The sequence below is a fragment of the Vanellus vanellus genome (assembly GCF_965231255.1).
Source record: "Vanellus vanellus genome assembly, chromosome: Z".
NCBI lineage: Eukaryota > Metazoa > Chordata > Aves > Charadriiformes > Charadriidae > Vanellus > Vanellus vanellus.
In genome coordinates this window covers 21,719,562-21,791,650 of record NC_138908.1, presented here as the reverse complement: position 1 = coordinate 21,791,650, position 72,089 = coordinate 21,719,562, and the positions used below count along the sequence as shown (strand labels likewise).

The window sequence follows — 72,089 nt, the reverse complement described above, 5'->3', positions numbered from 1 at the left end:
TTTCACACACAGAGCTGCTCGCTGGGAGAAGTATCACGGGGCTAAAAGAGCTGCTTTAGTTTTCCTGCCTCTCCTTCAGAAACAAGACTTTCACCTGGTGTGTTGGGAGTTAAGGGGCAAGACCAAGGGCTACTGCAGTCTCTTGGATCCTCCTTTTAATGCTGGGAGTCACAGCCAATTCAGGTTGTCACAGCCCTTGTGACACCCTGCAACCAAACTCGCTGAAGAACTGGAGGTGCAGCCAGAAGGAAATACTCTTCCAGAGGGAATTTGCTGACTACAGCTGTCAGCACCTCATTTAGGAACCTTGCTCAGAATCCAGATGAGAAAAGGCACTATGCTGATTCTACCTTTCCACAGAGCAATGTCAGAGGTTTTTAATGCACTGTTTTTGGAGGAGATTTCTTTTCCTCTCAATCTTATGTACCAAATTTCCACAGTCTCTGAACATGGCAGAACTGTTCATTTTGGGGTCAGATTCTGGTACTCTGATTTGGCTTCTGATTTATTTTGGTGTTAAGATGTTACAATAGCAGTGTCATCCAAATTGTATTAAAGGTCCGACATACCACAATGCTAGCTGGTCTTTCAGCTTAGTATCTAGTTTTAAAATACATAGTGCTTTGAATTTGACATCTGTATTATAGAAGGTATTTTGGATGTCACTTTCTAGAGAACAAACAGTAGGCAGCCAAAGTTTTTTCCTACTGAATTTCAAAGTTTTTTTCCTACTGAGTCTCTTACAGCCAGGTGAACTCTCTCCTGTAGTTCTTTGTGCTTGGACATTTAATTAGGAAACAGATTTCATGAAAGCATGTTGTGTATTTGCACACAGAAAGAACTGAAATTCCCTAAGCAGGCAGATAAATCATTAGCAGATAGAAACAATCCAATTTCCAAATTTGATTATTTTGAAAATAGCACAAGTTATAGAGACTGTATGCTTTAATGCTGTTCTGTGGCACTGAATGTTACTATGAAACTCTCAACAATGAAAAACGAGTTCAAGAACTTCCCTCTTTTTTTTCTGCGTTATTAATAGTTTTTGGATAGCCTCATTATATCACATCTGTTGTTCTAGAAAATAAAGGCGTTCTTACTCTTTTGGAAAAAATAATTTCACAAGTCCAGTAATTTTATTTACAGGAATAAGGTTAATTCTGCCATCTGGTTTTAAATAATGTGAACTCAGGCCATGGAATGGAATAAAAACAGAATGGTGAATCTGATGTTTGACTGGTCCTCAAATCATCTGAAAATAAGTATGAACGGAAAAAATGTAAGAATGTAATCAAGAGTGTGACTCCATAGCAAACATGCTAAAGCTTTTTTTTAAAGGTTAACTTGACATTTTGATATATAATACTTCTGTATTATGAGGAAACCCATTAGATCTTCTTTATGTAGACCAACATGGGCTCTGTCTGTAAATAGATTACAAATACATCCTGACTTTTGCTAAGTATATGAATTACTATTCCGAAGATCATGTCATCAGCATTGTCACTGGACTGCCAGTATGGCATTACAGCAGGTAATCATAACGCTTCATCTGCTTCCCAAACAGCTGTGAATTCCTTAGATGATTCTTGCAATTTTCTTCTCTCCACCTTTCTACTTATTTGGTTACCTGTTCTTGAAGAATCCTACCTGAACTGACTAACTGAGTGACTTCTACTGAAGTGGCTCTGGGAAGAGTGCCTTTTAAAGACAGCTGCATATTGTAATAGGTTTTGGCAAGGATTTAGGGGCCTATAAGCAGTTATGATTATGATGAAGTATTAAACTAAGGAGGTTTAAAGATACTGTAAGCACCCTGTTTCTCAATTTCTGCTTTAATTTGGAAAGTTCACTCAGGAGACTGTAAACTGCGTTAGCTGTCATTGGGTTATCTCACCCAAGGAAAACAATTTGAGAATTCGTAAAATGTGTCTTGGAGCTACTGGTATGTGCAACATAATGAAACTTGCAGTTTTAATACAAATTCTATCAGCGGCTTCCACTGTTGCATAAACTTAATTACCACTGAGTGTGTAACACCAGTGAATAACAAGTGTTAAATGACACGTGATCAATAATTCATTTGTTAGTACTGTATTGCTTACTGTGAAATGACCTTGATGGGAACAGTCTTGCAAGTGACTTTCTTTTTGCCATATTATTAACTGAAGAAAAAATGCAAATTCTACTAATTGCACTGATAAACAGAGCAATTGATTTTTTAATAAACAGTGAAAAATCAAACCTGCGGGCTGTGAGCTGCAGGCTGCTACTCTTCCACTTTACTGCATCCTATTCCAGTTTCTAATAGCAGAGTTGATACGGGAATTTTCAGGAACCAGGAATACTACTTGCCAATAATGGATCTCAACTCAGAGTTTTGCAAATAGCTGTCCTGCAGTGCTGTCTTTAAAACAACTGGTAAAGTGATCACTGTTATGTTTCACAACTAACAGACCAACGCTTTCATCATGCTGTTTTCTTGTGGTATTTCCGTCATTCAGTTCTGTCTGTTGTTTCTAGATGAGTTCAAAACCATGAGGCTGCCAGAAGTCTTAATTCGTGGCAGCTGCCTATGTTTCTGTATGAGGTATTATATGTATAGCTGCTGTGTTCAAGATCTGTTAGCCTGTACTAACCCATTTAAGTTTCTGCGTTAATCTCAACAGGACCTATATAAAAAAAATATCATGTAAATTACAGGGGAGCTCTTTGCTTGGATTGTCTTCTGAATCATTTGCCATGTTGCTGCTGCACGAATGTGTTGGACATGTGTTGCTCAAGTGTATACTCTCATTTCCCTGTGTGGAAGAGGACAAAAATTTTTAAGGCTTATATATGGGTAAAATGTCTTAATCACATAGAATTAAATTATTGAATAGAAACAATCGCTTGGCAAAGACTCTTTTAATGTCTTGTGTTTGGTATTCTGAAATGTATATTCCTTGATCATGCTGTCATTTGCTACATGCCAAGTGTTTAGAAACTAATGGATTAATTGCATCCGTTTTTTTGCAAGCTTTGTCTGCCACTGAAGTGCTTCTTGCAGTGCAAAGCATCCCCTCTAACCTTGCATTTTGAACATCGTTGCCTGCAGGACATAGTTGTTCAGAGTCTCTCTTTCTCCTGCTAAATTACTAGCACTGATTTTCCATACAGCCCATTGCTTTCCTCCAGGCAATAGAGAAACGCTTCTGCGTTTTGGGGCAGGGACTTGCACGGTAGCAGAGCTTTTTTTTTTTTTTTTTTTTAAAAAAATCGTGTTCCTCCCGGTGTCGCTGTTAGTCAGGCTAAAGCCTGCCAAGGGCGGCACAGCGGCAATCCCTCCCACGCAGAGCAGGCTTTGCGTTCGCTAGCCAGCTGTATAAAACACAAACCTCTTTGTCTGAATATCTTTTATATTCCGGCACATCTGGGAACACTATTTCTGAGCTGGTAATTGAATACACTTTATTCTACAAAAGCCACAGTTGATTAGTGCAGTTGTTATATAAATCCATTAACTCCGAAAGCCAAAAGGATAAAAATAATAGTGTTTTAGCCAGGAACTCATCTCCAGGGAAGAACAACTTGTTTAATGCATACTTGACCCAGTATGTTACTGCTCTCAGGCATTACGGCTCTATTTTCCTGCAACCTGAATAGGGTTAAAGGGAACAAACGGGACAAGCCAGATCGCTGAACTTTAGAGGAAGGCACTTCATTTCGTTACAGTAAAGTCTGGAAAGCTGTAAGTTAGTGGTAAATGTGTTTCACGCTTCCCTGGTGCTGTGCTTACAGGTGTCCTAAACCTCAGATGTGGTGGTGAAGTTAGCATCACCCGTTCGCTTACTCAGGGGAGTGTTACAGCGGTAACAAAATGACAGCATGCAAGTTTGAAAATGAGAGACTGTGGAACAACAGAGGATAAATACCATCTCTCCTAAGGCTTTTATTTAATCCCCAAACTATTACTAAGTGCTTATTGTCTTCTGTCTTTTGTAGATTTTAAGGGGCTACTTACTTATTGGCCTGTGATATAGGCTGACCTATAATGACATAAACCTCTCAGTCCAATGTGGCAGCTGTATTTGAGAAATATCTAGAAAGCGCAGCACATACCTCTTCTTTGAGTTGTATTTCTTTTAACTACATTTTTTACCACAGTTGGTATTTTTATAACACATTTATCACCAGAAGTATGCAGGATACTCATATAACGCCATAATATAAACCTCTTTCTAGCTTATATGTGACTGTATTCCCTTACGAGTGTCTGCGTGCTCACCATTATGTGTTTGAGAAATGTGGGATATCTGTTTGCCCCATAAAGAGTAAAGACATTCCTTCACCTCTCAGTTTGACCCAGATGGCACTTGATTTATGGTCTTGGTTTATGGCAGAACAAATAGCAGAGTAAGGTTATGGTGATGTTTCCTGATACAGTGCAAGTCGAACTATACTCCTATGTTTTCCTATGGTATTAAATCTTTGTAGGTTGAAAACACAATGTGAGGATCTTATCTGAAGGAGAGGGTATGTAGGATCGTAGGGTGACAGCAAAGAAGACAGAAACGGCAATAAGAAAAGAGTCAGGGATGGAGCAGGTAGGAAATCTAAAAATGGTGAGTCAAGCATCGCTGTTCCAAAGTGGGATTAACCAATGCTGGCTGCTGTGACCCTGTCTTACCTGCTAATTTCCTTTCCATGTTGCTGATTTTTAATTCCCCCACCCCCCCGCCAGTTTAATGCTGAAGTGACGCCCTGCAGAGCCAGACAAGCACCAAAGCTGTGCATGGGAACCTGTAGGAAGGCAGCAACCGGTCACTGGCTGCAGAAAAAAGGAAGGGCCGTGAAAGTGAGGATGAGGAATGCGAAACCACCAGCAAAGGAGGTGGTGAAGCCAGGGTGAGAGACACAGGCAGTATTGCAGAGGAGAGAGAGGACCCAGGACCAGGCTTTTAGGTGCTGGGTATTACATTGGGAACACTGGGAAAGGTAAGATTGGACTATTGTGAATGAGAGGTGGGGCAGAGTGCACAAAATAGGACAGATCGAAAGAGCCTGTTTTTGAATATTGTATAAAGGAACAAAAAGGTAAGAGAAATACTGGATGAGGAGCACATGGACAGGAGCCAGACACAGTTTAAGCTAACACATAAGGCTGCAATTAGGGCAGATAAAGCATAGACAGACGTATTCACTACGGAACAATATCAGCCTAAACCTCCATATCTGTTAAGAGTTCATTGATTGGAGCATGAATCTGCCAGTAGGACAGGCTGTAAAAACTATCTATTGTGATTAAGGAAAAAAACCCCAACACCACAAAGGAAAGCATCTGAGAACAGAAGAAACATTCTTGTTTTGATGGTTATGTTTCTCTTAATGTTTTCTTTACTGTAAAAATTTTCCCAATGTCATTCAGCATGCTTTCTGTGAAAAAGAAAACAAACCAAAACCCAAACAACCAACCAAAAAAAACCAACCCCAAACTCACACCAACCTCTTCGTTCTGTGGTTTTTAATATCAGCTCTGATGTATTAATCCAAGTATTTCAAATCTCTATATTGGTTAGATTTATGCCAGCAAAGATTTGTCTAAGTACTCTAGCTTGCATGCTGATCGTATCATTTACTCTTCTGGCCGTTCACCGCTGCCATCTTTCTGAACAATAAATACTGAAAGTTCACAGAACGGCTAACCCTTACTGCTGTTTAGCCTGTGTTATGCCATGTTGAGTTATTCCTGCAGGAAATAGCAAATACGAAGCATACTTTGCACAACTCCTATTATGAGTTGTTCGAATCACGTATTTCCTAATTACTGTGAGTGAGAAGTTTGTCATTCACCAGAACATCGGTTTGTTTCTTTGGGGCTTTTTTGAAACTGGGTTAAGATATCGGTATTTGTGAGTCTGCTGGGCTTGCAAAGAATCAGTGATTTGCTTGGCTTACAATGGCCCTCAGCTAATCAGAAGACATATTTCGAATTCTGTATTTAAGCCACTAAGAAAACTTACTTTGTAATGTGGGTTAAAATACCAGGAAATCGTGGTATTTCATTATTTCCCTACCAGAGATCAAAATGAGTTCTGGCATAGAATTACAGCAGATAAGAGCCAAGTCAAAACAATTAATTTTTCCCCTAAATACCTATAAACCAACATGCATTTTCTATAGCATCTCCATGTCTTTGTGTTTGTTTTAATTGTTTATCATTCTGTAGCTTCTCATTCCTCAGCACTGAAGTGAGATTAGTCAACCTTTGCTACGGTTCAGTAACAACCAGAGCAGAGCAAAACGTATCTGTGCTCTTCTTTTCTCATTATTCTGGTTTAGCACTGTTTCTTTTTGAACTCTGTATAATTCTGTATGGTTACTCCAGAATGGTGTTTGCTGGGAGTGGAGAATTTGGATCTGTATGTGTCTTTACCAGGACGCTTAATTAAGACTCAAGGTATTAATTTTTGCTTTCTTCCACCTAGACAGGATGAATATAGTGAGCACAGCCAAAGCACAAATGAAGCTCTCCCTGATCTCTGTTGTGATCTATTGTTGTTCAGCTTTTATTTCCTCCACACCTCTTCCCCAGGAGAGAGGGTGTGAGAAGGTGTATTTTTCTGCAATGGGCTATTTTGCTGCTCTACTTATTCAAGAGATAAGAAAAGCTGTGGCAGCTGAGCTGTCCCGCTGTGAGCACCCATCCACGGGGGCAGTGGGCAGAGGTGGGGACAGAGCATGCAGCCATTGCCTCCACCCGTGTCCTCCCAGTTTCCCATCAGCAGAGCTGGTTGCTGGGGCTCAGAGGTACCAAATAAAGTCCTACATGCAGCACAAACGTGACGGCCTGACTGTAGTGTTTCCGAGGGTAAGAGCAATGCACAGTCACAGAGGTGCATAAGCATCTCAGCCTGAGACAGGTCTGCTCCTGTTCTACAAGATTTCCAGAGACATTATTACTGTTCTACAGTTATCCGGTGCAGTGTCTGCAGGGTAAAAGCACAGAGATTTCAATACGAAGACAGCTGCTTTCACACAATTGTGGCCAGAGCACTGCAAAGCAGTATTTCGGCTTGTGCATTCAGTATTGGTTAAACTGCTGCCTCATCCTGGTGGTTCCCACACAGGACCTGTGCTGCCACTGCTGTTTTCTCTGTGACCCGACACACTGTCTGGCAGTGAATCAGCCGCTGTCAGCCTTTGGCTGCCTGATTCAGTAGGTTTTCTCTGAGCCAGGCCAGGGAATCTCACAAAATATAGTCATAGCTGTTTTCTTTTATGACCAAGGTGGGTATATATGTCGGTGTGTGATGGTCTTATCCAAGCTCGCTCTTGAACATAGGTAAGTGCTGCCAAAAGGGAGTTAGCCATCCAAACCGGCATTTTCCACATCTGCCCATAGGAGATAAATGTGTTTTTACTCTGGACACTCATCATTTCCAGCTCCTCCTTCCTCTGCCAAACCAGTTACTCAGATGCTCTGGCCTATTCAGCAGAGCTAGTGCAGCAGCGGTGATGCAACATACCTTTGCACTCTGGACTTTGCACAAAATAACCCCAGCTGATTTTCCTGGAAGTGAATTAGGGATACCGATGGCACCGCACCACAGGCGTACTGATGGGGACGGGAAGCAGCAGCACACGACCAGGAGAGGGGGTTGGCAGTAGGGTGGCAGCAGTACTGGTCTTTAATGAAGGCAACTGCTGGCGGGTTGGACAACTGTCACAGTCTGCCTCTCTTCAGTGCTTAACGTTAGAGGAGATGGAAATGTGCATGTGTCTGAGGTGACTCAGGCAGCTGTATGGCTAAACCCTTAAGGATCAGGCAACGCTGATTCCTTTACACTAATTTTTAATCTCGGGAAAGGCACCAGCTGCTAGACCTTACCAGTGGTGCAATAAATAATAATAATGTAGCTGGCTGCGAGTGTTTTGTGAGGGATTGCTCATTGCAATTGCTAGAGGGGTGGTGGAAAGACAAGTAGTGCAGGTTATTCAGAAAGCCCTGCGCTCCCATGGCCTGGCTCATGACGCATGCTGTTGCCAATAAAATCGCAGGTAAGCAACTCACTCATCAACCAGCCCCGGGAGAGCAACGGGGCGATTGCATGTGACTTAGAGGAACAGGAAGAACCACTGAGCCGACGGCAGAGGTGGGAATGGATGTTTTGTTCTGTTTGGCTCATTTGCACTTCCTGAACTGTGCCCTCGCTAGGGCAACTAGATTTTGGCAGCAAAATTATTGACTTCTTTTTCCTCAAGAAACCTATATTGAGAGTAGCAGCTTGGCAGCTTGGCCGTGCTGCTTCTTGGGAGTTGTCGTTTGCACTGCTGCCAAAAGGCTGTCAGTGCCCTGAGCCAGAAGCCACTGTTTGATCAGACCTTTGAGCCAGTATACGCTCACCCACTGCGGCAATTCACACTGAAATTGCTTTATCATATGCGTTATATAATTGTATGTGATGCAAAGCAGTGGGGAAATGCCCCGGGAGTCCAAATAAAAATCATCACAACACGGAGACTTTTGTCCTTTGTACAATTTCTTGATCATAAATTGATTAGATAATCCAGGCTGCTAGTATTTACTTTTTGATCGGGCAGATTTTCAAATGACTTTCTTAATAATGTTGTCAAAATTTGTCCCAGACTGATGACAGATCCAAGGACAAATATGTTGGAGGAAACATCAAGACTTCATTTCAGCACATGAAAGATCTGTGTGTCGTTTGCTGAAATTGCACATCCTTATTACTATGAAATGGCAGCAAACTTTTGCAGCACTTAATGTTACACTTTTCATCCCAGCATGATTGATAAGAATGATGCAGTCTCCCACCATGAGGCTGTGGCTCTCAGCCTGTATGCAAGCTTATTTGCTTATGAAAATTTGTGTCAAGTTCAGCATAGGGAGGAATAATAGTTCTCTCCTGCTAGGGCTTCCACAGTCCCTGATGGGACCAGCATGGGAAGAGCATCCACTAGAAGCACATCCTCTCATCCAACAGCAGTGGCACATAGCTTTAAGCGGTGGTGTCACCAGAAGAAGTAACAGCTAGCGAAAGAGGTGGAATAGCTGGAGGTTTAAAATTTTCCCAGTGAAGGTACATTGCGGAAGGACTTTACCTGGGGGCGATGGGAGCGGAACTGTTCTGCTGCACTGGGGATTTCCCCAGGCACAGCCAGTAAAAGCCAGTAAGGGAAATACCATACTGCTCCGAACTTTCCAAGTCCCGGCTCCCAAGAACCCTTCTAGGATGGCCCGGGACAACACGCAATAATAATTTAGTGGCTAAAGCTGTTGCACGCTCACTCATCCATATTTGGGGTATAGTGTAAAGTTTTTACTTGTTGTAAAAACTGTCAGAGAAAAAAAAAAGGCATGTTCTGTGATGTAGACATTAACATCTCTGCTTCTCCAGTGCAATTTGAATACATCTGTTTTTGCAGTACATTCATGCACATTGTAAATGAAAGAATGGATCAGTTTGGACCAGAATAAATACCCACACTCTGGAAATCGAACTAGCTTAAAGATCGCTCAGTCTGAGAGCTGAAAAAAAAAAAAGGTAGGTTTCAGAAAGACAGAAAAAAAGCTTTTGAAAAGAACACTGTACAGTTGCTACTGTATATCTCCAAAAAGAATCACATTTTTTACCAAATGCAGAAACATAAATGGAATTTCTAGTATTAACTTAAAGAGTTTATTATAAACATTAAAACAGACCCAGGATTTGATGGCTCTGCTTCTTACAGCAGAGCAGAGCTGATTTGTGAAAAACAAGTGAATGGGAAAAGAAAACTGGTAAGCAGAGAAAGTAAAAGATGAGGGAGATGATTTCTGTTTATGTTGGTGCCTGGAGAGTAACCTCACTCTTCAAAACAAGGAGGAAAGAATCCAATAAAGTGTGTTAGCATATAACCTTGCTTTTGCAGGAGAAAAATGAATATTGCACTTAGCTTAAAGTCCGTCTTACCGTGAGGCATACGTGCTATGACAGACATGCTTCCAACTTTAACATTAAAGGCTGTCACAACTTTAAAAAAAAATCTGATTTCCATAGATTGGAAATAGTAATATAGGTCTGATTTTGCTAGGTAACTCCATCTGCTTCTTGAGGGAACAGAAACCAAAAAAAAAAAAAAATCACAGCAGAAATACATTATTCTTTGATAATCCTCCATTGTCATATATTAAGAGGATTTTTCCCTGATGCCTACAGATGAGGATTGCGACCAAGAGCCTAAGTTATGGTTGTGGATGCATTTGGTCCATCTCACTTGTCTGTGCCCATGGCTCCTAGGGGAAGCACAGAGGTACAGGGCAGGTCTACAGAGAAACTGCCTCAGAATATTTTTGCAGTTTCCAGTGTTGTTTCACTTTGTATGGAATGAAATTACAGAAAACAGTAGAGGAAAAAAGTAGTTATGTCAGCAAAACCAAAACATTGTTTCAGGCATTGCTCAAGAGGCCTGTCTTTGATACTGGGCTGTCTTACAGACTCTTCTTCATATATCTGGTAAAAAAATAACTATTTTTGGGTGGGTTACTATTTAGCAGATCAACTTTTGGATCTGGGTTACATCTTGTAGACACAAAAAGGGAAATGGAGGCAGAGGATGGGCTATAAGCAGAAGGAGGGAGCAAATATGGGACCTCTCAATAGCCAGCTCTGAGCACCCTCATTTCTTTAGTCCTAACCCCAATCCAACTCTTGTGATTTCGTTAGTTCAATTAGACCCCAACCACAAATTCTTTTTGTGGGAGGAGTTACTGTGATGGTCAAAGTGTGATTTCAGAACCAGAAATATCCGAAGGGACTCGGAAGAGAAGTGTGGAAGATTTTTTTCCCACAATCAAGAAGTTTAAGTCTTTGAGCTCATGAGCCACCTTCCTTATAGCCATTACCGTTGATCAGAGTCTTTAGAAGGCTGGCCATTTCCAAATCTGCTAATGTAGATTTTATTTTTTTTCACATGTGTTGTTAGCGGCATGAGTTCACTTAGAACTGTTTTGGGAGAAAACATAGAAGGACATCTCTTCACGCAAGTATCAGAAGCCAGTGTCATAAAGCATTTATTTTTCAGATGATTCGTCTGTGAGAGAAGGTTCAAGGCTCATTACATACGTCATGGAAACAGCTGTTAGTATAACCTGACTTTCTTCCCACCTTGCCGCTGCTCCAGAATGTGGCCACGTGTGCATATTGCCACGATAACAAGCTGCAAGTGCAGGAAGGATTCAGAGCTATATTTTGCTCTGCGTGCCAGGTCCAGCATGTAAGGTTACAATTAAGTGACTCATTACCTTTTCTTCTTGGAAGGAGCCCTTATCTATCTATCTGTAGATAGTGTGAAGAGCTGTTTTTTAGTTTTGTACTTGACAGCACATTGGAACGAGTCTCCTTTAATCTCCGGCTAAGCACTGCTAAAATGCCTACTCTGCGGAAAATTACCTTATCAATACCATTAAGTGAGAACAGCAGTTGAAGAGGCCTTTATTGTACAGTCCAAACTACCTGCATTGCCAAAGGCTAATAAAACCTTGTTATGAAGCTTAATATAGAACGTCACACCTCCAGAATAGGGTGCACTTACTACATCATGATGCATCATGACATGCGCTTGCTGTTCGTTACGTAAAGCCTGGGTAAAGAAACATTTTCAACTCCAATAACATAATGAACATTTAAGCAGTATCCAAATGAAGTCAGTATAGAAATTGGCAAGGTAAGAAGGTCACATACACAATAAATACATTGGCACAGGCTCCACACACAACGGACAAAAGGAAAAAAAAACAAGGAGGGGGTGGGGGAAAGAGCTATCTAGGGTGAATTCACAGATGCTGGCGGCTGGTGACCCTAGTCAGTGTGAAGTGTACACGGAGGGCAGTAATTTTCTAGGACACTCTCTTCAAGGAGCTAATTTCCAAGTTTTTCTGGCACAGATGTCTACTTAGTAAACAGACATCCAACTCAGGGTGGTTGGTCCTTCCACCAACAGTTACATTCTTGGAAAGGTGTTTGGGTCCTTCCAGGAGAGGGAAGATTTTTGGAGCAAATACTGTCCATTGTGGGGAAAAAAAAGGCAGAGATTCACGCAAAGCATTTGTAACTTCAATAGGGGGTGGCTGGAATATTCTTATACTTCCTGTGTTAGAAACACAAGCTTGGGGAAGGTTTCGCTAGCATACCGTTGCCTTGAATTCCTGCTCGAATTCTGCTTGCTAAGATGCTGCAGCCTGACCACTTGTTTGTGAATTATAATAGAGATGATACCAGGTATGGAAGACAGACAAAAGCTTCTGATTGTTATACCAATCCTGCTAGTATCCCCTCAGAGCTCTTTTCTAATCAGTTGCTTCTCGGGATCGTCCTCTTTGAGGGTCCTACCAACAGCAGGTGTAGGTAAGGGCTCCTAACCACAGTGCTGTGAGGATATAGGCCTAGTCACCCAAATCATTTTAGATTTAACCAGAGTAGGCACACTGTCACTGGCCAGTTTGACTAAATGGAAACTGGAGGGTCAGTAGAAGCCACCAGGATGAAACTCAGAAGGTCAAAAACCAACTGTATATGAATCAGTGAAATGCCTGTGTTTTGGACAGGGATAGTTACAGGCATCATAACATTTTTTGAAGCTCAGGGAATAAGCTCTCCTAAGTGCTGCTGAGCTAGCGCATATAGTGTACATTGTTTTATTATATGCATTTGACTGATTTTTTGTTAAAATCCAGGATGGCTACCGATAAACAGGGAATCACTTAAGAGACAATTAAATGAAATTTACTGGCGTATATTTTGATGTGACTGTTCGCTGAACAACAGGCTATCATGAAGCTCTACAATTATAAAGTTGTATTACACTGATTTTATAACCCAAGAAAGCAAAAAACGCCATCCCTTTTGTAAAGTCTTGTTACATGCAACCATGTTTAGCAGAAAGCTCCACTGGGTTCAAACCATAAACCGAGAAGGGTCAAATGAGATCAGCCAATTTCCCCTCTTGAGCAAATTTGCATGTCAGACTCAGATAGTCTCACCAGGCAAACTGAAAGCAGGTGCTGGCAAAATCCTTTCAACGCCACTGTTCCTCGGTTGTTTACAGAAGCATACACACAGGCACTGAGCACAAAAGGAACTGTTTGCTCAGTTTAACTGTTTGCTCAGTTTTCTGTCTAAATAGCCAGCTTTTTCATGATCTTTATTGCTTGTCACACCTGCTCTGTAAATGCAAATTCTCTTATGTTCTTGGGAGTAACACCTCATAAGCAGCTGCAGCTGAACCAGCTGAGCAATAGTCCGAAAAGACCCTGGATAGCACCAACCTGGAGATTTATTTAGCGTTTGTCAGGTGACTATTAGGTAGAAACTCGGAAATGAAGACACAGCGGGAAGCGGAGAGCTTTACTACACACCTGCACGAAGCTTCATTCAGGTGAAAGCAGTGACGGTATTAAATTCATACACACGCACACACACACGCAAAACTGTTCCTCTTTTCTGCCAGTGCTGACGGGAGTTAATAACTTCCATGTTCCGCTGAGAGGGAGCTTTGTAATACTTGCCCCTCTTAGAGTGCCAGCTGCATCCTTCACACCAGCAGTATTATAAACTTGACACCCCTCAGCCCAAGCCAGTTCAGGCAACTAATTTGGCAGAAAACGAATTCAACAACCCCTCAACCCAACCAGCTTCTCCGAATACACATTACTTCTTTCCCTCCTTTCTGCTACCTGTGAAAACGCACAAGAAAATAACAACTGGGAATATGGAAGGGGGGAGAAATGGAAAGGAGGCCTCTTCTTGACAGCAGCCTGAAGACAGATGAATTCCAAAACATCTGAATACCATGCCTGTAGTATACTTCCATGTTCCCTCCCCACCACCTCTGCCACCCCCCAGCAGCTATTAGCTATTTGGTACACGTTCATACTAGTGAGGTGGAGAAAAACACTTTAAATTAGTATTGCAGACCAGGATGTAAGGAGTCCACTTGCTGGATGTGGAATGTATGTGGAAAAGTCAGGTCTTGTCTATCGCTCCTACCCATATCTACCAAAGTGTCTTGGGAGTTTCCTCAAAATTAATTTTCTGAGAAAGAAAATCAAGCAGCTCTTTGGTTGGTTGTTTTTTTCTTCCTTAGAATAAGCACTCATATGAACTAAAGAAGGTTGGGCTAAGACTGTTAGGAAAAAACAATTGGCTCACCAACTACAACTAGAGAAAACATTAGTGATGTGCCCCAGTTGCCTTCCGTATATCTCCAGTTTCAAAGCATCTTGCCAGAACCTGGTACTACTATTCGGTCCTTCACGGCTGGTGGAAACCAGTTGATTTTTCCAGCCTCTACGCTGTGCGGGGCATCAGACGGACAGAATTGGAAAAACAAAACCAAACGAAATGTGAAAATCAGCTTTTAAAACCAGATTTCCAGGCAGCCTATGCAGCAAATTATGTGACCATTATTAACACTGTGTGCTAAACATTTGGTATAGATTTCTGACTTCCCTGAAGTCGCACATCTTTCCCACCTATTTCTGCAAACTAGCACTTCACCTTTGCCAAACAGAAGAAAACTCCCTGTGGCCTTTGTTTGAACTACCTACCACAGACTGCGGGAGGAGAAGCCCCCTTACCCTTTGCCTGACTCCCACCATGCAGGAAGCAGCTTTTCCTTGCTCATTGCTGCTGGCCTTACTTCCCACCCCAACAGGATTGGGGCAAACCAGTACTCTTCAGTCACAAGATGGAATCACAGGATTGAAACCACTCCACTCATACTTCTAAACTTTGCCTCTGCAGGGTCATGTGCGCGCTCTGTCTCCCAAGTTTGGAAGTACTGCAGTACTACACACTGCCCACACACTTCTGAGTATCACATACATCCTCATGACATCCTCCCCCTCCTCCCTCTAGGAAAAGGAGAGAGGGTACCAACCAAAGAGCAGAGATGGGGTGGCCACACTGCATTGTGTCAGTGAGCTGATGTGACCACAGCGTCACAAGCAGTGAGCGCCACTTCTTTCTTTGGAGCGGAATTTGCTTCTCCTGCATTTGAAAGGCACTGATACACCTTTGTCCAGACTCGCCTCCCCTGGCACACTGCCGCAATGGGCTAAAGGGCATGCATCCACCTCTGATTACTCATTCACTCCAGTTATTATTTTGTTCACTTATGGCTAATGATAAGGGGTTAGCTTTATGTGCCTGCTTTATATAAGGCACATACCAAATATTCTCTCTCCCCTTCTTTCCCTATAGCAAAGCACATCCTTGCTGATGTAATAGGCTAACGCAGTTCAGCTGGTGAGCATAATGAAGTTTCACCTTTGATAAAAGTGACTTGTATCATCAATTTTTAAACCGTAAACAGAATTACGGTTATCAATGCAGAATTAAAGAGAGGGAAGTAGAGAAGGGAGAGAATGAGGTTGGAGTTCAAAACATTGCATAAGCTGTGTAACTGTGGAAAAAATAAGAAAGTAGGGAAACGGATGGAAAAAGAAGAAAAAAATAACTTATTTCAATTGTTTTCTTGTGAAAATAAGCTCTCATGAGATTATTGGAATTCTAAGGAAGGAAAAGCAGAAGCTGCAATAGGAAGAACAGTCAGATCTCACAGCTTTCTGACGGACCATGCTCACATGAATCTTGAGCCAGGCAGGCATGTTAGAGAGCCTCAACATTAAGCTTCCTCAACATTACAATACTCATCCAATATCCTTCAAGGAGGAATCACTTGAGAAAACTATCAAAGTTTCCTCCAAACTTTGGGGGCCAAATTTGCTCCTACGGTTCTGTTGCTGCAGTCTGGGAAGACCTTGAGTACAGCCGCATAAGAGGAAGCACATCAGCAGGATGCAGTTCCTAACCCTTTTGTGTTTGGTACAGGGTTTTGCACAAGCTTTATACTATGAGGTATGAGCATTCTCAGATCACGCGTATCATGTTTAACTAAAACTGGTGGATGGAATTGGGTTGATCCAAATTACAGTACCGAGTCACTTGTTTCAAAAAAGTTTATTTAAACAAAGTAGATACATTTCACAGAAATGGTTATAAAATGCATAGCATATTATAAACAATACTGTTACTTTACAGATACTAGTTGTTATTATCCTAAATATTGCATTTTAAAAACTAACCAGCCTGCTTGGTGAATCAGAAAGCTAAAATCCCCAGTTATCACATCTTAGGCACTGTGAAAAAAAAAAGAAGTATAATATAACAAAGTAGGTGTCCACTTTTTCATTCACTCTACTGACTGTTTGTATTGCTGCATCATTAATTCTCCAGTTCCTATTATGTGGAAAGATCCGGTCCCTGGAGTCACATACCGAGATTAGATTTCCACTGACTGGAGCACAAATTGCACTTGCTCAGCCAACCAAAACCCCGCGCAACTCCAAGGAAAGCTGACTGAGGGCCTTCACACTGATTAACTTAATAGACAGAGACTGTATGAGTGGACCAAAAATGTAGCAGTGTTTTCCAAGTTTTGCAGATGTGTCACACCCATACTGCTATTCATAAGCAACCTGATTGTAAGTTGGCAAGTCCATACATATTTCAAGCTTCACTTCAATAGAAACTGGATGTGCAGCAGAAACAGACCTTACCCTCAGTGGTGGTGCAGTGCCACAGAAAGTGGAATCGAGCCCTTTCACAGCACCTGAGAACTGAGCAGACCTTGAACATTCAGAATTTCACAGGAACAAATCCAGAGGTGTCTGTTTTCTGATCTTTGGGATGCCAGGGCACAACGAAGTAAAAACGAAGAGCACAGCACGGATCCATAACCGTAGCTGAGACAGACACCAGCTCATTCACACAACACTTCAGCACGAGTCATTGCTGAAATTCTTCCCATTTACACTTCCATGACAAAAGGCAGAAAGCAAATGCCGAGGTAAAAGGAGTTGAGCTAGTTTTGCACTGGTGTAAGCAAGTCTAGAATCAAGCAAGCTATAAAATCCATTAATTCACACACAACAGAGAAAGAAAAATCCCCTTATTTTCAAAACATATAGATACATGTAGATCAAAACATGTATGTTTTCAAAACATATAGATACATGCTCAAGAATAAACTGACTTTCTGCATTATGACATGAGCTTTACAGTAGTTCAAGCTTGGCTTAGACTGAAAACGAAGAAGCTTGAACTCTGGCCAGCAGAGTTCCTTTGGAACTGTTTGTCAAGAGAGAAGAATGAGGTCTGAAGCAGTCCAAGTATATCCACGTTTCATTCACCGTCTTCAAGTAGTTTTTGTAAGTTGTTCTGTATCTTAGAAAAAGAGAGAAAAAATAATTGGTGGGCAGGAAGTGTTATACTGCATTTAAAAAAAAATAATAAAATCAAGACATACTCTTTGATATACTCCCTGTGTGCATGTTAATTCTGTCACAACTATTCATACCAATGGTATTCATGTTAAATGCTTCCTGCACTAGAGTTAAAGGAAACATTTGGATATAGTCAGCCAGCAGCACACCTAGCTTTCATATTCTGAGTATCTCCTGCAATTTCCTCCTATAGACTTTCTCCTTCATTAGGTATGAGAAAGTAAGATAGAAAAAACCTAGAGCTAGAAAGAAAGGAACAAGAAACCCAGTTATTTTGAACTCAATCAAACCCCAATAAAAGCCTCAAACTTCGAAGTCGCAGCTCTTAGGTTTAAGTGGATAATTAAAATAGTTTTGTAACAGCTATAGCTACACAGCCGGCTACAACGTGTGGGCTAACCATCTTCTAACCATTAGCAGACATGTGCCATTTGGCAGATTCACTGTATCGATTATGGGTTATCTTCCCTTTGTTACACTGAAAGCAAAATCATCAAAGATGATTTGCGCAGACCTATTTTACACAGCCCATTTATACACCTTTCATCTCCTTGTTCTTAAAAGCAGAGAGGAGGGGAATATGGTAAGTCACATCCCCTGGCACACGTGTTCTGTCTTAATAACTAGCAGCCACTGACTACATAAGGTTTAGTCACACCTACTTGCAGACTTTAATTTGAGGAGCTATTGTACTTCCTGTTCAAGGATACCATTTATTAATCCTACCTCATGATTTCTAGCCCAGATGCACACATTTTTTGAGAGGGGCATTTTGGGGAAAGGAAAACAGTAAGAAGCACCTAATTTTGTAAGACTGATTTAACGCATACACAGGACTTTCCTTTTAACAAGCTACATTAGAGTAAGGGAGTGAGTAACATTAGGTGATGTTTTCCCTCCCCCAGTTTAACACTTTATCCTCTGATAGACATGGTGCATTTTAACAACCTGTTAAATCTGCTTAAATGCCAAAGCAAAATTCTGCTAAGCCATGGTAATTCCTTGGCTCCAAGTATGAAGTACATCTTGTAAAAATCATGAGGTCACACTGAAAAATTCACTGCAACATACTCTTGCACTGAACATTTTTTTACATGGAGAGTAATTTTTAGTTTTTAACCTAGATAATTTCTGTGCTCTAGTTTACAATGCTGTGGTCACACAGGAAGCGAGGGGAGAGACAACAAGTTGCACTGGGACTTTTATGCTACTTTTGCTGTTGCAGCCAGTTACTAGCACTTTTCACTAAGGCACATGAAACAGTTAAGCAACTGCAGTAACTTTGCTCAGAGAACATAAAGCTATTAGATTTTCTACCAGTTTTGCAGTACAAGAGTAGGGTCAAACATCCTGTTCTAACCACTGCCCATCTAGATTAGAGAGGACTGAGATGTGGCAACATGCAGCTATAGGCAACGTTCATTTAGCTTGTACGCACAGCAGTTGATTGTGCCTTGAGTATTTGGCAAATACAAGGTAAGACTTTAAGGGTCCAATCCTGTAGACGCTAATTGAAGAAAGCACATGACTTAAGATTCTAATTCAGGACAGAGGGTCACTTCTCTGGGAATAGCTGAATGATCCAGCCATCCAGCTGCCTTTTACTGTGTCTCCAAGCAGAGACTATATAAGGGAGTGGGAAAGTGCCTAGCCTTGCTGCAAAAGGCTGGCTGGCTTCCCACTGGAATGAAGTGAGGTCTCCCATGACCCATCTTGCCAGCCTGTCCCAGACAGCTGGAAAGCAATAACCTCTTAAGTGACCCAGTTTGGATAAAGATTGTATTTGGTAATCATCTAGTAAGCATTTTCCCCTTGTATTCATATTGTTATTACCCAGAGCATACAGAAGGGTTATGCCAGCAATATTACTCTAGAATTCCACAGCTAAGGGGGTGGTGATGTGAGGGGAAGAAACCTCTTTTTGGCAGTCTTTGTAAAACCTATGCCATACAGGTAAACAGCGATATTATGTGATCCTAGCTTTATGCTATTTGAGAAAGTTAGTTTGGGAAAAAATGGTGTTGAAAGACCTTGGCATGCACTCAGTTTTAGAAACAGAGGCAAAAATATCCTATGTGACTTAAGTACATAGGAATTCAAGTAACTTTTGGTTTTGCTCCACTAAGACTTTTTTCCATGCTTGGCCAGTGTATGTGTTCCATTTCATTCACCTGCAGCGGGCGCAGCTGACAAGTTTGGGGGCAGGACAGGGGAGGTGCAGGGGCATCTGCTGTGCAAAGAGGCCAGGGGCTGCCCCATGCCAGACAAAGCTCTTCCAGCAGCCTCAAATGGACACACAACAGGGCACAGCTGAGCCCCTCAGCCAAAATGGTGGTGGAGCCTCTAGGAAAGAGTATTTAAGAGAGGGGAAAAACACCAAACAGAGAGAGGAGGAGAGTAAGAGGGTGAGAAACAGTGGAAGAAACACCAAGGTCTGAGAATGAGAAGGAGAAGGAGGAGGAGGAGGTGCTCCATGGTAGAGAAGGTGTCCATGCTGCAGCCCATGGGGAACCCACGCCAGAGCAGGTGGTTATTTCCCTGAGGAACTGGAGCCCTTGGAGGAGCCCACGCTGCAGCAAGGGGAAAACGGGGGAAGAAAGGAGTAGCAGAGAAAAAAATTACTATGTACTGACTGAAACTCTCCATCAGCCCCACTTGGGGGGCTGGGAGTTGGGTGAAGAGTTGGGAGCGAAGAAGTGAAGTTGAGCCTGTGACAGGGGAGAGGAAAGGTGTTGTTCTATCACTTATCTTTCTTTGTCACTATGCAAATCGGTTTTAACTGGCACTATCTTAAATTGATTTTCCCCAAGTTGGTTCTGTTTTGCCTGCAATGGTAACTGGTATGCAATCTCCCTGCCTTTATCCTGACTGACGAGCTTTCCCCTCCTGTTTTCTCCTCCTGCCCTGCTAGGAAGGGGGAGTCAGAGAGCAGCTGGGTGGGTGTCTGACTGCTGGCCTAGGTTAGCCCACCACAACATCTAAAGTGGAAATAAGGTCTGCATACCCACTCTTGTTTTGCATAGGTTTCCAATTTAAGTCAGCAAGCACATTTAGTTTTGCAGTTAGAGAATGGTAAAAAGTAAAGGTCAAGTATACGGAATTATACAACTGGGCAGCAGCATTTGTTTTACTAAAGTGAAACAGGCAGATTCCAGCCACTTCATATGAAGAGGCTGACTCCATATGAAAGTCAGCATTGTTTTTCTTAATCGAAAAACCAAAACTCAAACAAAAGCCCCAGACAGAAAAGTTCATCAAACAGTAATAAAGGTTAAATTCAGAATCCTTAGCCTTGATGGACAAAAAAAAAATATTTGAGATCATTACATGCTATAATCATTCCTGAAGTGTCCTGTGTATTAGTATTCCTGGCTGTGAGCATCAGCTTAAGGCAAAACATTTACACCAACCAATGCTTGTGCTTGGGCTAATTTATAGTCCACAATCTAGTCCTTTGTCTAGCAAAATCATGCCAGCTTCTGGTATCAAATCTGGGGGTAACTTGGCACTTTTCAAAATCACAGACTACAGATATTCAGCAAGAACATGATTAGTGTATCAGCATTTGTATTATATCATAGGAAGTTACCTTTTCCAGTTTTATAAGATTAGCAGTTAACTCATCACAAAGGGCATCAGCATTAATTTGCAGATGCGATCCCAAACCTTGGCGCACTGGATGTCTGTCAAACAGAACGAAGAAGTTAAATGTGACAGAAGCGAAAAAGGCGAAAACAGAACTGAGAGATACATGTAGATGGGCATACAGTGGTGACATTGTGAACCGTACTTGTTTACAGAAACAAAAGCCTAAGTCACTTCTGCACTCTTGACTACATTCTTTATGTGTTCTCATTCTCCAGCAGTTGGATGGAAAACTTTACAGCTATTTACACTGGAAATAAGTTTAAAAGTTGCGTAAGTTCTATGTCCTGTGACTTGGAGAAAATCAAGAAGTCCAACCCCTTGACGCTGTAGAAGCACTACATCATCCTGTATCTTGTACTGTTTGGGATCAGAACAACAGAAAACAGGACTTTCTCGTGTAAGAGTCCTTTAGAAGAGGGACACAGCGGCCTGCTAATAAAAACATGCCAAACTTGGGAAAATGGCTTTTGACAATGTGTACTACTAGAGGCAGATTTACCCCCTCCTTGCATTACTGGCAAAATATAAATGCAAGCTTGTTTAAGATATAGAACCATTTTCTTCCTATTCCATTTTTACCAAGAATCTAGCTCTGTCTTCTGACAGATGCATACAAGTCCTACTGTTTTCCACAGAAGACAGCTGAGAGCAGTTGGATCCTAAGCAGCACAGTCATTGTTCAATATGACCACAAGTGCATTGTCAGAGTGACCTGTTTGTCATGAATGGATCATCAAAGAAAGCTGAGTTAACAAGCACACTTATTCAAGAGCTTGCTACAGGTTTGAAACACTTTGCAGACAGTTCCACCCAGCCTAGGTACAGCTCTGTCTTGAACCATATTTTCCCCGTCTGTTTTTCAGGTGGTGCTTCTCCAGCTGTCAGCAATCCCACTCATGCATGTTTATGGCTGCTGGTTTTGCACTAAGATTTACAAATTACTTTTGAAGCCATGTTTTTCAGAGCAGCTCAGAAAAAAAAATCAGTTATAAGAAGGGGAGGAGTTAATGCAAAATTTAATGCTGAATAAACTGTTTAGTACTCTTGGCAGTATCCAGTTAACTGCCTTCTGTCCTAAGAGAGGAACAGGAAGCTGATATAACTAACAGTGGCTTACTGCTGTGGTGTAAGCCCCTGCACTGCCTCTCCATTTGATTGTTGCATATTTCCTATCCATGCAAAACAGAGATTAAAAAAAAAAAAAAAAAATGCAGGGCCAGATGGCATCCACCACTCCAGCTACAGAATTGGAACTATCGAGGGAACTATGGCTTCTTTCCTTATTTCCTCTTCAAATACACAAAGAACTTTTCCTTGGTGCGTCTAGATTTTTTTGTGTGTTTTGTTTTGGTTTTGTGGCATGTTGTTTTTGTTTTTAATTTTTTTTTTTCATTTTAGAAAGACAGGATATCGGTTTCTAAAGAAAATGATAGGCAGCCCAAAGCTTTAGAAAACATACAATCAAGTCAGATGTATTAGCCCAAAGATTACAAAGTACCTTCTGTCATCTTAGGCTAATCCAATGACATTAAGACTGAAGACAGAAGTTATACCTTTTCCATAGTATCATTGCTTTTGAAACGAACTGCTCACTTCAGCAGTTTACACTGAAGTTACAGCTATCCGAAACACTCTCAAGGCAGTAATACGTGATATATCACATTTGTACTACAAGTCTTAAACAGAAGGCTGTGAGATGAGCCTAGCACAGATATAAGAACAACAGAACACTGTACTGCCCTTGTGGGACTTCAGTATCACAGTGGTTTCTAAGAAAACAGATGACTATCACAGATACTGGAAAAAGATTTCAAAGCCCCAGAATTTTACAGTGTCTTACTCCTTTATATGTGACTCAAATGATGTGATGGAAATAAGGCGTTCCTCCAGGACACTGATTTTATATCTCATGTAGAAGGTAGAAAATATTAATACACAAACACTGTAAGAGAGAAAAATAAGGCACATCAGTTAATGGAAACTTTAGAGGTACTTGACAAATTTAATGTTAAAAGCCATTTAAATTGTTACTTATATATGTTGAATAATAGAAGTATCATTCTTAGAAACGCCTCAGGAATACCCATTAGTGGCATTCAGACAGTTATGAAAATCTCAGCCTTGAGTATGGCTTTGCTAAATGACATGTAAAATGAACTTGCAAGTAGTTAAACTCTTAATATTTCCTGAACCAAAATACTCTTTGCTTTTAAAAGCAAAAGGCCTGTTAAGTAAGCTTGCCCTGGTATTTCTTCTTCTGAAAAGTATAAAGGCCACAATTCCCAATAGTTTCCTTTTTTCAAGTGAATCTTAGATTGTATTAATATATGTAAATGTAAGAAAATCCTAGTATTTTGACAATCTTGGTATTAATTGCTGACTTACAGAAATGCATAGAATATAAGTACATGGTTCAGAGACAGGAGCTTTTGGGACTTCACTTTGTGGAAGAACCTGAAGGCTTCAGAATGGCCTGCCAGAAAAAGAATAAGTGTTACTTTGACCAAAGCAGACCACAGCATACAAACGGTGTTTTGAAGCATGCAACAGATAATATAAATACAGGGATAAACAAGAAAGATCTTCCAAATTATGTGAACTGACATAACTATGCAAACTTAACTTACTCCATCTGAAGATCTGCCCTTGACTCCTTACCATTTAGAGGAATGTTTCGGGCTTTTCCATCAGGTCCACGTTTACTGTGTGCATCTGAACGGACAGACTTTGCCTCAGCCTTGGAAACTTTCAAGTGAGTCTGTGTCTCAACGACATGATAATCTGTCAAAAGTAAGATTTGTAATAAAGCTGAAATATGAAGTCAAAGGAAGTTGTTGGTAGCTTAAATTAGTCAAGGAGTAGGGGAAGAGGAGGATTTTAAAAGGTGCATTTCTGGACTGGGATAGAAAGCACCAGTTGGTTTAGTAGCCTTGAAGAGTTTCCATAGTAATTCCACATCATCATGAAATATAAAGAAGCACTTGGACTGGAAGAGGATGATGTATACTACACTTATATTTCCAGATCCTTTGAAAGATGGCAACCTATGACAACTTTGAAGGTTATCACTGGATTTCCAGTCAGAAGATTATACAGACACAAAATTCATCTCTCAAAAGGACTGAATATGCTAGATTAATGATTCCAGATGACTTTAACAGCAATATCAAATGGAGATATTGCATTATTACTTTAAAAAGAAGATTATAGCTCCTTTCCCTGACTGTTTTTTAAATGCAGACGATATCTTGAAAGACATGGGACAGAAAAGCCCAGTCACGCTCAGTTTTGTTCATGTCTTACTTGCACACCCTGGACTGCTCTAATGACGCACAAGAAACAAAATCACAAGTGACAGATGTGTTCACCCCCATCCCTCAATTCCTTTTCCTAGGGTGATTCTTTAACTGGATATTGGTTTTTTACTTGTGGAAAAGGAAAACTGAAAGGTTTGAAGTAGCTATTAGCTGTAAGGAAGTAAGACAGTTAAATCATTATTCAGAAGCATTCATGTGGCAGGTGATGACACCACAATTTAGTTACTGCTTCACAGAAACCACCAAACAATTAAAAATACACACACAGTAAATACCAAAGACCAATGAAAGGAAATAGCCCAGATCATACCAGTGAACAAAGGACACACAGGAAAAGAGAAGACTCAATTAAAACTAACGCAACAGAAAACTGCTATTAAAAATGATAGTATTTAATTTAAAAGTAATGGTAAAAGTTTCTTATTGCACAAATTCTTTTATAGACAAGATGTTATGCTGTTACTACTTCAGGTTCCAACACATTAATATGTTAATATATATTAATTGTACAGCAAAATAATACCCTAGGTTTTGCTAAGAACATTCAGCATGTGTTACATAAAACAAGTTCTATTGTACTTATGAACTTATATGCAGCGAGTTTCTACACAGCATTCTTGCTAATTAGGTGAAGAACTTGAGGCATATAAGAACACAAACAGCAGTGTTAAGAACAAACAACTTTGGACAGTATATTCAAGGGTCTTAACTGCAAAGAATAAAAAAAGGGTTTAAAAAACAAACTCACAAAAACAGATGTCAAAAATAACTTTTCTTTATGAACAAAAGCCATCACAGTAAAGAATGTTATTTATATAGAGTAGAAGAACTTACACTGTGACTTGAACTACTTTTAAAAACTTTGTTTTTCTTTTTTTTTTTTTTAAAGGAGGAGACCATCCTGCATTGTGTCTCTGTAGCATAACTGATGGGGCATGTGGGGAGCAGATGGTATGTGGACAAGCAACTGGAGGCAGTAGTGACAAATCAGATCTGCTGCTGACCAAGTCATTGTCTGAGTCTGGATTTCAAAGGGCTATAATAATCGAAATGCAGCTATTGTGGCTTCCAGCAAGACCTTAAAAAACATGTAATTCTCCAGGATTGTGGAGAATGTAGATTCCACATCAGGAGAGGATTACAGAAGCAAAACTGAGAGCTAAACCATTCCCATTTTCTTGGGGCCCCACAATCCTACTCACCTTGGAAGCATTCCAGCTCTGGGGTCTGTGAGCCTGTGCTGCTGGACTCTTCCATCTCTTGTCTCCGCTGCTGCACTATTCCATCCAGATCAGAATAGTCTTCATTGAAATCCTGACAGGGAGAAAGAGTCACAAGAAAACTCATCCCTATTCTAAATCTAAACAACCTTATTTCCTCTGACTTCCCTTGAGAAACCAAACCAACAATTACAGATTTAAAACTATTTAACCAGGAACAATCTCTGATATCAAGATGTTGAGATCAAGTTAGCAAAATAAGCCCCGTATGATCACCAGAATTCAAGCCTCATCCTCCGCCTTTCTTTAAGTGAAGAGATTAAGTCTGTGTGCAAAGTAAAGACTGTTAAGTTAGACAAACTAAGAAGTCCAGGACAGGCATTACTAGAATTAAGACTGGTCATCACGTGTGGCTACACAGGTCTTTCAAATGTCTGAACTGGTTCACAGATGAAGGATTGCAACTAGAAACACTTCAAGAACTGCTCATGGCAGAGGAAGAAGCAACTTTAAGTCAGTACAGAGTGCTGTGAAACCTGACTGCTAAAGAGAGATACACAGAGCATACAGAGTTTGGAATATATCCAAAGCATACACATGTATATATATTGCATGTGATCAGATCAAATTACACTTATGCCAATCACTCCCGCTGCTTTGTATTGTTAAAAAACTCATGGAAGTTTTAGAAACAGATGTAATGATTTCCTTCAGTTTCTTTTCTTCAGACATTCTAAGTAGTACTTGCAATGAAAGGTGACATGCAACAAAAGAACGATGATCTAAGCCACTTACCAAAGGCAGAGCTGAAGGACGATCAGCCCTGAAGCTGTTTTCTGCAGAAGAGGGATTTGGACTGTTGCCCATGCTTGTATCCTGAAAAAAGAAACATTAAGAAGGAACACACTCAGAAACTACCTAGCATTTAAAAGCAAATAAACAGTAACAATGAACACAAAACTACATACATCTTCACTCCCATTAGAACTCACCTCAAGATGTCTACAGAGAGATTTTAATAGCTTGTAGGTGGTATCTCTGGAGAGTAAGGAGACAAACATGTACTGAAAAACAAAAGTTCCCAAACTGTTTGAGAAAAGGCATACAGTACAAGCTTCCTTTTATGTAAATAAAGCTGATAGGTGTTTTGCTGATGAAGTAACTCTTTTCAAGTACTTCTGTATAGCACGAAAAACCTCCACTCTACGCCTATGACCTCAGATTAATCACAAGGAACACAGAATAGGCATGTAGATGTTACCACGTTCTGCTACAGGACCGAGAGCATAGTCCAGATCTGCTCTTTTTTTAAAAAGACTTTGCATACCATGTTTTATGTATTGTTTTATTTATGTGTAAAACACAACAAAACAAACCCAACAAAAAAAAAACCAACTTTTTTTTTGTACAGTCTCCTGCATCCACCAAACTGGTTGTTTCTAAAGCTGTTCTTAGGATAATCACATTTTCTACCGATTGATGCAATTGCTATTCCTGAGTATCACTGTAGGCAACTCTATTTTGTGTATCTAATGTATTACTGGTCAGGTAAAAGACCCAAGTCAATGAAAGCACACTGTCAGAGCTGCCAACAAGGCAGGTAACCCTCTGTGAATGCACTTCCTGACCCAGGTGTTTCAGTTCCTCCAGTGCTACTACACAGCAGTCCTGGAGAATGGGCAATGACAGATTACAGAGAGCAGGTGGCAACCAGAGATTCCATTTCTTATTTTCTCACCAAGTTCTATATAGCTTTGTTTACTGTGGATCCAAAGAAAAAAGACAGGGAGTTAGTAAGAGGAAAAAAAAGTGATCCTTCCCTGCCACAAGAGAGGAGGCAGAAGAAGCTAGGATCATCCTCTAAGAAATCAGATCCTGCAGGGTCCTAAGTCTAAATGCCACAGGCAACCAATTCCTATAGCTGTTAAAAGTGGCTACTTGGCACCTTCAAGAATCCTTCATATTACTGCCAGTAAGGAGGGATCGAAAAAAAAAAGTAGAAAAAAATGAAAAAGAAAGCAGGCAGACTGCAATAGCTTTGGCCTCTACCAGTACTTACCCTATCTGTGACTGTTGCTATGATCAGAGCATTTGGCACAAGAAGGGCAGTTTTGGTTTTCTTCAAAAGTGTCACTGAGAGCACAGGTATACTAATCTGAAACAAGATCAATGTAGTGTTAGGGACCCAATACACACATACAAATCCGCACGCACTTTCACAAGGAGCCAGTCTACCAACTGCAATAAGCCAGACCTTCAACACTCTTCATTTAAAGATTTCTCCACTATGTCCCTGACTAATGTCCCTAATTTCACATGGAACAGGTATGATTTCAGATTATTACTATTTCTTCACTATTTTTACTTCTGTTTTCATCAGATGCCAATCCAGGTTTTTGTTCCTTTCCTGACACCTTCCAGCTCTTACAAGGCTACAAGCTTAGTTCACTGTAGATCTGCAGAATAAACCAGTGTTAAAGTTAGGCTTCTTTGTTTAAAAACAAAACATTTCAGAATGCATCAGACAATAGAGGCTTGTTGAAGAATGAACATAAAAGTCTTCTCACCACTTACAGATCCTTTAGTCACAACAAGCACCTGAGAAAACAACTCATCCTTCAGTAAGGTTGAAAGATCCAATACCCACACACCCACTGACTTACTTAAACTGATTCCTCTGTGTGCCATCCAGTCTACACTTACATTGACAAGTTCTCAATTTTTCTTCCTGCTTTGTGTTTACATCTAACTGCATTAGCTTAATGACTGCTAAGTTTCAGAGTATTTCACTTCAGATATTCCGTATGGGCTCTTTTTGTAAATCAAATGCAAAGGACCAAATACCTGGTTTGACTTGCAGTTGAAAAGCCTTGAGCCTAGCAAGTTAGGCAAAAACAATAATTCTGGAAACACATAATTGAGATACAGCTCCTGTTAAAAATTCCTTTGGCACACACTGTCACAGCTACCTGAGAAATCTGGAAGCGAGATTAAAAGTGTCCAGAGATCTCTGTGCAGTTTCATAAAACCTTGTTAACTTTTGTTCAGAACGGCAACACAAAGTCATAAAATGAAAGATTGTTTCAGGTAGCAAAAAATGTATTTGCGTACATTAGTCTGGGTGCAAGATTGCCAACCACTATTGAAGCATGGTCAGTCAAGTATCTGCTTGTCATCTATGGGCTAGAATCTCGCTCTTTACTCCGTACATAGTTTCATCAAAAAAGTGTGTTAGCACAAAAAAACAACCCAACATAAAACATAAATTTTAATTATTCTTAGTCCCAGCTCTGGGCCTAAGAATCTGTAAATCTGGTCATAATTTGTTCTATTGATTTTTTAAACTGTCATCTCTATTTGTCCTGCTTCAGAAGCCATGTCTTTTGAAAACGGGTAATTAAACAGGTCCTCCACTATATATTTCTTCTTAAACTGGACATTGTGTTACAAAGTTTTTGCAACACTTTTCAAAACAGCTTTTTCAGGGAGTGGGGAGAAGGGAGCAGCCATGATGTGTGTTTGGTAGGAAAAACCTGTAATCCTCAGGTAGCCAGAACAGAATCTTTAAAAAAACCAAAACAACAAATCAAAACAAAAGCAAACCCAAAGAATTTCCAGCCGAAATCCTGCTAATACTAATGATAAAAAAGTAGCTCAGAAATTTTCTAATTGGTTCAGTTCATCTCAAAGAACTTTAAATCAGAGATGTTAATGGCATTCTACTGCATGTTATTTTGATGGATAACATTACTGTAATCAAGACTAATGTGTACTTAAGTGGGATTAAGTACTTGCTTACTGCACTGTTACCCCAGCATTAGATTAAAATAGTAAAATCACTTCAAAGTACTTTAGTTTTATCAGGAGTAATAATTATTTCAGGAAACAAGGTTTACTGGCAGGCAACTTGGCAAGCAACTAAAATGCATAAGAAAATGCTTACCTCCAGGAAAGACTCAAGGACAATATATGTAGCCAAAATAGAACTATCTGGAAAGACAGTGATGTCTTTCAAAGCCTATTCAATCCTGCAGAAGCAATCTTTTATTTCTGAATAGGCACAGTGCTTACAGTGCAGACTCAAATCTTCTGACTTGCATGGCTATTCCCTCCAAAAAATTTTTCAATAAAAAAATTCTGCAGGTAGAAGAATTAATGTTGAAAAATTTATTAGAGCATGTAGACCTGCTGTTTCTCACAATAAAACACTATCACTAAGCTTAAGCTGTTTTACAAGTTCTAAGCAATAGAGGTCTTTTTGGGGGGGAAACTTTGTCAGTGTATCTGACTGCTAAGAGTGTTCCTCTTACTGTCAAGCTTGATTTCTTCTTCCCCCTCCCGTTACTTTATTTTTCATTATGTCCCTGATTTTCCTGCTCTTTTGTTGATGGTATTCCTAAAAACTTGCGCCTGCTGTATTGACTGAACAAAGCTTTAAATGTGTGTTGCAGGGGTAGGGGAAGACAGCTGGAAGTAAATGATCAGGCCTATTCCCTTCACTCTTTATTTCCTCCACAATGTTTTCTGAAAACAACAATCCAGAATTGAATAATTTGGGGTATCACTGTAGCCACATTTACAAATACTGTCTACTCTACCCTATCTTGTAACATGTTTTCCCTTTTCATCATATATGTGAATACATATCTATTCCTGCATTTAAAATCCTGTTGACAAAGATAATTTCTTAGTACTATATCATTATCATTCTGTGTCTTTTTTTCCAGGTCTTTCTAGTAGAACTCTACCAAGCAGACCAGATTTTTGTATACATTTAGCTTAGTTTGAATTTAGAAAGCTGTCCCACAGTCTGAAGTAGCCACATTTGTTCGTGGTGAACAGGAGACTTCTAGTACAGCCACTTCAAATTTAATGAAACTAATTGCCAAGATAATTAATTATGAATGACAGTACCTAATAATTTGTTAATTTTAATTTCCTTGTTTGTGCCACCTGGCACACATCATCTGCATTAATGTACTGCCTATGACTAACAGAATCCATTAATTAGGAATCAACAACAACTCAGTTTCTTGGGCCAAGCAGTAAAGCATAACAACACATTGTTTATACTGACCTTATGGGTTGTTAATAATCTTAAGTGTTCTTTAAACCTATTCCACCTTCTTAAAATCCCTTTCAAAGATAGATGGTGTTCCGTCAAAATGGTTGACATCAGAGAAATGAAACACTGTCAACTCATAAACTGGTTTCAGTACCCAATTCACAGACAAAGGGTCTGAATCTAACCAGGAACTTTGTTCAAGGAAGTACCTGAGAAAGAAGCCAAAGGAATCTTCGCAGCAAATTGAACTGTTTCCCAAGAAAAGCTCAAAACCAAAGCAGAGTTCATGTAAACAAAGAAAACCACTCTAAAAGCTCCAAATCAACAGAAGTAGAGCAATTTTTTTTTTTAAGGTTTATTTTTATCTGTATGCATATCATTCAGCACAGGGGCCCAAGCCTTAGGTGGGTCATATCTGCACCGAGAAACAATAAATCTTCTAAATTAGGATCTTCCTGACTGTTCCTGTCCCATTTCTGCTCTTCATACTAGGCCCACAAATAAAAATCTAGCAAACTGGTTTTTCTTTCCTCATCCTCTGTTTATGCAGAAGAGAAAGCGCTAGAAGAATCCCTCAAAGACCTTTGCCACTCAACTCAGAAGTCAGTTTTAGTTCTTCCTCTTTAATTATCTTAATATGCTTGATCCTTCCCTCCAGTTCCCCAACTACATTCTTGTAGTGCTTATACTTTTCAGCGTTCTTTCTTCCTCCTCCTCTTTTCCATACTTACCCCAAGAGAGACATTTTTGTACAGTTTGTGCTACATGGGCTTGGCAATGCCCTCACCACTGCATGCCAGATCCTTTCCTTTCCACTATTTTTTCAGACAGAAAGTCCTTAAGAGAGAAACTCGATCTTTAATAATAATAGTGCTGCAGTTCTAAAGTGACTTTCAGGCATCACTTCTGGACAGTGATTGTACTCAGAAGTAGTAGCAGTATTCCAGCTTTGCATAACAATGTGAATTTCTGGTGATGAACAAATTTTTAAGGAATAGCATTACTGCTCTGTACATAGAGATTTTTACTAACCTTAGTGTCTTTACCAAAAACCTTGGAATGGAAGCAAATCCAGTTTTCAGAAAGGAATAACTTTCCTTGGTACAGAATTTCTTTCTGCAGAGCACAGGTAAAGCCTGAAACAAATAGATACTCTATAATCTTTAAGGTAACGACAACTCCAGCCAAATGCAATCAATTTGGCTTTTGTTTTGCTCTTTTTTAAAAGCCATAACATGTTTAGGTTTATACCTTTTGATAAACATTATCAAATCTTGAAATATTAAATAAGTTTAACTAGCACTGACAAGCTCAGTAGATTTCACAGGCCTAAGTTTAGACTCAAAATATCTGAAAAACAAAGACTCAAATGCATAGTAACATGCAACTGGCTCCCAGAAACCAAGAATCCTTTCTGGGAGAGTACCACTTAGCTTCCTATAAACTTTTTTACTAGCTTTCAAGTAACTATAATATGTAAATGTAAAGAGCTTAATGAAAGGTTTTAGCTTTTAGCTTTTATTTCTATAGCAGTTGTCTGGACTAGATGACCAAGAGAGGTACAACACCTGTAAAGTAATAGTGCCTTTATTTCACAGCCATTGAGCAAACCATTTCTCACTCATTAACTGCTTTCCTTGCGCTCCTTTCAAGAAACATTTATTATACACTATCTGTGTAGAATTCACTTGTTGTAACTACCACAGAGAACAGTAGAATCTTTAAGTCCTTCTCCTATGTTGAGAGATATTAATTGTTTAGCTTATATAAGTTTTAATTAGAAAAAATCACTCAGGGTTATAATATGGTGTGATTTATGCTGTGTGCCTAGCTTAACATGAGTAGCTAGATACGCTGCAGCCTTTAGGCCACAATAGAGTTAATTTTCTTAGTAGTTTTCATAGTAGCTGGTACAGTGCTGCGTTTAGTCTTTTAGTATAAGGAAAATGTGGTAACACACTGTTTTGGTAGTGTGCTTTTCCATTCCCCACATTCTGCCAGGGAGCACAGGTGCTCAAGAAGCATAAACCAGAAGATAAGGCGGTGACAACTGACAGCAGAGACTGCAAATCAACAAGGTGAGAGCAGTCAACGGCCAGCCTGCCTGGACACAGGAAAAAGAACCCAAGAAGGTGTTAGAAGACCCCAGACCAAAAATTACATTGGACCAAAAGACTTGTGAAGAGTGCATGAGGGGCAGCTGTATAGATTGCACGGGTGTCATTGCCCAGGGTTTTTTTCATTCGAGGTCCCTCTCTGGAGGCACCCAGCCCAGGCTGACCCTGCTGCTGTACCTTTCAATTAAATTACTTATTTTTATAAAATCCGACACCTGAGACTCTGCTGTCAGAAATCCAGGGTTGAGCCTGAAGAAGGAGGGAGTGCACCCAAGAGTAAGTGTGTCTGTGTGTCACACACAGGGGTCACCTGCTGCGGAGGGACCCTGGTCCCAGCAGGGAAAGACTCAGGTGGTGGGTGTGCAACTCTTTGAAAGGTGTGTGAATGCTCGGGCAGCAGCTTCTCGTTTAACATCCTACCAGTGTTTTTAAGTCTTAAAGCATCACCAACAGGAAAAAACTCAAGCTAGCCACTTGGCCAGTGCTGTCTCAATTAAGGAGTGCCCTTAGAAACAAAGCTTCGGTACCAAAACCACGTTGCACTAGGTTACTCTGCTAGGAAGTGCAAAGTGGGCTACAATTCCCAAAGATGTCCCACATGTGATGATTTAAGTTTTGAAAGATTACAACAAAAACACCCACTGCATGCAGATGAATGCTCTAGGCAGCTGGAGTTGAAGGTTTTTAAAATTTAGGTAGTCCCTCTTGTACATCACGATAGTTGGCAGGTAACAACTTTATCTTAGGTCCACAGCCAGCAATGACAAGGGGGTTAATACTTACTTTGTTTCAGTGGCTCATCAATGGGAACATCTAGAAACAGCTTATGAAAGTGTGCATTTGCCTTCAGCTAAAAAACAAAAAGCCCCACACCCAAAGACACATACCTTATTAGATATTCTCACAATCAAGCGACCCATTCCACTTCCTGTCCTCCCAATACCTTCTTATTTTGCCCACTTCTTTTATAATAAATCCTCACTTTTGCTATGTGGTTATTAAGTCTGTATCCTGCTTTACCCAGACTAACATACTGATGAAAAAGGAACCTATGTCTTTATACAACCATGAACTATAATATTGCTAAACAAGGGGGCTCTCCTGGTAGTTTTGTATTTACTCTTACTATATATAAACAACCAAGTCCATCCTCTGCCCTACCTGATTTGAGGCACGTTTTTTCCTTTCAATCTTGGACTCACTCTTCATATCCATTGTCAGGAGTGGACTATCTGTGCTGCTCTTTGTCCTGAAGATTAAAAAGGCATCCCATATAAGCTTAGCCTTAGTTCATTAGTCTTGGTAAGTTATCAACAGGACATTCTTTTCCATGAAACATATTAATCCTTTAATAATTATTATCTGATTCATCGCGGATTATGCAGCAAAAAAGAGGAGTATGTCTTATTCTTAAACCATGTAAGCCCTCACTGAAAGTCTTCTTTGAATTTAGAAGGAATATTCTAAATTCCTAGTTGTAAGGAAGTAAAAAAAAGTTTAAGACTTTTTTTACAGCTTAATGAATTATCACAGTGCTTAGTTTCGTGTCTGTCTTTGGTCATCATGTGAAATACAAACACTAAGCATGTATCTTACTAATACAATATAAAGTAAGATAAAACTTAGTAGCTGAGAGTGCAACTTGTACTATAAAATGTGAGATGATTTGGAAGGTGCAACAGAAGGAACATAGGTGCACAAGTCAGAGGATGGCTATGAACTGCGCAATGTAGTGTAATGAAATCATTAAGATAGCCAGCAAACCTAGAAGAGATGAAAGGGAATTATGAGTGCCAGTTGCATACGAATCTGTACCTGTATAGCTCTAGCCATTCATATTGGAAAAAGAAAACCAAACAAAAACCCAACAAGTCTAGAGCAGAACAAGTACAGGGGAGCATCTCTGCAGATGGCTGGGAACGTAACTTTTGTTTGTTTTATATAGGAGAAATTAATGGCATGGACTGTTCAGAAAAACAAAAACAGAGGTGGAATAACACTGTTTCATAAATCAGGAAGAGAAGAATATTATCCTGGAGAGCTATTTAGCAAAGAATAAAAGCATACCAACAGGCTACAAAAATAAGGTTGCTCTTTTTTAGAAGCCTTCAGATGCAGACTGAAGAACAGAAGGAAAAGCAAAACACAGGACTCCTACACTGAATGACCTGAAGAACGCGTTGTGTTCTTCATATCTCAAGTGGTCCTCCACAGAAGAAAACTCTAAAATACATGTGTATGTGTATTTGTGTGCCTATGTAAAGCACAGGTCAAACTGAAACGAACAGTGAGCCTTACAAAAAACTTACGCCAACCCCTCACCAGCACACAGTTAATTATATTGTATGTGAGAGGAAAGACTGGACAGAGAGTTTGCAACAACAACAACAACAAAAATAATCCCCTATTTCTTCAAATTGCTTCTCCTCAAAAATGCTTCAGGAAATTAAGTGATGTTTCTTAACAAACCCACAGTGTCAGGTGGACTACTGACTTCTGCATTGGCTGCAAAATGGGATGCAAAATTTTTATTCAAGCCGTCCAAGTAGGGTGTTAGTATTATTTAATTTTCTTTTTTCTTTTAGAGGGGTTTCAAATGCATTCCAGTTCCCTAACAAAGGAAGAATGACTGTTTTTGCAGAGACATTACAATTACCTGATGCAATATACAGCACAGAGAACAAAATTAAATCTTCTGTCATTGCTTTACCACGGACAATCAATATTCCAGCACAAAAGCATTCCAGGAACAGCCTAGGACCTAAACTGCAGCTCAGTTTGACTGCCTGTCAAATCAACTGTGAAAGGGATGTAACTAGCAGTGCCACCAAACAGTGCAATGTATTTTTTTCCTAGAACTGGGAAGCTAAGCCAGCCCAAAGTCTGAATTCCCACTATTCTGACTGCTTGTAGTGGGTAACAGAGCAACCCCTGGAAGATGGCTCGGATTCCTATTTACTTGCACAGTGTGCAAGCTAACCCACAACTGGGATGTCTCATAAATCTCGCCACTCAACGTAGCTTCTTGAGTGGGTTGTAATCATTCTAATTATCTGACTAGAAGAAAATTGACAGCATTTCTGACATTACCTAGCAACATCAACTTTTTTCCGGTCATCAAAATATTCCATTTCACTGGTAGGGGTCTGCAGCAACACAGTAGGCGATTTTCCTGCCTTTCTTTTTTCATCTGTTCCATTTTCTCCATCTGAACTGCAGAGGGGGGGAAAAAAAAAAGTAAATGTATATTGCAGGATTCATACCAATGTCAAGTGTCGCTGCAATATGTTGACAATACAGCACATATTAAAGAACAAAATCTTTTATATTAAGGTCCTGAAAAGTCTTCATCTACTGACTTGACAGTATTATACATCTGAACAGTATTCTGAACCCCAGTACTGGAATTTCAGCAATGAGGAGAGGAAAATTGAAATACTGCCATGGATATTTCAGCGCTCATAAAATTTGTAGCTGTAGCTTCCGTTCCAAAGAGAATACCTTGCTTAGGAAAAATGCATTTCACGTCCAGTACTCAGATCTGATGACTAATGGAAATTAATTTGATTGACAAGTTGGGAGAAAAACATCCTGCATAACAGTACCTACCGCTTAGCAGATTATGTGTGGCTCAAGGTTGTAACAGGAAGCTGGGTCCTATTTTGTCTCTCACTTACCTGTTCTGTGAGACTCCATCTGCAGCTTTTTCCACAATAAAGGTTCCTCTCAAAGCATCAGAAGTGCTGGTTTCATTTTACAAAAGCAGCACTGCCACCACAGTGCACTGCCCTTTCACAGCCCGTGCCACTGCCTCAGAAATATGTGTTAAGGAACTAGAGTCTGAGAGCTAAGAGATGTGCCATCAGAGACCTTCCCTGGCTTCCCTTTTCATAATTTTCTAATAAAATGTTTTCTCAGAAAATTTAGAGGAAAAAAATTGTCATTAATAGCAGGGTCTGAAGAATGACAATACTTTAAAATAAGACATGACAAATACATACACACATCCTCCTTTGGAAGACCAAAGCCTCAGAAAGACTACAGGATGGTCTCAGCATTAAAGAAGCTAAACTATGTTGCCTGTTAATTTAATGCCTGGCCTGAATGACCTCATTTACAGAAGCTTTCCATTAAAAGGTTTAATTTCTGCTATTTTATGGCAACAACACAGCCACTGCCATGATGTGACAGTGTCTTTACAGTTTTGTCTCCTACCAAGACAAAAGTTTTGGTGACAGAGATTCCCAGACTAACTTAATATATTTTCATTTAGGAAGGACATGAAAAGCTCCACTTCTTTGATTACACTTTGGTGACTGTGATCAGAAGATACACCTCACAATATCTTAATTGAGATATAATGAGGTTGTATCCTACCTCGCAGCTAAGCTACAGCTTATGCCACAGGACAAAAGCCATGGAGCTTTGCCTTACTGGTGCTGGGATTTGTTCTCAAGGGGTCTTATGCTTACAGACAGCAACTATTCTGCTATCTAATCTTTCCTCAACCTTAGCACTCCCCACCACAGGCACACTGAATTGACACTTTCTAATTCACACTCTGAGTGCAGTTTGAAAGGGTTACAGCACTAATAAAGTCAATGAGGAAAAAAACAATTGTTTCCCCATTGCTTCACTTTTGGATCAGCTCTGCCTGACCACAAGGCACCAGCTTTTATTTTCAGCCAACATAAACTAGAATTAAATGGGCAATTCAAGAAATTCAGGCGGAACACAATCTTTTGCCTGAAAAACACAGGCAGCCTTAAGCCGTTTGAGATTTTAAGCACAGAGAACTGCCAAAGCAATGTTCACCCTGCAAGCATAAGGGAGCTTGTATTCCAAGAGTCTGCAAATATCTTCATCACAGTCTTGCTATCTTGTTATTTTTCTGTTCCCCAAATTCTTGGGCTTCAAGGGAGGCCAGCAAATGCCAGACATGAGTGGGACGAGGAACAGGGGGAGGCAAAGTTGTCAGGTTCAATCACACCTACATTTCAAAAGGGCAGCACAGCACGGAAACTCTCAAGTGAGTAAGACTACATGACACAGCAGTATTTTTAAGATGTAGCTGCTTGAGCCTGGAGCCTGACTGGCTGTCCATCATTACCCTGGGCAGCCTGCTATTCTTATATAGCAAAGCTATCGACTGATCAAAGCAGCTTGTGTCACACCCACACCTCCATACTACCTAGAACATGGGTCTTAAGTGTTCACTTACACCTGCCAGCGTGGTTAGATGCTTTGTTGCTCTTAAACGCTTTATTTACTTGCCACTCATACTCCCTTCTCCCTCATGCATAAATTAACCCCCACTTCGAAGTTAAACCTATGATCCTGTTCTATGCTGTCTTCCCTATTAACCACTACTATTCCAGAACCTCTGCTGTCTGAACTCCTTCCCCCTAGCTGTTTTCAGACGGCAGAGTGCTAGGGCATCTCAACACACTAATCCTGATGACTGTTGTGTGCAGAAATGCTGAGCTATCTCATCCCAGCCTGGTCAACTCTCCAGGATCATCTTCTGCAGCTGAGAACAGGAATAATGTACCCAAACACAGCAAGAGTTTCCCCCAAAGCATCTCAGGCATGAGGAGTCTCACCTGTGTAACACATGCCACTGACAGTAGCAACTGGGTGTATTCCTACTAGCTGATAGTTTTTGCTATGTCTATCCTTCACCCTACTTCCTATATGCCCCCTTCACATAATGAAAAACTACAGAAGGATTTGTCCTCACACTTCTGATGACTACAGCTCCACATGTTTTCTAAGTTCCTAGTAGGTGTCTTTAAAGTATCAGAAGAATCTTAGCTGACCTTCTGGAGAAGGAAAGCTCACAGGTACGACCTAAAAACAGTACAATATTGTTCACTGAATCACAAGCAAATTATAGCAGTCCTTACATTTTCGTGAGTCAGGATTCATAAATGCTTTGTAAAAAGGACACAAAAGTCGGCAATCCATGAAACAAAAAGAATTAGATCAAGTGCACTTAAGAAACAGTGATGCTCATTACCACTGTCAGCAATAGTTGCATATAAGTAAACTGTATTTGCAAATATCAGGGCAAAGCATGTAAACTTTGCGACATCAGGACTTTATTGACATGAAAATACACGTTTTTCAAATTGAACGTATTTCGTACTACTACCAAGCCTATTTAAAAAAAAACAGCTAGAAGAGAAAAAGAAAGAAGTTGTCTTTAGTTTCCAAATAGAAAAAGAAAGAAGTTCTTTAGTTTCCAAATAAAGAACGGTTGTCATAGGGAGTATTTTCAAAGCCAAGGCTTGCACTTACTACGGGATCATATCTTGTATCTAAGCAAGTTAAAATAAACATTAGTTGCAAGCACTCACAACTAAACTTTTTGCAAGAAATGTTTCTTTTCCGTTTTTAAGTATACATCAATAACTGAACTAAGTAATTTAAGATTAAATCATAGAAAAGGGAAAGTGCTATGAAATACATTAACCAGGGCAGTGGACTAAGTTTCATTCTAATGAGGCGTTCAGAAGTACATTATTCGTCAACGTATTTTAAAAGTCAGAGGAACTTCAGCCCTTCTGATTTGAATGGTTTCTCTGAAATAAAAACTTTCTGACAGACAGGTGTGTCAAGTTCCTTGTACTGCAGAAAGTTTTCTGAACCAAAAGGTTTTCTTGTTTAGCGCTAATCTTCTCCAGGAAATGAAAAATTCACACTTCCTGGAAAAATTATGCTGTTACATTAATGGGGATTTTTAAAGAGGAAAAAAAATAAAGACAGTAAGGTAAAACATAAACTTTTTTCCTGTTCCATTCAAAATGAGTTTGAATAAGAAACACCGAACAGAAATAATGTAAGAGATGTGCCAGTAGGCCACAGTTCGGAAAGTCAGCCTTAGAGAACAACCGTTGTCTTTGGCAACCCCGGTATTGTCTTACCAGACTGAACACTTCTCAGTCATATGTAAGAGATATGAAAAACTCCAGACTTGTACAGTGCTTACAGTCTTTAATTCCCCACAACCACACAAACTTTTCTACAAAGCTTCCTCAGACCCACCCCAAAGGACGCCCCTGCTACTTGGTCCGTACAATAACAGGTCTAAACAGTTCAAAAGCCACAATAAGTTGCGACAAAGCAGTCCACAAACTGCAAATCAGTTATGTAGGAGGAAAAAGGCATCTTGAATAACCAGAGATGTTAGCTACAACTTCAATTGTTTGCAAAACTTCAGCCAAACCAATATTTCCCTAGGGTTTAATGTGAGTCAGCATTGCTGCAATAGTCCCTCTGTAGATGGAGTATACATATCGGATCATCATTTTACCTTAGAAGCCCTACTATCCTGCTTTGTCTCTTTTTTACAAAAAGGATTAATTTTGCAACAGCAGTATTATTGCAAACGATCAACCAAATGAGTGTGGAGTAATTTCTCCCCTACTGTCCACAACCATGCTATGTACTACATATGTAGAAATATCTGTCACAAACACAATGACATTCTGTATCTTTTGGTTCTGTTGGGTAGCTATTGATTTACTGGGTAGCTGTTAGCAGACCAAAATGATTTGACAAAGGAATCAAAGTAGTGTGAAAGACTTTGGCAGGCTTAAAAGCAGTGGAGAGGGAGAAGGACGAAGAGATTTATCTGGGCAGCATCCAGCAGACATACCGGCAACATGCTTCAAGTACAGATAACTGCAAGGGGGTAAGATGAAATGTGCTAATGCTTGAAAGGACACCCTGCTAAGCATTCTGCAGGCCAGAGGCCTTCTCAGCACAGACAGTCCTTGACCTATCACACCCGAAGAGGCAGTCATCTCAACCTTCCTTTTGCTAGGCCTAAAGTCCTAAGTCTTAAAACTTCTTTCAGAAGGTCTGTCCCATCATTCCACTAAACATCTTTTCTATGCCACACCAGACCGAAGAAACCTTTTATGGATGTGTAATCAGAATCCAGAGTACTTTATCTGATCAGCTTGCTTTCATGCCTTACACAGTTTAGTTACTTCACCCCTGGACTGAAGAAAATACCTTTTCCATTGTAAACTCTCCTGCTGTCCTCTTCATAGCAGACTTGACTGGTCTCTGCACTGGATAAACTAACAGTGCTCAAGTTGAGGATTTGTATGTTGTCTGTTTCTACAAAGCCTGGTCACTCTGAGGCAAAATGCTTCCAGTACCACTACAGCCATGTTCCAGTGTTACATGGCACACAGCACTGTTTATGGGAGAAAATCTCCTAAAAAAAACATGCCTCAGAATGAGGCTATGATTTAATGTACTTCTAAGACGAAGTATCACTTTTACCATGTAAATGTTTGGCAAAAAGCCAAACAGTGACTATCAAGACTCCAAAACTATCAAAAAAGGCAGAAAATAAGCTACAGCTACACCAATCACAAAGGAGCAGAGAGCTGCTGAACAGCCGCTATAATAGATGTTAAGGATAGCCATAATGTATGCATTGGGTATTCATATAATTCCATATACTTAGTACACAGCCTGTACTTAAAGATGAAAAGTGAAGGAAGTAAAGCAGCTGACTCTGAAGTACAGCATTTCTTATGTATTTTGTATGACAGATATACAGCCAGCAGATGTTTTTATATTGAATATGGAGAGCAGCAAAGCCTTAATGAAGGAGCAGAGATGTGAAACCCTGCATGAGGGAAAGGGTCAGTTTGTTAATATGAATAGGTATGAAACAGACTGAGATTTAACTGCCTTAGGTTGTTCAACGAGCAGGCTCCTTGTCTTCTCATGAGATCACAGTCAAACATGGCATAATAGAGGCAAAGTTATACAGCTGCAAATTAATTGAATATCATATGCATATGGATGAGCATGCATGCATATACACCACGTGTTTCTCTATGCATTTCTAGGATGCAACAGGTTGGCAGGCACAGGTGAAATGTCAATGTCAGCTAGCACCAAAAGAGGAACCAAACCAACTGTTAAAAGACTTTTTAAAATTGTGAATCTTATTTTACATATCAAGGTAATTAATGTCAGAAATATTTCCTGTGTTGTATTTCACAGCTATCTCTTGGAACACAATTACTCACCTCTAAGTAGTTTTGCATGTCTGTGTTGCTACGTCTTTATTAAAAGCATGAATTAATTTTTCAAGTTAATACTGACCAGAAACTCCTCCAACACTGTTAAGGATAGAGAAAGTCAGGTTTTTTTTTCCTCAACTGAATAGACATTTCACATAATAACCAGATCAAGTTTCACACTACCTTACCACTTGGACATCAGCAAGATCACTGTGACACTGCAGACGTCATTAGCAAGTATGTAAATTCTCTGCTCTAAATACCATCTATTATTAACTGGCTGTATTCCCTGTCTAATCAAAACCGGACTGCTATCAAGTTCCATAGAAAAAAAAACACAGAAGAATTTCCTGTGCTGTGAAACATGAGACACCATAAAAAGATATTTTATTGAGTTAACACTAGAACAGGAACATAAGCCATTTAGTTGTCTTGTCTTTTCAAGAGTTTCCATTTCAGATATCCACTTCAAAAAGCAAAAAGCCTCTCATATATATCTTCACTCAATCCCACAAGAGTCCCATGATGCAGTTTTCATGGGGGTCTCAGCAGGGTGACCAACAACTATTTACTGAACATAGGCATGGCCAAACCCAGCAAATGACAAAACACTTCTCAACAAACACATTTCTGAAAAAAAGAAGTGAAGGAAAAGATCTTAGGGGAGACACTCATTCACATCTACTTTGGACTGCAGCATGTGTTATTTTCATTCTCCAATTCGCTGGCAGCCTTTAGGTGTAAAGGTTTTCCTGTCACCTAGTTCTAGCCTACCTTATCTTCTAATTCAGAACCAGACAAAAAACATGATCACACTTCCTACTGAAGAGGAAGCGTGCAGCCTTAGATCACATTTTTATCTCTAGCTTCCAGCAGAAACAGGAAAAAAGGAAAAGAAAGAATTCCTGATCTACAACTTATTCAGGGTACAGAAAATAAGCCAAAGGCAGTTAAGTATCAGGTCTACCAATTGTTCTATACTGAATTCAATAAAAAAGATAAATACTGCATCTATACACACTCCATGCGTTCAGTATGACCTCATAAGCATCAATCAATTAGATCTGCTCTGTAACTCAGGTAGAAACAACAGAAATCTCTCTCTGGAACAACACAAGCATCTTTACTAATGAGGCCTGATCAGCAGAGCATATGCATAAAGCTTTGGCCTCATTACCTGAAGCTACGTCTCTGTTTTTTGGAAGAAGAACTCCAGAGAAACATGCCTCCACAGGATACAAGACTTGGCTTGCAGTTTTCCAGCATTAATTGTGTTTTTGGGAAAAAAAAAAAAAAAAAGAAAAAAAGAGTAGTTATATCAGACTGAATTAGGATTAAAAGAAAAAAAAAAGCAGACAATAACAGACAATAACAACTATATTAACAGCTACTACTAAGAATGCAGGACAGTTAGAGATGATAGCAGAGGTTTGGGAGCAATCCTACCAAGACCTTTATTCATTTCTCTGCTGCTCAAGAAAAACAAAGTTAAAACATAAACTGCCACAAATCACTGGATCAGAAGCTTTTGTTTTATGGCACTTTTAGAAATAAAGACTCAATATGCTGCACACAAAGTGTACAGGGGAATCAATATACAGGGGAAAAAATAATTTTGGTTCTTCAGACAGGGTATACACAAAGAGAAGGACATTTGGTGTTTGATCACCCAGCAGTCTCTTTGAAAATTGGAATTGACAAAAGAATCCACAGTCATGCATGAGATTTTCCCTGTTTAAAATGCAACATTAATTAAGCAGAGAAGCCGAGTACAACTTTTTTTGTAGGTTACCCAGCAAGAACAGTGTACAACAAGGCCTAATGCAAAACACTAACTGAGATGAAAATGAGTATCTAACTGTGTCCATCTACCCTGTTTCATCACACCTTTCACCAAGGATGGAGACAGATCAAAGTGAAATCACTGTTGGAGGCTCACTGTTCACCAAGAGCCTGGCAATGTTGAATTTCCCATAATTATATTTGCAACCTTGTAAGATTTTTTGTACAGACCCGCCTATGTTTTCATGGAAAAGACCAGAACAATGTAGATAATTTAATACAAAAGCTATTATTTCACAGTAACTACTATACTAGCTAAATACTAGCTTCCAACAAAGGGTTTAACCAGCACTCATCACAACAGTGCCTTCGACTGGTACACTGCATATAAGGAACCATTTTTCCTCCGAAGTTCTGGAAAAACATATTCTTATTAGAATCAGATGTGACACATGGTGGCCAGATCCCTGCTATGGCCTGCTTTACTTTCTATTTTCTGTGTCACCAGGACACTGAGTCTGAATGCTCTGTAAGCTTCATTCTTCAGTATGAGCCCTTCCACTGGCCACACGCAGTACTCCATGGCGACACTCACTCTCTCCTATGCTGGCCACAGCATATTTACGTGTATTATAAAATTTCACAAAACTAAATGGGCATATATATATATAATTTTCTTATTAACTAGACTTTTGTACTATAACATTCCCTCTTATCCAGAAATGGGCTGAACAAACCTAAATGGCTCTTCTTGGGCTAGCGTTGCATAAGTGGTAGCTACAAAATTAAAATCAAGTCACCCGCCTACACGGTCTATCTTTCATAAACAACCTAAACGAAGAACCCCAGAGGGCTAAACCAGTGAAGTGTCTACAGGAATGAATCTTTGTAGAGGACATGCCTAGGTGCAGCTGGCTTTTTTGGGGTATGTCAGGAACTTTTGTTTCATAGTAAGGTAACCAGAAGGCTTCCCCCATCTATCCACAGAGGAGGAAGGCTTCAGTCTGCCTCTGCATCCTCTACCCTGCTGAGCTTCTCTGCTGACTCTCTGCAACCTTGCCATTCTTTCTGGAAGCTTATTAACCTCCCTCACCTTAGTGTGCTATTTTTCAAGAACAGAAGCAGAAGCCAGACAGTGCCAGGTAGAAGTTTAGCTAAAGGAAGTGAATACTTCGGTACAGGACTGAAGCTCAGTTACCAGGGAATTAAGAAGAGGTAACTGTGTTCTTCTTGTACATAGCCCTACAGCCCCTGGTTCTCCCTTTTATTCAGATGTCCCACCTCCCAGTACTTAATTCCTTTACTGTAGCAATCCCCCCAGCATGAGACAGCACACTATACCATTTTACAAAGAGGAGACAAGGGTCCTATATAGTGGTCAGGAAAGGAGCAGTTGCTCCTGTCCTGACAGAATCTTGCACTGACCCTTGCGTTATCTGGAACGAAATATGGATGTTTTAAATATTTATTTACAGCTTTCTGACAAGACAAACGTAATCTGCCTGTAATTTTGCTCAGAGATCTTCTAGATAAAGCAAGAAGTTTCTTTTCAAGGAAAAGTTGAGAAGCAAGGAAAGACAACTTGTCCCGATTTATTCCTACTATCTGCAGAGAAACAATTTGCTCTGTGATGACAATATTTGAAGAGACTTTCGCTGATCAGCCCAGCTGGACCCAGACAGCTACCTATGAATTTTGGTTAAAGTAAGTACTACAAAAGAGGTCTGTAAGGACTGCTAGACCAAATGCAAGATCTCTCTGGCATAACAGTAAGACAAGTCTAAAAAGGTTAACTGGAAAGGATATATATGGACTTGGCAACAGCTATGTACAGAGCATGAAGATCATTAGATAAGCACATAATTTCTAACCACATGACCGCAACATTTATGGAGATGTGGTAAGAAGACAATACTCTGATACTATGTTTAAGCATCACCTGTCAAACACCAGTACTAAATCCTGCTGCCCAAAGCTTATCTGTAGTATTATGTTGCCTAACAAGCATTTCTCACAGCCTGCATATAACCAGTAAAGGCAGCACATTTGGGAGTACTTCAGATTAGCCAATGAGGCACTTTGGTACGAAGAGGAGGCCTGCTCAGATTCATATTGTGCATTTACATATGACAATTATTTTTTAAAAGCTGCTTTTGAAACTTAAGCATGTATATACATTGAAAAAAGTAAGAAGGACAGGAAAAAAGGGAAAAACAAGAGCAATTAAAAAACATAATCATGAGCAAATGGAGGTCATCCAGATTGGAAACCTCTTTTCTGTCACAACTTGAATTTAAATGTTCCACTTTGCAAGCTTATCCTTCTTTTCAGATCACATATTACAACTTTCGCTATAAAAACAGGGGAAGAGCTAGCAGGGAAGAATTAAAAAATATGATACTTAATACATATTAATATCTTAATCCACTGAAAGTACAGAACATGAGTAACGTAGGCACACACCCACACCTTTTTCCCCCTCACAAATAAACAGAAGTTTGGCTGCTGGAAATGAGTTAACCTGGATCAAAGCTGAAATAAAACTTTGAATCAGTAATAAATAACAGCCCCTCTCTTCTCTGCATTTTATATTTCTCTCAAGTAAGAGAGTTTATGAAAAAAAGTTAGTGAGTTGTGATTAGGTACAGGTCAATTAATTGTCTTTTAACTTATCAACTGGTAAACAGTTATTAGGAAACATCTGTTATGGCAGCGTAACACATCAGACAAACAAACCATGAAAATCACATTCTCTGTTTCCCCAGAAGTACGTAATTTTCCTGTAAGTATTTTCCACTGCTTTCAGGCACATTTTCCCCAGTAACTGCAATGTGGTTTTGCACAAAAAACAAAAAACCAAAACAACCTAAAACTTTTCCATATCTTTCAGAGTTTTAAATCCCAGCCTCCTCATTTCTTTAAGTTACACTCAGTAACTGGACATTACCTTATGCTGTAACTGTAAGGGGACAGAATGTGCCACTTAATGTTAGCAGCATCTTACCATACAGTAACTCAGCACAGATTTAATGGTACTAGGCCAAATACTATCTGTAGAAACCACAAGATGCTATATTGACTTCAACAGAAGCAACTGGGTGCAGAAGGATGCCAACATAGACTATGAACTGCTCGTTATTACACCTCTGCCATTTCCCATTAACCTACCACACTCTGTTCTCCATGATACAACATCTGTTCCACCAGTTGTCCCTGCAGTGGGGCTGACAGTTTCTGAAGCAGGCCCAGTGCCACCACAAACATAACGCGCACCACTTTCGAGTCAGGAAAATAAATATCCTCTAAATTTTGGGTCTGCATAATAACAGCGCCCATCTTCCACAGAGTGTTCTCTCTGGGGTTGTACAACCCCCCGGGATGTATTGCAAACTTTCCAAAGATGTAGCTATTGATAAACATGCCAGAGATGCCCATTTTCTAAATCAGTATGAACGTACTTAACTCTTTCTGTGTAAAGTTTCCAGAATCACTGGCAGATAAACATAATCTTTTCAGATCTAATCTTGAAATAATTAAAAAAAAATTAAAACAAAACAAAAAAATAATTCTACAGCTACAATCTTTCAGAAGCACCTATCCACCAGGGACACCTTTATGGTAGCAGCAGAAACATATTGAGCTATAAAGTCCATTTCTAAACTAAGCAACAGTTTAAGCATACCTCCAGGAAGTACAGATTACGGTACACACAAATGTCTCTCCCCTGAGCTTTGCAAAACACTAAAAGATTCCTTGAGCCTCTATAATTCTGCCAGGTTTTTTTTTCAAATAGAGGTCAGCATGATATCTGTTCATTGCATATTGTTGCCCAGAAGTACATGAAGGGAATGAAACTCCACCACAACCACACACACTTATTTATGAAATTTTCTAAAACCAAATCTTCAGCGATCCAGCTTTTGCAAATTCACTTCTAACTGAATCAAACGAAGATTCTGTTCTTGTTCTTCAATTGAACAATCCCTCCAGTAGCTGCACGTTAGCCAAACCAAAGTTACTTGGTTTCTGAGGTTAACTCACAGTTAAATGAGCATGATGGTTTCTCAGAAGGATCCAGCTATCAGTTAAACGGGACCAGCAAATAAATTCCTACTTTGTTTCTGGATAGCACATGCCTGAACAATTTTCCAGTAAAGACAAAGCATTTCAATTTTTTTGCCTACTCCAGTCTTTTTACCCTCCTGCTGCCCAGACTAGTATTGCTGTGCACTGTAGCTTGCAGCATAACAGACCGTCTAGCTTTCCTCTGAACAGCAAAAATTGACAGCTAAAAAAAAGGAGAGTCATAGAGAGTGAGACTCACACAGTTTAAGGCTGACCTCACTTCTACAACTGTAGCTGATTCAGCACTAAAAGATTAAACACCTGGGGACAAAACAGAGGGTCAGTTGGCGCGTGTGCAATGCCTCTGACATAAAGCTTTCTATACACCATATTGGACTCCTCGTCCCGTTTTCAAGAGAAAAATCAGATACATATCTTGCATACCTGAAGAACTTCATTAAGTTCATTGGCATAATTCTGTGTGGATGATCAGGACCCAAGGGTTGAAGTCAGAAGGCTCTAGGGAAGGTCAGGGAATTATGTCTTATTTGTAATGTGAAGTCACTGATGCGACTACACCACACAGGATAAAGGACACTTAGAAGATACTTTGATTCCCAGTGCTCTCTAACAAGCAAGTTATTTGTGGTAACATACGTCACTGTGATACATACTTTGAGAAAACACCTGCTTAGACACCAGGGATACAGCAATTTGGGGGGGAGGGAGGGGGAAAGCACAGACCTCCTCCAAGTTTCTTTCCAGAGAAAGAGCTAGTTGCTGGTAACTTGTTCTTCTTTCTCCTGAAGGCTGTTTAAGATTAAATCTTTGTGAAGAAAGTTCTTTGGGAGGGAATCATCCCAGATTAGGAGAAAGTAACGTTTTTTTTTTTTCTTCTGAGGAGAAAGCCCCAGATTTTTTAGTTTCTTCTTTCACAGGTGCTTTACTTCTCAAACAGCATCCTTGGGACTACCAAGTCCCACGTGAATTGGGAGCCTGGTATGAAACGGTGACAGCTGGTTGATTCCAGCAAGATTTTCACGCGATGGTCATTACCATGGCATACAAGCACCTGAACAACTTGAGACCTCCACAGGAAGCCAAAGACCAATGCAAGACATGCTGCCTTTAACCCCTGATGTCCCCAGCCACCATCAGAGGCTGGGAAAGTCAGTGGCATCAGGAGATGTAGCCTCAGGGGAGTGCAAGGAGTCCTGGCACCCATGGAACAGGAAGCCCTCTGACTTCCCCACCATCCACCAGTTATCCTAAGCAGGCTTTACCAGCCAGCAAGGCCTCCTCTTCCTCTCAAAGAAAATACATTAAGTCTTTTTGATCTCTTAATCTGCTCAATTTTTACAGTACCGCTCAGGTTATAAAGCAGAAGGAGGCTGGGCATGCGTATGGCCACGCTGGGCGAGGAGCGTGGTGGGGAACCATGCCAAGGCAGGCGTACGCCCACCGCCTCGCCAGATCGGCCCATCCCATCTCAGTCTGGGACACAAGTCAGACCACACTCCCACTTCAATGCATTTTGCCTGCATCAAAGTTTGGCAACTTCCAACGAAGTTCTGGGTTCCCTTGGCACCCAGGGGAGAGGATCACAGCTTCCCACTGGAGCTCATGCGCGTTACTGTGAGTGATAAAGCACAGCTGCTGGATTTCTGGACCACGGCAGAGAAGGATTTCCATGCTGTTGCATGAAATTACGAGAAGCAACATTTATACGCCTTCTTCCTAAAAAAGTACGACTTCGGAGTTTAAGGCTGCGTGCGGGGCCGCCCCCGAAGGGCGCAGGCCTCGGCTGAGCGGCGACGTTCGCGCTTAATTTAACCCCGGGCGCGGGGGCCCCTTGGCGACCCTTCTCCGTGAACTTCAAACCAAAACCAACGCCCAGAGAAGGGAAGCCCCCACCGCCCCGCCGATCCCAGCGCCCGCCGCCCCCGCCGCCTCACAGGGCCCGCCGGCCCGCCCGCCGCCGCTCCGCCGACCGACTCTCCGCGGCCGCTTCTCCCCGGCGGGGCAGCCCGGGAAGAAGCCGCGCCCGCGTAGGGCTTCGGGGGGTCCCCGCGGGCGGCCGCCCTCCCCGCTCCGGGCAATACTCACAGCCGCAGGGTGCCCCTGTTTTCCCGCCTGCCGGCGGCCCGCACAGCCTTCGGCTCCTCCGCATCGCACCGCTGCTCGGTCATGAGCACCATCGGTCCCCGCACAGCTCCACACAACCCACCACCGCCGTCCCACGGCACTCAACCGGCGGCCCGGGCCGCGCCGCGCTGCACCGCCCCACTCCGCCCCCTCCTCGGCCGCCCCGCCCCGGGGCGGGCCCCGCCGCCGCCGCCGCCGCCGCCGCCGCAGCTCTGGGCCGGTCGGAGCTGGAGCGGGGGCCCGCGGCGGGAAGCTGCGAAAAACCGGTTCCGCCCGTCTGTCTGGAGCTTAGCTGCCGCCCCGGGGAAGTGGGCACCGGTTGCGGCCGCGAAGTGACTGACGCGGCGGGAACCGGCGCTCCCCGCGCGGCCGATCCATTACGCGCCTTAAATTATTCAGTCAGGACGGTGCGGCGCGAGCCGCTACCTCCCGCCGGCCTGAACAAAAGGTGTCCTTAATGTTTTATAGGGAGGGGGACGGGAGATGCGGTTTCACACACACCCCCTCCTACCCCTCCCCATGGCCTGTGGAGGGAAGGTGGCGGTGACCGTGGGGCCGGGGGCCCTGAGGTGAAGGCAGACGGGGCCAGGCAGGGTCCGGCGCGGCCCACACGGCTGCCTGGCCCAGCCTGGGAGAGGGTGTGCAGGCCAGCAGTAACTCGCCAAAAAAACCCCACGTTTTTCCACAGGTTTCTGTCAGCGCGTTTCCACGGTGTCTCTTTGAAGCAGGCGGTAGCCCGAAAACGGGTTGCTGGCCTCCAGACTTGTGGTACTAACACAAACTTCTGTGGCGATAAGCTCAAGTTTCCCTCTGTGGCTGCCTCAGGTGGGTTTTGGTTGTTTTTTTTTGGTTCCTTTCGCTTCAGCAGCACGCCAGGCTGGTTGCTCTGCCCAGGAAATGAGCGAACGTGGCGCAAAAAGCAGAGCGAGCTGTAGCCTTCCCCCGGCTGTCGCTGGTGGGACATGTCCTGCTCGCAGGAAGGTGCAATGGCAGCCTTTTGGCACGAGTCACCTCACACAGCAGACGCAAACTGTCAACGTGTGTATGAAAAAACGTGTTCATTAACCTGGTTAATAGCCAAGTCGGTGTTCAGTTTGGTCAACTAATACTTTCACAAAGCAAAAGTGGGGCCTGTGGCTATAACGGTACAATTGAAGGAAGGCCAGCCTTGGGATGAGAGTTCAAAAGTAAAAAGGTCTCTTTTCATGGTGTAATGTGTTAGAATATACAAATAGAATTAAAAATAGAATATGTTAAGTTTTCTTCCTGACTGCCGGACTGTTGACAGGCAGTAAGGGGAGAATATGTACAGGAGAACGGTCTCTGTTAGTGGACATCGGGGTAGGAGATAGATACCAAGGTGCATTTCAGATTAAAAGATGTATGAAGCAAGTCAGTAAACCTTCCCGTGGCATTGTTAGGATTGCTTGATACTTACACAGTATTTTAAAGGTGCAAGAACTAAGTATTAGGTATTGTTGCAATATATTCAGAAAATCAGTAAAAGGAAAGAGATGTGAATGGTGAAAAGGTTCAGGACTGCCGTAGCTGCTTGGGCACACAGCCTGCTGAAAATGTGAGATTGCTGTATGGTCTTAGCTAGACCAGGTGGGTTTAATTAGCTCCAGTCCAAGCAAATTTAAAGACTGTGTGCCAAGCTACATAGAAAGGAAGACATTTAAAATGGCTGTGTTTCTGTGAGACACCATTAACTAATGTTTATGTATTATTTAACTTGAAAAACAAGGCATTGTGGAAAATAAATGAGATGTAATTTATAAGAAAGATTATTCAGACCTGTTAGGTCCTGTACCTGTGAAACTTTGATTGCTGCCTTATGATCCCCTGTGGAGCACCTGAGCAGGTTTGGCACTGCATTGAGGAGCCTCTCCCACCCTCTAATGCCAGACGCAATTTGTGGCTATATAGCGGCATCTCATTTATCCAAGAGCTAACAGAACAGGCTCCATTTCAGCTGTCTGGGCTGTGAGCGGAGTTGAAAGAGGCAGGGAAGGCAGGGTTGGCATCCTCTGTTGGTCTGAACCCAGGACCCTTTGCTGGGGTGAAGCAGCCAGTGTGAGATTTTAGGTTCCCTGGGAATTGTTCCCCTGTCAGTGTGCACTACTAAGGCATGCACAGTATGTCTGGAATCAGTAGGGAAAGTGACTACCTACCCTTCATCTCATTTTTGGAGGCCTTTCATTGCACGAGAAAGGTATCAATTGCAATTTTAGTCCTAATTTTGAGGCTTAAGGCAGACTGGTGGTTAAATAACTTGTCTAGCTCTACCCACTCCATCAGAACAATGCTGGTTTACAGTTGGTGAGAATCTGACTTTTAGATATTTGAGCAAATAAAATCAGCTGCGTTTTGAGTCCTTAGATTTTCAATCTCTGGCAGGTTTAGCTACAGGAGACAAATGTTACCACTGACTGTTCACTCATTGCCAGAGGTTCCTGCCTGTACCACAGTGGTGCAAGAACTGTAAAGGAGCTGCTTGGTCCCTGGAGCACAGTCTCTGTTTTACTTTTGTCTGGCTTCATTCTCAAGTTATGCAAAGCTCTCTGTTTTAATTAGTCCAAGTATTTACTGTAGAATAAACTAACATTCAAATAAATTGATGCCTGCAGCCTAGACACTAAAAATGAATCCTTACTAAATACTTTGTTCCATATCATATCTTAACCCTTGTCAGAGACTTGGTTCTGGCAAATTTTCAACATATGCCTCCTTAGTGCATTTTGTTATTATCTGTCAATGACAGTTGAAGTAATAAGCAATGACTATAGCTTGTGTTTTTTGGAGGATTTGAAAACAAAACTCTAGCCAAGCTTTGTCAAAGTGTGTATGGTGGAGGAACTGCAGAGCAAGAGGACATTCTCCAGAGTAATCAAAGTCCTGAATGTCAGGATTTTCAGTAATATGTAGTGAGGAGTGCCTCATATTAAACAATCAAATAAGCAGCTGCTCATGTAGGTGGAATATACTTGAAAACCTTATACTTTTATTTTGATATGCTATGGCAAGTCTTACGTATGCAAAAAAAAAAAAGCACAAAGGGCCTTTAATAATTATACAGTTATAATTGCTCATGTGTACAGACGAAGTAAAGCAAGTTATATGAAGACCAAACTGTCACCAACAGAGACCCATTGTTGTGTGAAAATCTGGACTGGGTTTTTCTCTAATTGCTGAAGTGCAGATTGGGGAGAGAAAGCAAAATTACTGTACCATAAAATTACTGACTGCTGTTTAATGCCTCCCATACTGGTGATGCCATGTAGGCAAAAGTTGACATGTTCCTGCTCTGAAGAGACTACATTAAGCCTCAGAGAGGGTTGAGGGTTTTCTATATTCAGGACCTTCAGCATTATGTATAACACAGCAAAAGATTTAAAGCTAAAGATGAAATAACAGGAAAAACTTTCATTGTAAAAAAAGATTTAAGATACATATGAAATCATGGAAAAGCAGAATGGTGAGAGTCTCACCAAGTCATGAAGTTCATTCCCTATCCCAAGGCAAGGCCTGCTATTCCTGTGTCATTCCTGACAAGACACTTACAGAATCATAGAACAGTTTAGGTTGGAAGGGACCTTAAAGATCACCTAGTTCCAACTCCCGTGCCATGGGCAGGGACGCCTTCCACTAGACCCCATCCAGCCTGGCCTTGAACACCTCCAGGGATGGGGCTTCCAGAACTTCTCTGGGGAACCTGTTCCAGTGACTCACCACCCTCACAGTGAAAAAATTCTTCCTCATATCTAATCTAAATCCACCCTCTTCCCATTTGAAGCCATTCCCCCTTGTCCTATAACTACATGCCCTTGTAAAAAGTCCCTCTCCAGCTTTCTTATAGCCCCCCTTTAAGTATTGAAAGGCTGCTATAAGATCTCCACAAAGCCTTCTCTTCACCAGACTGAACAACCCCAACTCTCTTGACCTGTCCTCATAGGAGAGGTGCTCCAGCCCTCGGATCATCTTTGTTGCCCTCCTCTGGACCCACACCAACAGGTCCATTTCCTTCTTGTGCTGAGTACTGGATGCAAGACTCCAGGTGAGATCTCATGAGAGTGGAGTAGAGGGGCAGAACCACCTCTGTTGACCTGCTGGCCATGCTGCTTTTGATGCAGCCCAGGATGCCATTTGCTTTCTGGACTGAAAGCATACATTGCTGGCTCATGTTGAACTTTTCATCCACCAACACCCCCAAGTCCTTCTTAGGGCTGCTCTGAATCCATTCTCCACCCAGCCTGTATTTGTACTTGGGGTTGCCCCAACCCACAGCTGTCTGTCCCATCTGGGGTGCCCCAGTGGCCAATTCGGCCTCAAGCACGACAGCCTTGTTGAACTTCATGAGGTTTGCACAGGCCCACCTCTCAAGCCTTTCAAGGTCCGTCTGGATGGCATCCCTTCCCTCCAGCATGTCGACTGTCCCACACAGCTTGGTGTTGTTGGCAAACTTGCTGAGGGTGCACTCAATTGCACTGTCCATGTCACCGACAAAGATGTTGGACAGCACCAGTCCCAGTACCAACACCTGAGGAACACCACTCATCACTGGTCTAAGTTGTTCTTAAAAGTCAGCAATGTATCGAGGCAATCAATTCCAGTGTCCAGAGGAAGTCCTCCTTAATCTCTAATCTAATCCTTCTTGCTGAAATTTAAAGCCATTGCTTCTTAATTTATTCAATATGAAGAACAGCAAAAAACTGTCTCCCATTTTCCCCCAATTTTCTTCTTCTCTTTAGCCTCAGATAAAAGGTATAAACTGTGTTTTCTGGACTTATTTTTTTCCTATGAACTGTCTCTAATAGATTTGTATCTTTTCTGAAGTGCAGTGCCCCAAGCTGGACACCAGAAGCCTTACAAAGGCTGAATAGAGGTGACATTACAAGATTACTTTATCTGTCCTATACACACAATCATTTTTTATATATTTTATAGTGAACCGTTTACGTGTTTCACAGCAGCATGAGGCTGGCTGAGGTTTAATTGGTGAACCACTATGACCCGGAGAAGCTTTTATACAGGACAACTGAGATGTTGTTCTCCTCTAGTACATTAGCAGCTGATTGTTAGATTTGACTAAGTCTGACCTTCTACATATCCTTTTTGAATTTCACTCTTTTTTTTTTTTTCAGACTGTTTCTTCAATTTATCAGATAATTATCAATCCTGTCTTAAATGACATGAAGAAAGGAAGAATAAAGGAGCCCAATGAGACACACTGGAAAGGTCAGTATAGAAAGCAGTAGGACTGCTATCAATGCCTAGAGATTCTTGGATAGAATATTGCCGATGAATGATAAAAAAGACAATCTAGCTGGAAATGAACAGAGTTAAGAGACTGTCTTAATCAACAGCATTTACGTATCTTGGGGTTTTATTTCAGTACAGTCATCATGGCTGTTCACAAAGTATTTCTCAGCTTATATGGTGAGTATTGGCATGCCTAAATGTGAGGGAAGTTCTTGGGAAGGAATTAAGTACAGTGATTTCTGGCATTCTATATATTTCTCCTCAATACAGAATTCTTCTTTGCAGGTGTGAAAAGTTACAAAGAGATACAGCCTTAACAGTACCTGAATACAGGTACTTTGGATTATAGGTCATTATATGTCTTGTCTGCAGTTTTCTATATGGTATTCTGCATTTGTAGGATTCTGTGAAAGCTACTCAAATGCCTCAGAAGCCATTACGTGATGAAAGACCCGTTAAGTAAGTCCTTATATTACTCTGTTGAAATGCAATAGGAAAGCAGACTTATTTTAGATAGTACCATAAAAATAGGAGCTGTGATAGTAGACATTTGGAAAGATTTTGAAACAGTGAAAAATTTTGATTTCTAGAATATATGCACGTCAGCTACAAGCCAGACTGAAATGGCTTACAGCTTGGGAGGTGCAGACTAGAAAAGACAAACAAAAATGCACTAAAAGAGGGCTGCAGCATTGGAAGAGGTTGCCCAGAGAGGCTGTGGACTCTGTCTTTGGAGGTTATAAGGCCCAGCTAGACAAAGCCATACCTGATCTGATCTGGTGTTGGGGATAATCCTTCCTCAAGCAGGAATGTTCAGAAACATCTGCAAGTTACTCAGCATATTTGAAGTATGCTGAAAATAAATGGAGTAAACCAAGGTCCTAAATAGTCTGTAGAAGATAACTAAGGCCATAACACAGTGAGTGGTGCAATTTTGTAAGGAAAAATTTTAAGAAGCAGTTTTGGCCAATTGATACCCATACCTTGCCTGGATTAAGAGTTTAATAATCTATTTGTTTTTAAAAGTGTGAGATTGCTTCATAGAGACCTATATCATGGGATTTCTTTCTTCTGAGCAGTTTGCTAGAAGTCTTATCTGCCTGTCTCTTCCTGTTTTTTGTTTAAAGGAGCCTGGATTCTATTTGTTGAACTCCCCTTTCAACAGGGAAGTGCATAGGACATACAAAATAAGCTGCGCTGAAAGCTAGTTAAAGCATTTCTTACCACAAATAGTGAGGCACACTGAGGCACTTCATTGTGGCTAAATACTGAAGCAATTGGATGAAGTGGGCTACACTACAATTAGGTACTGTAGCACCCAGCAGGAAAAAGGAGAGAAATTCTCACACAAAACTGCTGGGGTATTAGTAATGTAGTGTCAGCTTCCCTCATAGTGAATGTGTAACGTGTTGTATATGTGCTCCATCTGCATGTTTACTGCCATTTTGATACCAGTGGCCTTCACACAACTTAATGTGTACAGCCACAGAAGACACATTGAACACTGTGCATCTTACTGATGTGTCTTACTGTGTGTCATACTGATCAAAAGAACAGTATGTGAAGGAGGGTTAATGGCAAAACACAGATGAACTGGTGAAGTAAAGGAATATTAATGTCTCCAAATTGTTCGTGGTAACTTCCTTATATTCTGAAAAAAGCAACCTTGTGACATGTGATAGTTCAGTTCTGCTACCTATGAGATGGCACTCAACCAGTTGGCACTTTGCTGAAAAACACAGGTCAGTGTATGCTCTTAGTTCATGAGGAAAAAAAGCAGTCATGGCATATTTCCCAAGCAATATATTGCCCTGGATGCCTCATGGATGGCATTGTTAGAATGCTGTGATGCCTAGATCTTGTCATTTATAATAAAAGTACCAAATCCCATGGCAGTGAAATCCGTGTTTCTGCATTTATAACTGTCATTTAATATATTGGTCAGCTAGGCAGGAAAAGATAAACACAAATACTGCTTGTTCTACCCTGGTGGATCAGCTTAGCTTGATTTGTCATCCTCTGCTTATAAATGTCCAAAGGAAATCCGGGGTGACATCCAAGTATGACATGTCTATATACAGATTACATGGACAAAAATTTCAATCTAGGTGGACCAGTATGTTTAAGACATCAAACAGATTGTGTGTGTCTAGTGTATAACGTGCATGCAGGTATGTGTAATTATTGCACCTGCATATCATAAAGGAATACACATGGATACCTCTCTGAACCTGATATGAATGCACGCATGCAAACATTTATGTCTAAATACAGTGGCAAACATTTATGTCTAAATACAGTGATCATTTTGTTGAGAGAAACCTTTAGTTATCTGGCAGTCTCTGAAGGGCAGCAGTACAGTATATTAAGTATATAAGAAAGTGAAAGTTAGCACAGCTTCTTTGAGAATAAATGGAATCTCCTACAAGAAAAAGGAGTGCCCAGACTTTCCAGGAGCTTAGGAAAGGATTGTTCTTACTCTGAGGAGAGGAAGGTTAAAGTGAGGGACACAAGATAATGTGAAGGATGAATCATGCTATCAGTTCTCTCACAGTCTTTACATCAGATGGGGTTGTGAATAATAACCTATTCTACTGAGCTGGATAGATTTACTGGTTTGTCTCATTTAGAGCTAGATGCTATATTACTCTGGGGGAAAAAAAAAAGAATTAGATATGTCTTGCATAGCAAGGCCACATAGGGGGAATGCCAAATCCCAGGTGCAAGCCATTAAGTAGTAAAGTGGTTGCCAGTGTTTCAGGTGCTCCTAACTGAGGTATAAAGACAACACATCTTTTAGAAGATGGTAGGTATGTGCTTATCTCTTTAACATGACTGTTTGGATTAGTCTGAACTAAGCCTCAGCCCTACAGCAGTGCATTGGATGTTTCTGAGGGGTATAATTTCAATGCAGAAGGAAATTTCTGTAAAAAAAGTTCACATTCCCATCCAAAAATCTTCAGAGAGAAAACCTGAATATATGGATCCTTTCTTGTGTCCAAACAAAAACCGAACTGCAACAAAACAGTCTTTACAGTTTGTTACAAGTTGTTACAGTTTTTCTGTTATTCTGCTGTGTGTAAAAGATACTAAAGTATTAATACCAGATCACAGATGGAAAACACAAGTATTGTATTTAATTGATTTACACATCGCAATGCACCAATTGAGCTGTCAAGCCAGGATTAGAGTCAAGGACCCTTTCGACTCCCATTTCCATGACTTTGCATTTAGAAAACATACCTCTCCATTATGTATTTTTTTATTTTTTCTGTTTTTTTTTTTTTATTTATAATTTTTACCTAATATCAATGTTACTGGCAAATGCTGAATCTGCACTTTTTTTTTTTGAAGCATTTGATATACAAACTGCATTTGATTATTGCGAGGCTTCATGTTAACATACGTAGCAGTATGACATTCACAGCGCTGGTGGTCAGTAGTCCTGATCTAAATTGCTTAAAAATCTCATTCTCTTGTGTTCAATATATTTTTTTCTGCGTCATTCTGAAGATTGGCCAAAACCACAAGGCTCGAGATTTTTCTACAGTTTAGGAGATCTTGGTGCAGGGTATTGCCTAATATTATAGGGATGGGCTCCACATCATGATCCCTATTGTTTTTGCCAATATTTTGATCTGGAGTACTGGAAAAATGTTTTGTTCTAATGTCATAACAACTGTATACATTCGTGCTGATAAAATGCTGCATACATATGTGGCCAATACTTTTATCAATACAAATCTGTGATCTATTATGCATGGCTGACACCTCAGCTATAGCACCAGAGTCTTAATTTGCTTCTGATATCAGTTCCGCTCTGTGTGAGGAATAACATGCTGCCATGGTGATAAACTGTGAGCTCCCCTGTCTGAAATGTTAATCAGCCCCTGGATTCTGGCAAATTTGTGCTCATCCACATGGCGCCAATTACAGTGATGTGAAAGCAGAGGTATATAAAAACTTAGACATATAGTCAGTTTTTGTCCTCGGGCATGAATAATTAGGATGAACAAGCCCAATCATTAATATAGTAAATTTTCTTTGTGGATACATCTTCGTAAATGGACTGTATTGAAAATAGTACCTAAAAATGCAGAGTTTGCATTTCTTTTTACCGAAAGCATTTTCCCAGATTTTTCATGTGGCTCAGCTTGGGTAAGTGTATCACGACTGCGACAAACACATGAAAAGCAAGTTCGGTGAGAGCTCAGCCCAGCTACTAGCTCACTGTGTGCAATCATACATTCTTCTTATTAGATTGTCTAGTATATGCAGTCTGCTATTCCATCTTTGCTCTTGATAGAGATATAGATTCACAGCAGGGCTTTATGATCTTATTATCCTTCTTACTGAAGCAGCAATTGAGCAAACTGGAGTTCGAGAAGGCCTGCCCCTGCCGCTTGCTACTTGGCAGGCAGGTTGATTATTGCGTAATCTGAGGCAAAGGACTCTGTTCTTTGTAAGGGCTGATCACGTTGCTGTCAGAGCATATATGGTAGCTTTTTGTGTACTGGTTATCTAGTGGTAAATAAAAAAGTAGGTAAATCTGTCTGCCCAGTGTTCTGGGCTGGTCAGAGAAAAGAGGGCAAACTTTCTATTGCCCAAATTAGAAGTGGTTAAACATCACCTACTTGTGTTGAACCCTCCATACGCCACTGTATGTATTCATATCCCATGCCTAATCGGAAAGTAAGATCAAGAGAGGCATACAAAACCACATGTGGATGTTGTTTTAAAAAACAGGCTCTAAGTGATTAGTTCCAGGTTGGAAGGAGCCTTTGAGCACTTTAATTAAAACTTAAAATTTCTGATTCCTTGTTCTCTGTTCAAACCGTTGGACATGATCTCTCTGACACTTGAGTAGGAAGAAAGGACATTATGCAGATATAATATTAAAAAGCCCTAATAACATTTCAAAAGAGGAAAAATGAGGCCAGCAGACTTATTTATACTTGTGACCCACTTAGTGATATGAGCCGTCACCCCATATAAAGAATTTGTGCACATCTCCTGCAGTAGATGGGGAAGGATGAATGGTAAGTGCCACTAACCCTCTGACACTGCCTTCCCTCATTTATCTGTGCTGTCTAAAATGTGCATGATTTATGCAGAACTGTTCATTGCAATGAATTCCACCTCAATGTGAGTCCGCAATCCCCAAGTCCACCCTTCCAAAGTAAGAAAACAGACTTCCCCTTAAAATTGTTCGCAGTTTTTCTACCGGCAAACCCTTTAGCAGTGTTCATTCAGGCAAGCATTCAATTTCCATGAATACTCCTTAAAATTATGATAGCATTTCTCTTGAAACATAATTTAATAAGCATTGTAAAGTTTCATATAGGCCAAAAAACACAGGAAAATATTTTGTTAAACTCCCTGTTCTAACAAAACTTACATTTGTTTTGTACAGAGATTCAGTCAAATATCATAGATAGTATTGGATGACCTCGCAGAGCTCATTTTAAGACTTGAGTGTATTAGTGTACAGTGCTGTACACATTCAAAGCCCTACTTCAGTTTAATAGATATGGAAAGAGAGAATAACACTCTCCTGTCCTCCCTTACATATTTTGTCTTTACAGTATTGCTTCCCTTCCCAGTGCAATCAGTAATGTGAGTGAAATTACCATCTCTGCATGCATTGCCTTCTCATATTAAGCTTCCTCATCAGTGTATTTTCACTGGTGTATTTGTCCCAGTGCTCTCCTGTGTTGCCGCCCTGTTCCCCACCTGGCATCAAGTACATACAGAACACTCAGACACATCAGGATTTACCTTATAAATACTGATCCAAAACTCTCTGTAGGGCTCACTGGTGTGTCGTTACTTGACTTTTGGAAGCTGTTCTGCCTTTCAGAATGAAAAACGGAGTCCTCCAAGGAATCCCCTTTTCTTATCATTTTACTGGAGTTAACTGCAGAGTTAGGTAAGTTCAGTTTTAGAGCAATCCTTCAAACGCACAGCCTTCCACTGCTGTAGGAAGTGCAGTCCTTGTGTGACTCCAGCTCAGCCTAGTTTTTTAAATCAGTTAATGAGTAACATATTGATGTGACGTCATAAGGTGGTTTTCCTTTTTATCTGCAGCACTTCATAGATTTACTTGGAAACAAAACTCATCAAATATAGGTGCACTGTGTCTTTGGAATGTCATTATTAGTAGCAATAACTTGTTTTGATGAATTAAGAACAAGAAGGAATGTAAAACAACAACTCTAATTCAAATAATGATTTATTGACAGGTTTGTACCAAAAACTAACATGGTCTGTCAGAAATTCTGCTTTGTGAATTATCTACCTAATTACCCAAGTTTGAGTAACATAATTGTGTATCTTTCAGAAGTGACTACATCCACTCATTTTGACATTCAAAATTATCATATTGCACTTCTCCAGTGACAAATTGGTGCTCATGCATGCATGTAGGTGCTATAAAGTCATTGCAGTTCAGCTTAAATACAGATAATCTTTTAATTCTCTGTGCACCAAACCCAAACTGAACAAAACCAGTTTTTCCATAGGTCTTAGCAAACATTAACTACAAACTGACACAGTTTTCTGTTTGTTGAAGATGCCTATAATGATTAGGTTAGTCAAGGAAATGATAAGCGATGTTTCTTGAGATTGCAAGTCCTTTTATAATACCAAATTAGCACCCCAAGGCCTCCAGAAATTCTGTTAAAGTTAATTTAGGGCCTGCATGGTAATAAGGGTTTGTCTATAAGACTGAACAAACATACAGAATGTATGACACACTCTTTCTGTTCTCAGCGTCTATAAACAGATTGTGAAAGAATAAAAATGCATTTGGACTATTCCCAGGTTTTACTCGTAGGCTCAAAGACGTCTAGTCAAACTATGTTGTCTTTCTCCATGTTTTGGTGTGGATTTTTTTTTGTCTCTGGTTTCTTTGTGTGACTAAATACCTGGTCTTTGCTTTTTTAAATGTAAAATTTATTATGTGATCACTATTAAGCAAACCGTCATGAAATCTATAAATGTCAGAAGAAAACAAGAGAAACAGTAACTATTAAAATACAGGATTAGCATAATAGCTAAGAAGCAAAGGTAGAGATGAAACAGCCATTTCCTTGGAAGTGAAAATTCCGAATAAATGTGAGAAGTCTTGAAAGAAAAAAAGGCAGAAAAGGAATGAAATACACACTCTTCATCATCTTACGTATTCCCTGTGAAACAGAACAAATCATACACTTTTATTTAGGAGCAGGGTTTAAGCTGCTTGGAAATTGAGTTGGACTTCTTGTTTTTCCCTGAGTTAAATGTTCTGAATGAATGCCTCCTTCCGTAGGTATGCTATACATCTTTGGTTTCCTGCTATCTAGGCCTTTTTGTTACTCTGATTCTGCTTGAGCCTGCATGATCATAAACTGCAAACACAGGGCTTGCTAGCATTGCAAAGTCTCTGTACTTTATTCCTCCTCCATAAAACAAGTGATATAACCTTCAACAAATACAGTAAACAAAAGCTATTTTCCTCCTCTAGTCACAAGGAGAATTAGCCTTGGCTCTGTTGTGTTGTTCACATCTATCCCCTTACGATAGGAAGTCTTCATTCTTTTTAAAGAAACAAACATCCTTAAAACTTACTAGAAAACTTAAGTGGCTTAGTGAGCTTGTAAATAATTATTATGGAATATTTATCCTTGAAAACAATCTACTTGTAAAACGTAATGAAAGCCATTCATTAAAAGTTAGCAGCAATTGTGTTCCTTCTGTTTGTTAAAGAGCAAGTAGAGAGAGAGGCCAATTGAATTTTTCCCTGAATGGGTACTTGCAGGAACATTTTTAGCAAGGAGCAACCATGACATGATTTCCATCCTTCAAGTTTATGCGTCTTAGTTGTTGTTCACAAAACAGTTCTCTTACAGAGCCCTATGGCCCTCTCTGAACTACTGTATTCTATTTTACGCTACCACAGGGTAAGCCTATGCTTTCCAGTATGCAATTATATGACCACATCACATTTGCCTGTACAGAAGGGCTTCTAGGTTTGCCCATGCTAGTGCTAAACTAACCAAGTCAGATACTTAGCTGGTGAGTTAAATGCTGTTGTGGCTACACAGCTGGTATTACTGAGTGAGTTTGGGACTAGCTCAGGCCTGACTACATAGAATCATAGAGTCATTTAGGTTGGAAAAGACCTTTAAGATCATTTAGTCCAGCCGTAAACCTCATGCTGCTAAGTCCACCACATGAACTTTGTTGCAGTGACACTGGTGAAGCAAAGCAGGCTGTGATAGCGCCCTTAGACTCTTATAGCTGCTGGCTATTAAGAAGGCTCACCTTTTTTGAGTGTTGCAGCACTAACTGCCTGGATTGATGGCAAGAAGGGGAGTAGGCCTACAAGATGCATTTCTGGTGGGAACAGGAGAGGTAGAGAGGTGGTAGTGATGTCATTATATGCCCAACAGATGAAGCTTTCCTCTCTTTATTGTCAGGCTCAGACAAACTGAGTTTACTATTGATTTTTAGTGTCTCTGCACAACTGTGATCTTGAGATGTTTTGGAGATTGTTTTGGGGCTAGAAAAGGAGATGGTAGTTTGTGGTTAGGAGCTTAAAAGTGCTGTCGTGATGGTGCCTGTATAAAAGGTACTTGAATGCCATTTTTATTGGAAGGGGATCTCAGCAGTATGATCAACCTTGGGATAGCCCTATTTTGATGCAAGTATTATGCAAACCTTGTAGTTTATAAGTACTATGCAAATTTTTAAAGCAGTCAATCACTCACTGTCTTTCTGATTTCTGGTATCCATAAAATTTTCCAGGAGAAGATTAGATACCTAAAGAAATTTCATCTATAGTGGTGTGTGGCAGATACAGTACTTACTTTTCTTAGCTGCTTGCTTCAGATCTCTTAGCAGTAGTTAACGGACACCAATATCTTTTCTCTTTCTGATGCGGTGGATCAGGTGTGGGAAGAAGTTGATACTCCTGATGGTGTGGCTATCTGCTGTACACAGACTTCTCCCCAGAGAATTGTTCTTCATGTTCTAAAGAAATTAGTAGCTCAGCGGCTTGTAAGCTTGAATACATTTTTTGACTCTGTCTCTTGCTGTCCCATATAATGAAAACAGCTTTTCCCCTTTATTTCTCATTTCTCTTCCTGTAATCTACTTTTCTTCAACTCCATATGCATATTTGGCCAAGTGTATCCCCGTTTTTTTCAATTATCAAACTATGCCCTTTAATTCTGACCTTTGTCACTGACACTCTGTTATCGCTTACCTGCTAGACTATATCTTGTGGAGTCTAGCACTGTTGCAATTGTTTCTGATAGAGGGGAAAAAAAAGTAGTTGGTGTCCTTGAACCTCATACAATGTTATTCTTAGTCTGCAGTGGCTATCACTGAAAGGATAGAATTTGTCCTGAAAAAATTTCAATTCTCTTTTCTTGTTTTATCCTCATGACTACTATGATTTTTTTTTTTTTCAAAGTGAGTAACTCCAGGAAAAGAAATGGTAGTTTACTTTTGCTTTCTCAGCTCCTGAAGTATTTCTTCTGAGGAAAGAGATACCAGGAAGTATATTAGCAATGCCAATTGCATAATTGCGTTGCACCTGTTTTAAGTCCCTGTGTCTTTACTAGAATAATCTCATGTTATCGGATAGGAAGAAAAAAAATCATTAATTCTGGGTATTTGGAGTGAGAGCTTTCATTTATCCTAGGAAAGCCTTTGTGCCTTGTGATAGGGAACTGGTAAGAAACTGCACAGATACTGCAAGTTGAAGTGATGATAAAGGGAGATTGTTGTTAAACAAAAAATGTAAAGAGATAGCTGGAAATACATTCTGAACAAAACACTTGATTTTATTACCATCCAAGAATAAATAAAATCAACAGTAAACCAGCTGCTGTACTTGTGGCAGAATGTCATGCCAGTGATTTGACATGGTGGTGTATGTTTTTATGTACAATCTTATAAGAGTTTACATCTTGGCTGGAGTGCAGCCACAAAACCTTATAGATTTTATAATAAAGAGCAGGGGAATGGATCAGTTTGTTCAGAGTTTCAGAATTTACAGCCTGTAAAGATTAAGAACTAAGACTGTGCGTAATTAGCCTGTTATGATCCCTAGAATAACTGGGGGGGAAGGGGCAACGTTTAACCAGTAGCCTAAAGCACTGAGTTCTTGCTTTATGGTTTGCATAATTTTTGTTTTCAGTGGTATATAAAGAAGCAGCTGCTCTGATCCAGAGCTGACATTGTCTTTCATGCTTAGGACTGCCTCCAGTGATTGTTTTCTTTTTTGCTGCCTGGACCAAGCCTGTGCAAAACCTACTTTTTTTTTTCTCTGAATTGTACACTTGAAAAGTTCACTTTTCAACAGACAATTCCAGAATGAAATATGGATCACATCTGGTTCACTATAAATTCAGTTTAGACATTTTTAGATAATTTTTACATCTTGGTTCCTATATTCTGTTCCTCTTTCTAATCTTGGATTTCTTGGTTTTCCTCTTGAACTTGTGTTTCATCTGTTGCACCCTGTGCAACAATGAGATATGCTCAGTTTGTATGCAGTGAGTTTTGAGTTGTGCCTGTTTCTGATTAAATTTAGACCAGTACTTTGTTGAGTATGTGGGATGCTACAGGCAGATACCTAGGGTGGCTGTGGTTCCTTCTGTGCTGCTCTGAAATGCTGGATGACAGCATAACTGGTAGAATCACAAACACATTTATGGAGCAAGGAGACAAAAAACTTCTTCAACTGGTGAGTGCAGTGAGAGAGGGAGATGAAAATGCAGCATAAAAGAATGACACCTAGAGGTATATAGGAATGAACTGAATGGTGTGGTGTCTATGCTCATGGAAGCCAGTATTTTTTTTTTTTTCTCTTCAGTAATCTTGTTGTAGGAACATGTACTTAAAACTACGTTGTTTTTGTTTTCTGGCATGGTGGTCACCTCAGTAGATGCTGTTGTCCTTACTCCAGTGTAAGAATGCTCACCTTCCTCCCATTGGAACTCCTCTATGCTCAACTTCTGCACCCACATAGATGAGACTTACCCAATTGGAGTATTCAGGCTTATCTTTGTTTGGGACCCTCTACTTCCAGGCAGGAAAGAGTTTTTTAAAAAACAAACTCACACCCAGTGAACTTGGAAGAAAGCCATTGGGGTGGAGAAGAGAGTCTGATGTGGTGGGGTTACAAAAGGCAACTCTGACTTGAAAGACAGGGTTCTGTAAAATTTCTTGTAACAGTAGAAAACTCTAAAGTCTATAAATTTGGTTTACGTACAGCTTTAGTGCTTAAGCACGAGAAGCTGATAAAGAAATAAAAGAAAAAATGTGTCGGAGTTTGTTGCCTGGTGTGAATGAGAGATTTGGGTTTGTTAATAACAACAAAAATATACATCTGGTTGATTGACAGACTTCTGGTAATGCCTGACCTGAGTGGCTTGGGTGAGAATGAAAGTATGGACTCTGTGGTAGTAAACAAGAGAATACAGGCATATGAAGCAAATAGGCTACTAGCACCTGATTTTTGCAGCGTGCTACTTCTTTGAGTGAATGGCCCACTTTGTACCTTACAGATGTTTGCAGGATATCTTTAAGAAGGTAAAGAAATTCAGCTTTGTAAATGACTGCATTTCTGATTCTTGAAGTGATGTCTAGAGGCTTACACTACTATCAATCCAAGCATTTATAAATGTGAATTTATTTTCTTTCTCTTTTCTGAGTAGTGTAAGAAGATAATATAATAATAATAATAATAATAATAGTAGTAATAATAATAATAATAATAATAACAACCCCACAACATCTTTTTATTTATGCATGTGAATCTGATGAGTTGGTCAAGGCCATGTTTTCAAACTTTCTGTCATAATGGTGAGGATTGCAGCCACACCTGGAGTAAAATGTTGCTGAGAACGAGAAGCTAGTGGCTGCTGACATGAAAGGACAAAATAAATTCAGTAAGCAGCATTGGGAAATGTTGAAAATTTCTGCTTACCCATAGTACTGTCATCTCTGAGGTTAGCTTATGCTACTAGTCTTCTATCTAGACCTCTGCGTTATCAAACACTTCACTTCGTAAATGAGCTACTGGTTTGCACAGTGTAAAATACCATTGCTGACTGTGCGGTAACACCCCCTCTTGAGGGCTGCCTGGCCAGAGGCATTAGTGAATAAAGTAGGAAATTCCAGTAATGTTTAGCAGCACTAGGGAGATGCATGAGACAGTAATAATGTTGGTGAGATAGCAGCAGCTATCAGTGAAACAACAACAAGGTGGTAATAGGAATAAAACTCCAACAAGACCAGTTATAATATGTCAGTGTAGCAAATTGTTAAAATGGGAAGGGCATTTGAGACATACAAAACCCCAGCGACATGAACAGAAACTTCATCAGACTTCTAATCAGATTGCTGTCAGACAACCCTGTGCTGCAACAGTGAACTTAACTTGTAGGTAGGAAGCATGGAAAAAACATCACTTGGTAGAAACTTGCCAACAATAATCAATAAAGAAAGTCAGAACAGATTATGGATTTGGTTGCTTTGATTTTCTCAAGGAAGTGATTAGACTAGCCCATGAGGAAAGTAAACAGATCCAGGAAGTTTAAGCACTTCAAACCTGTTTTTCTGTTCTTTAGAAGAAAAGTGGCCACTTACTGCTCTGATGTAGTCCCGGTCAGAATATGGGCACAGCTGTTACATTCCCTTTCTACCTCTTACCATATATTTTTGTTGTGTTTAACACAAACAATAGGAGGAAGAGTTGGAGAGACAAGTTTAATCTTACGTGATTGCACAGTAGAGTGCTTCCTGAAAGTGAAATAAAAATAGATGTTTTTTTACAAAACTTTTTCCTTTTACATGTCTTTTCAGAGATAAATTTCTGTCCCTGCACATGCAAGTGTCTGTTTTAATCTATTATCTTTCTCTGTGCAACTGTGTTAAATGCAGAACTTTTTTTGCACAGGTACGACAATTAGAAGAAGCCTTGTCAGGGCAAAAGAGGAAACAAGGTTTAGGTGTGGCTCTTGACCATTATTTTATATTTAGCTGTGTACACGATTTATATTACATAAGGCTCACATCTTCCTTGAAGGCAAAGAGGAGCATAGAAATTATATTGTTCAGAAACAAACTGTTTCAGAAGCAAACTGTTTGCAACCTGGATATTTTTGGTTTGGTTTTGCTTTTGTTTTTCTCTTGATTTGTGTAAGTTCTTTCATTCCAAAACACTCTTATGTGTCGTGGATAAGTTGCTGTATATGCTTGTCCTGTCTAGAGCATTAGTTGCTGCATTTGCTGAGTTGACAGATTGAGTATCTGTCCCCTCCAGCTACTGTGAGCACAGTTGCAATAACACGGTTTAGCTCTTGAGACGGTGCACTTGTGGAGAGAGGAGACTGTCTATCCAGACCTCTGGGGTTGCTTCTCTTTTAGCTTGAGAGGAGACAGTGAAACACCTGAGCTGAAGGTATCAGTGAAGGCTAGTGCTGAAAAACACAGGCGGGATGAGCTGGACTCCGTCATCTCAGAGGTGGCTGTAGAGCCTATCTGCTGCTGCACGGGCTGTGTAGTGGGGCCACGCAGAAGGAAGGAGGCTGCAACACTCTTCTGCAAGTGGGTGAGGTGTTGGTCACATGTGTGTACTTTCCTTTCTCTTTTTTTTTTAAATCCTTTTTGTCTGAAGCTAGTAGGCATACAGTCTGCAGCCTAGGGAAGATTTATTTTAAAGTACACATAGATGCAAACCGATTGTTGTGCCAGTATTTACCGTTTAAGGGAGTTTGCACCACATCAGCTACTTATAAAGAAATTGCAACTATGTAGTGACAGGTTATAACAATAGAGCCTCATTAGTCTAAAATACCTCTGTGCATGTTATAATGAGGAGCTTAAAACATTGTACAAACAACACCTAAAGAAGTTAATGCCTCCTTTAAGAGTTGCATAACAGAAGACATGTTTTTACAATTACATTAAGTGAAACTTGAAGATGTGAGGGTATTTGGGGAGGTTAAAGGAACTGGGCTGATTTTGATCTAGTCTCTGTTACCAATTAATACTGAGTGAAAAGCCTCCTCCAGCTGACCACATCACTCAGATTAGTGAGGTAGGGAGAGTCTTCAAAGCTTCAGCTCTTCAGTTTGACCAGCTATACCGCACTGTGTTCTTAGGGTCCCTAATACTTCAAATTAATTCCATAAAGCTATTATTTGGCTCAATTTGCACTAGGTGGCATTGCTTAAACAAGCTGAACCATGGTAATTTTGGTCCGTTCATCTCTGCATGCATTCCTCCAATGATGGTAACTGAGATTAGGTTTTTAGCAACTCCCTTTATATATCTGTTTTAATAGTCTTACGGCAATTTTCCTATCCCTTCAATGAGAGTGAACAAAATATAAAACAGATTAATGCAACAAAGTTGGCAACTTGCAAAAAAACCATTTGTATTAATCATTAGTATATGCAGAAACATGTTTGAAAATATAAGGAAGCACTTTAAAATCTGTACTAGATCTGGCATTATGTAACAAGTGTGTTGTTCTTTCTAGTTGTTACATAGGTTATAATTTAAAATCAAAGGAATTAGAATACAAGCTACCTAGTAAGCTAATAGCATAAGAAGCCCAAATAAGTTGTTGATGTGTCCAGAAAAATCTTTTATGCTTAAGCCTAAGAATAGATTGGTAGGTCAGTTCACTACGCCATGCTATCAATTTGTTGTTGATAATATAATAGTACCATAAGTGAACAAAATCTGTATATGCTTAAACAGGCAACATAGCCCAGTGTTCCATTTAAACTGGTAACAATACTACTTGGCTTTTTAACATCTAGCTTTAAATTCCTAACATTATTTTTAATTACTAATTTTTTTAAAAATATGATAAATATTACCTATAAATTTGCTTTCTGAGGGTTCCAATCTGGCAGTAAATTATTTATGTTAAGGAAAGACAGAAAATATTACAAATACTTTTTTGTTTTTTTTGGTCACTTGCTAGTTTTGTTGGTAACCTTTAACATTTTCATCGGTTTTATATCTGAAAGATTAAATTAAACCTCTGCAGTCATACTTAAAATTGACTTTGGTTTATAATCAGAATCATCACAGTTTAAGAAGTAATGGTGTGATGTCAGCCATTCTAATGTAATGTTGATCCTATGTCCTTAAAAATGCTGTTAAATTTCACTGTTTTATACTAGATTCCTGCGGTGCGATCGTAACTTTGCATGTATAATAGGAGTTTTCATCAGCAGATTGCTTTCTGTGTATTGTTATTCAGGCAGGCACTGGATTTGTTCTTTGCCTAACATATGAACCTAACTGTCGGGTTCAGCCTTGTTTCTAAGCTTTCCCTTAGAAGCTAAAAAAGGTAAATGGCAATGTGGTTCTTCACTGACCATCTGCAATTGCTGCCTTGAATTCTTCTCCTCTAACTTTATTTAGGCCTTTAGCAATAAGACACATATTTTCTAAATTCTATTGAGACTGCTGAAGATTAAATCTCCACTGTGTTTTATTCTGACACTCTTATCTATTCTGATGCAGTCTACTGTACCTTATTGGCTTAGTACTTTCCAGTTTTCTCCCTCCCCCCTTCGGTAAAGTTTCCATATGGCTCAACCCATTATTCCTTTCCTTGTAATCCTGTGTGTATAACTTTTTTTTTTTTGGTGGAACTTTCTTTTTCCAGCAGAAAATTACTACCTTTTGTGGTTCGACTGCCATTTTTGCACCAAAATTTTCTGAAAATACTTTTATTTTTCTTTTCTTTTTTGCCCCTGGTATGCCCTCAAAGGGTGTTGAAGGGCATAGACTATTACTTTGAAATGAAGATAAAATGGAATATACCATCTGGAAAAAATAGTCCTAGTTTTTGTGTGCAGTGAACTTGTGACATTTATCAATGTATACACTGGAAAAAGTTCAGGAAACAAAAGGTCAGGTTCTGTTCCTTACAATCTAAATTATTTTTTTTAACCTACAATGTAACTTATATTTTCAGTGTAAATTATTTTCAAACATGTTAAATATTTCTTTGAATTAATAAAGGGGAGACTCTCCCATAGTATAATTTAATATTTGGTTGAATAATAAACCTTATCACTAGCGCAGTCTAAGCTTTGAGTTATTTTGGAGATCAACAGTTAAAAAAAGAAAACACCCCTCCGAGTTTGTAATGCTATGGCAGAGTTTAATTTTCTGATCTAATAATGTTGCCTCAAGAAAAAGATGTGATGGACCCAGTACCACTCACACAGGTGATAAGGAGAAAGCTGATAGAATACTCTTTTCAAGCTTTATCCTATTTTCGTCCTTTTAAAAAAAAAACAACAAATCAACACTACCCCAGTGAATATTTTCCTGTTCTTATTTTTTTAGTTCAAATCCAAAGGTCCTGAATCTACGGGAGAGCAGCTCCATCTAGTGGGCCCTGGCACCCTGGTGGCCTGTGCTGGGGGGCGTTCTCTTTCCTCTTTGGAGCCAGAGTCAGCAGCTCTCCTGCTGGTGCTGCAGCTACCACTTCCCATTTGCTTGGGATGGCGGCCAATACAAATGATAAACTGCGGGTTCTGCAAAAATTCAGTGCATGAAATTTTCTACAGCTTGGGGTGAGTTCAGTATATTTAATAATCCGTTTATTTATTTGTTCTAAAAAATATTCTGATAACATTTCAGTTAAAGATCATCCTTTACAAATATTCCCCAGTTGAGAATGCTCTTGGTTATCTCTGCAGTCGCTTATTAGTAGTTAGCACAGCTTTTCAGCAATGTTTTTTCTTCCAAAGAAAACCTCTTCCACTGTGATCCGTTAGCCCTTTTGACTCTCATAAAGTGATGCCTAAATGTAGTTTATTTTTGCAGGAATAGAAGTTAAGGCTCCTTTAAGGCGTTGATCCAGAAATGATAGAACAAACATGAAAGTTGAGATCTGAGAGCAGCCAGATGTCAAAACAGGTGCTTGGTAATTTACTTCTTGTGAGATAGTTCATTTGCTAGTTTTAATGCAAAATGGCATAAAGTAAGAAATTTACAGATCAGGGGAAGCCTCATATATTTTCTCTATGGAAAGAGTATTTTCATTATGCTGCTT

The 72,089-nt window shown here is 40.2% G+C and overlaps 1 protein-coding gene across 1 annotated transcript; it reads right to left on the bottom strand.

Moving 5' to 3' along the window:
* Positions 1-16,109: 16,109 nt before the first annotated feature.
* On the bottom strand, positions 16,110-49,820 carry GRAMD2B (GRAM domain containing 2B). Its single transcript, XM_082497781.1, has 14 exons — positions 49,703-49,820; positions 35,787-35,909; positions 33,858-33,945; positions 33,480-33,546; positions 31,612-31,715; positions 27,574-27,669; positions 26,507-26,578; positions 26,310-26,390; positions 25,497-25,608; positions 23,636-23,758; positions 23,363-23,450; positions 22,818-22,919; positions 20,919-21,012; positions 16,110-17,270 (listed from the first exon to the last, which is right to left on the bottom strand). The coding sequence occupies exons 1-14, from the start codon at positions 49,792-49,794 to the stop codon at positions 17,229-17,231; spliced, it is 1,284 nt and encodes a 427-aa protein (XP_082353907.1). The 5' UTR covers positions 49,795-49,820; the 3' UTR covers positions 16,110-17,228.
* Positions 49,821-72,089: the final 22,269 nt, after the last annotated feature.

Excerpts from the sequence above, each read along its gene's own strand:
- GRAMD2B (XM_082497781.1), bottom strand. The coding sequence starts at position 49,794 with ATGGTGCTCATGACCGAGCAGCGGTGCGATGCGGAGGAGCCGAAGGCT. Across the intron at positions 33,946-35,786 it reads AAAAAAGTTGATGTTGCTAG|GACAAAGAGCAGCACAGATA; the intron begins GTAATGTCAGAA and ends TTTAATCTTCAG. Across the intron at positions 21,013-22,817 it reads TTTGAGTCACATATAAAGGA|ACATCCAGTGCGCCAAGGTT; the intron begins GTAAGACACTGT and ends TCTGTTTGACAG.